The following is a 71,373-nucleotide window of genomic DNA, read 5'->3' on the forward strand; positions in this document are numbered from 1 at the left end:
AAGTTTGTAATTTCCACTTTAAAATGTCAGACTTGATTTGCCCTACCTACAACTGTATCAACCCCTACAAAAATGTCAATTCATCATAATCCACACTATAATTTACATTTCCTGTTGCTGCAGGATTATTTTCCTGCTGTAAGAAACTGATCAGATTAAGAGCCTACACTTGTAGCAATTCTTGTTTTCTTTATCCCTGCTTGCTAAAACAAACATGAGTTTGTTTTGAACTTATTAATCATACATTAACTTATTATACATGATATTTTTTATCATAAGATCATACAATCTGATTGTATTAATCATACATTCCAAATATGTGTCAGTATGTGCTTACATTTTGTTTTCACTAGGTTGGTGATCCCTGTCTGTCTCTCTGTCTCTCTCTCTCTTTCTCTCCCCAATTGTTGTTGCTAGGAGACTGAAGCATCGTCTGGCAAGGGCTGCCGGTGCTCTGGTACTAGATGTATTTTTTTCCTCCCTCTCTCTCTCTCTCGCTCTCTCAGTATGACTCTGAGGGATCAGGAGTAAGACAAACTCGTTTCAAGTGCTCAAATAACTGCAAGATTTGCGCGACTCACATTCTAAATAAAGTAAGTAATTAGTATTTTTAATCGTAAGTAACTTGTATTTTTTTTTATCTCTGGAGATTGGATTTAAAATGTGGCCATTTGCAAGAACGCATAGGCCTACGTAGGAGCATTTTTGACAGGTAGTCCACATGCGCGCGCTAAGGCAAGTTCAATTAAATGTTGACCGAATGAGGTGAGTAAAATAAAAATGTATGTTGTGGTGTGCGTTGTATTTACAGACACGCAATCATATCTGCATCCTTCATCATCATCAGATATTTGATTAATGCCAGTTCTCTTTCTAGACTAGAGAAAAAACAACTTGTCAGAGAAACGAAGGTTAATTGGAGTTTCAGAATGTCTGTAAAAGATGGCCATATCGGAGAAAAACGAAAGAAAAGTAATATTTTCTTGCGTAGCAGTAGCAGTGTTTTTCCGCAGCGTCGAGAAGTTATTTTGGCTGTTGTATAATTCGTTAAGCTACAGACACCAAATGGACAGAGGATTCCACGAAACCAAACTAATAAACGATGTGTGAAGGGGTAATAACTGCTTTCTAACCTCGGTGATATATTTGATGGATACAGTTACTGATGAGTTCATACAAGTATTTTGTTTAATTGTATGTTCCACCGACAAACTGCACCAGAACGCATCGATTTACGCACCCATCAATCTGCGGTGTGCTCCGCGACTGTGCCCTCCTTGTCAGCAGGTGAGCGAGCACGCGCGTTTGCGTACGTTCCTGTCTTTTCTCCCACGCAGCTATGGGATTTGGCAGGAGGTTGTATCTAGTCAATGGTGTCGACAAACACAAACTCATGTATGTGTTGTTATAGTTAGTTGGAGGTAGGCTAGCTGGATCTTGATTCAGAGAAGTGAACCGGACAGTGTCCTGGTATTAGGAGAGTTTTCTGTTGCCTCGGTGTTTCTCTGCTGCCTCTCAGGACTTTTGACTGACAGACAAGGGGTTCTATTTTAAGAAACCTAACGCAGTGGTAAATTGAAGCACAGGCTGTAGCGCTACAGGTTCAGGGGTGTGTCAGAAATACACTACATGACCAAAAGTATGTGGACACCTGCTCGTCGAACATCTCATTCCAAAATCATGGCCATTAATATGGAGTTGGTCCCCCCTTTGCTGCTATAACAGCCTCCACTCTTCTGGGAAGGCTTTCCACTAGATGTTGGACATTGCTGCGGGGACTTGCTTCCATTCAGCAACAAGAGCATTAGTGAGGTCGGGCACTGATGTTGGGTGATTAGGACTGGCTCGCAGTCTGCGTTCCAATTCATCCCAAAGGTGTTCGATGGGGTTGAGGTCAGGGCTCTGTGCAGGCCAGTCAAGTTCTTCAACAAACCATTTCTGTATGGACCTCGCTTTGTGCATGGGGGCATTGTCATGCTGAAACAGGAAAGGGCCTTCCCACAACTGTTGCCACAAAGTTGGAAGCACAGAATTGTCTAGAATGTAATTGTATGCTATAGCGTTAAGATTTCCCTTCACTGGAACTAGTGGGCCTTGCCCGAACCATGAAAAACAGCCCCAGATCATTATTCGTCCTCCACCAAACTTAACAGTTGGCACTATGCATTCGGGCAGGTAGCGTTCTCCTGGCATCCGCCAAACCCAAATTGGTCCGTCAGACTGCCAGAATGTGAAGCGTGATTCATCACTCCAGAGAACGGGTTTCCACTGCTCCAGAATCCAATGGCGGAGCGCTTTACACCACTCCAGCCAACGCTTATCATTGCACATGGTAATTTTAGGCTTGTGTGCGGCTGCTCGGCCATGGAAACACATTTCATGAAGCTCCTGACAAACAGTTCTTGTGCTAACGTTGCTTCCAGAGGCAGTTTGGAACTCGGTAGTGAGTGTTGCAACCGAGGACAGACGATTTTTACGCGTTACGTGCTTCAGCACTCCGCGGTCCTGTTCTGTGAGCTTGTGTGGCCTACCACTTCGCGGCTGAGCCGTTGTTGCTCCTAGACATTTCCACTTCACAATAATTGCACTTACAGTTGACCGGGGCAGCTCTAGCATGGCAGAAATTTGACAAACTGACTTGTTGGAAAGGTGGCATCCTATGACGGTGCAACGTTGAAAGTCACTGAGCTCTTCAGTAAGGCCATTCTACTGCCAATGTTTGTCTATGGAGATTGTATGGCTATGTGCTCGATTTTATAAACCTGTCAGCAACGGATGTGGCTGAAATAGCCGAATCCACTAATTTGAAGGGGTGTCCACATACCTTTGTATATATAGTATATGTTTCCTATTTTCTCTATCGCAATTATCAGCGCACTTGCTGGCATTGGCGCAAAACGGCTGGTTTTTGATGAATAAACAAGTTGTGGGTGCGTCAAGGCTTGGCCCCTCACTGGCCAATCAGAATGTGCTCCATGGCGAAATATGTGGTTGCTTCAAGTTGTGAAATATGTGGTGTCTTCAAGTTGTGTATATATGGTCTTTTATGTATTGCCTTGGATTCAACTCCAATTCCATTGTTAGTCCGATATAGTTTGTTAAATGGCTTACAGAAACAAAATAACAAAATGTAGACCTATCTTTGCTAAATACCTTAACTTTAACCCATTTGCAGTCCATATTGTTCTAAGTAATTGCATGGCTTCAATAGCATGCACACTGATATATGGGCTAGGTCTACTGTAAATTGCATTATGGCTGAGCATGGACATGCCAAACATTGTCAATAAGCAAGATTAAATTCATTATTGATAAGGCCTAAAAAGAGAACAAATAATTATAATACAATTATAAACAAAACGAAACAACAACTTGTTTTAAATAGGCTATGTCACACTTACAGGCACCATCATTTCTCCCCATGGGCATATAATATGAAAACAACGCAGACTATGGAGAGTTTTATGCACATCCAAACTTTTCACAGTAGCTGGACAAAGATCCAATATAAAGAGAAAGGGAGAATGTCCACTCACCGTTATACTGCTCCCAAATAGGCATATGTTTTATGAACATAATTGGAACCATTTTACAGATCAGATCACAATCACACATCTCTAGAAGTTGCATTGCAATCACGCCACAGACGTTGTCACAATAATACCAGGTAGGTGAATCATTCTAACAAGTTTGGTTGTAATAAAATTAAGCGAAAAACAAGCAATCTGTTTTTTTTTTTAAACAACAACAACAACAATAAATAAATGTTAAATGTAATGATATCATAAAATCTCCAGGATAAAAAAGACACACATTGCTGTTGAACCAGCCATTGTTCTATTAGGCCTAAGGGAGGGCTTGGGTTTGGAACATATGAAACGGAAAACAAGCCAATTGTTACAGTTTAAAGATAACTTGTAAATACAAGGTTCACCGGTATTCACAGAGGTTCTCATCTCTCATTTCATGATGGGCATGGACACGTAGCCTACATCATGGAGGGGGTTTTACGTACGTCCAAAACGGGACCTGCATGGCTAAAATAATATGGGCCTGCCTACAATGCATAGATAAAAAGGGAATGTCAGCTCAATGTTTTACTCTCAAACTTTATATTTTAATAAAGCTTTGGTGATTAAGATTTATTTCCAAGCGGTCTCAGGAGCCAAACCCTTTATCGACAGTCTTGACTACTTCGCGATTGCATTGGGCAGGACAAAAACAAGCCATAATTGAGTGGAGGGGAGGCTATGCTTGGTTTTTAACCAAATAAAACAAAATGGGAAAAAACATATATTTTTTAATGTTTCTAAATGCAAAGTATAAAGGCACCAAAAGCACATTAGGCTACTCTTGTTCCATGTGCATATGGGCAGTGTGCGTCACAGCTGGATAGGCTGCGTCTCCGCTGTTAAAATTCATGCCATAACCAACTGTGTTACCGCTAAAACCAGATTTTGGTTGGTCTTAAATATCCCTATCAGCGCTGCCTCAAATTAGCACTTTGGATCATGTTTTGGAAATGCCAGTGCGCCAATTTTTACATGACGAAATTGCAAACTAACGTGCGTTTGACACTAGTGCCGCCTTAACGCCAGCCAAAAATAGAGCCCTAGATGTGTCAGTGTGTGTGCGTGTGCTGTAAGTGAATGAGTGTGTGTGTGTGTTTCTGACTTGTCTATGTGTGTCACAGGGTGTCTCTCCTAAAAGGGCTCTTTCACATCACATGGCTTTACCTGACTCTCCTGAGTGCTTTGCATTTCTGTGTGTGTGTGTCTGTGTGTCTGTGTGTGTGTGTGTGCGTGTGTGAGTATGTTTGGATAATGGATAAGTGTGTCTGTTCCGTACAGTATGGGTGTGTATGTGATGATACATAATTTATTTCCCCACTGTCTGTACAGAATTTGTATCTGTATGTTTGGTGTTGTCGGTTGGTTATACATCTCTGCCGCCATAAACCAGTTACTATTATATAAATCTATCACAATTAATAGTAGTAGGCTAGTTGAAATCTATCACTATTCTAAATCAAGTAGCTCACAGTGCATAGGCTTAAATTATTATTCTTAATAGTCGAGCTAACGGATGATCAGTAATTCAATCTGGAAACTTCCCAGTGGGTTGTTTAGAGAAAGAGAGGGAGCGAGAATGAGTGTGTGTGTGTTCATGTAATGACACAATATTGCTGTGTATGTGTGTGTGAATGGATATGGCCTTGTATAGGCTAGGCGTTTGTGTAGATGTGTATAGATGATGCATGTGTGTGCGTGCGTGCATGTATGGCCTTCTAGACTATATTTTCCATGCAGCGCTGTACTCTGTAGGCTGAATGCAGTACAGAGCCTCCATCACAACATTAGCAGTTCAACAGCATTCTCTCTACTCAGCACAGGGAAATAAGCCCCTCTCAACTGAATGTTCCTGTGTCAAAAAAAATAAAATAAAATATTCGTCGCATACACAGTTAAGCAGATGTTATAACAGGTGCAGGGAAATGCTTGTGTCACTAGCTCCTAACAGTGCAGTAAAACATGTCTAACTAAATAATAATCAAATAATAGTACACAAATAATAAATAAAACAAGAAGCAAGAAATCACAAGTGTCAGGACGAATCCAGTTATCAACCCTAATAACACTGTATCAGTAATCCAAGTGCAATCGATGCCTATATACACCAAAAGATATGCTGAGAATGATATGTACAGCATTATATACACTGAGTGTACAAAACATTAGGAACACCTGCTCTTTCCATGACATAGACTGACCAGGTCAATCCAGGTGAAAGCTATGATACCTTGTTAATGTCACTTGTCAAATCCACTTAAATCAATGTACTGTAGATGAAGGGGAAGAGACAGGTTAAAGAAGGATTTTTAAGCCTTGAGACAATTGAGACATGGATTGTGTATGTGTGCCATTCAGAGGGTGAATATGCAAGACAAAAGATTTGAATGCCTTTGAATTGAGTATGGTAGTAGGTGCCAGGCGCACCGGTTTGAATGTGTCAAGAACTGCAACGCTGCTGGGTTTTTCACACTCAACAGTTTCCCTTGTGTATCAAGAATGGTCCACCACCCAAAGTACATCCAGCTAACTTGACACAACTGTGGGAAGCATTGGAGTCACCATGGGCCAGCATCCCTGTGGAACGCGTTCAACACCTTGTAGAGTCCATACCCCGACTAATTGAGGCTGTTCTGAGGGCAAAAGGCGGTGCAACTCAATATTAGGAAGGTGTTAATAACGTTTTGTACACTCAGTGTAGCTCAGTTGGTAGAGCATGGAGCTTGCAACGCCAGGGTTGTGGGTTCGTTTCCCACGGGGGGGGGCCGGTATGAAAAAAAAATGTATGCACTAACTGTAAGTCGCTCTGGATAAGAACGTCTGCTAAATGACTAAAATGTAATACACATGAGCTATGTCAAGAATCCAGTATATAAAATCAAATATATGTGTATAACAAAACTAAATGCAATGTACAGTAGCAGATATATTAGAGTGAGGTATGTGAAGAATACAGTATGAGAATACAGTATGTAAATAAGAATCACATTTTATTTGCCACATGCGCCGAATACAACAGGTGTAGACATTACCGTGAAATGCTTACTTACAGTCCTTAACCAACAATGCATTTGTTTTTTAATAAAAACGTAAAATAAAACAACAACAACAAAAAAGTATTGAGAAAAAAAGAGCAGAAGTAAAATAAAATAACAGTAGGGAGGCTATATACAGGGGGGTACCGGTGCAGAGTCAATGTGCGGGGGCACCGGCTAGTTGAGGTAGTTGAGGTAATATGTACATATGGGTAGAGTTAAAGTGACTATGCATAAATAATTAACAGAGTAGCAGCAGCGTAAAAAGATGGGGTGGGGGTGGGGGGGCAGTGCAAATAGTCTGGGTAGCCATGATTAGCTGTTCAGGAGTCTTATGGCTTGGGGGTAGAAGCTGTTGAGAAGCCTTTTGGACCTAGACTTGGCGCTCCGGTACCACTTGCCGTGCGGTAGCAGAGAGAACAGTCTATGACTAGGGTGGCTGGAGTCTTTGACAATTTTGAGGGCCTTCCTCTGACACCTCCTGGTATAGAGGTCCTGGATGGCAGGAAGCTTGGCCCCAGGGATGTACTGGGCCGTACGCATTACCCTCTGTAGTGCCTTGCAGTCGGAGGCCGAGCAGTTGCCATACCAGGCGGTGATGCAACCAGTCAGGATGCTCTCGATGGTGCAGCTGTAGAACTTTTTGAGGGTCTGAGGACTCATGCCAAATCTTTTCAGTCTCCTGAGGGGGAATAGGCTTTGTCGTGCCCTCTTCACGACTGTCTTGGTGTGTTTGGACCATGATAGTTCGTTGGTGATGTGGACACCAAGGAACTTGAAGCTCTCAACCTGTTCCACTACAGCCCTGTCGATGAGAATGGGGGCGTGCTCAGTCCTCTTTTTTTTTCCTGTAGTCCACAATCATCTCCTTTGTCTTGGTCACGTTGAGGGAGAGGTTGTTATCCTGGCACCACACGGCCAGATCTCTGACCTCCTCCCTATAGGCTGTCTCATCGTTGTCGGTGATCAGGCCTACCACTGTTGTGTCGTCGGCAAACTTAATGATGGTGTTGGAGTCGTGCCTGGCCATGCAGTCATGGGTGAACAGGGAGTACAGGAGGGGACAGGATCTAGTTGCAGAGGGAGGTGTTTAGTCCCAGGATCCTTAGCTTAGTGATGAGCTTTGAAGGCACTATGGTGTTGAACGCTGAGCTGTAGTCAATGAATAGCATTCTCACGTAGGTGTTCCTCTTGTCCAGGTGGGAAAGGGCAGTGTGGAGTGCAATAGAGATTGCATCATCTGTGGATCTGTTGGGGCGGTATGCAAATTGGAGTGGGTCTAGGGTTCCTGGGATAATGGTGTTGATGTGAGCCATGACCAGCCTTTCAAAGCACTTCATGGCTACAGACGTCAGTGCTACGGGTCGGTAGTCATTTAGGCCGGTTATCTTAGTGTCCTTGGGCACTAAGCAGGTGGTCTGCTTGAAACATGTTGGTATTACAGACTCAGTCAGGGACATGTTGAAAATGTCAGTGAAGACACTTGCCAGTTGGTCAGCACATGCTCGGAGTACACGTCCTGGTAATCCGTCTGGCCCTGCGGCCTTGTGAATGTTGACCTGCTTAAAAGTCTTACTCACATCGGCTATGGAGAGCGTGATCACATAGTCATCCGGAACATCTGGTGCTCTCATGCATGCTTCAGTGTTGCTTGCCTCGAAGCGATCATAGAAGTGGTTTAGCTCGTCTGGTAGGCACTGGGTCACTGGGCAGCTCGCGGCTGTGCTTCCCTTTGTAGTCTGTAATAGTTTTCAAGCCCTGCCACATCCGACGAGCGTCAGAGCCGGTGTAGTACGATTCAATCTTAGTCCTGTATTGACTTTTTGCCTGTTTGATGGTTCGTTGGAGGGCATAGCGGGATGTCTTATAAGCGTCCGGGTTAGAGTCGCGCTCCTTGAAACCGGCAGCTCTACCCTATAGCTCAGTGCGGATGTTGCCTGTAATCCATGGCTTCTGGTTGGGGTATGTACGTACGGTCACTGTGGGGACGACGTCATCGATGCACTTATTGATGAAGCCAGTGACTGATGTGGTGTACTCCTCAATGCTATCTGAAGAATCCCGGAGCATTTTCCAGTCTGTGCTAGCAAAACAGTCCTGTAGCTTAGCATCTGCGTCATCTGACCACTTTTTTATTAACCGAGTGTGTATGAACAGTGTTACCAAAACGCAATGTACAGTAGTAGATGCATGTATATTACAATGTGAAGAATACAGTATATAAATACACAGCGTGATAAACAGTATAAAGGAAACAGTCCAGTGTTTGTCTCTATATACAGTGGGGTCCAACATTTTTGACACCCTCGATAAAGATGACCAACAATGACTGCTCAAAACAAATAATTCAAACACTGAAAAAGGGGAAATCACGTTGCAGTGTGTCTGTGTGTATGTGCATGTGTCTGTCTGTGTCTGTGTCTGTCTGTGTCTGTGCCTGTGCCTGTATCTGTGTCTGTGTGTGCACGCTTGGGCATATGTGTGTCTAATTTCCGGCTGCCGTACGTCTGTCCATCCGTCAGTCCTCACAGTCTGTCAGTCTTTTCATACAGTAGCCAGACAGGATAGGAGAGAGGGCTTGAGCATTGACATGAACAGCATTCCCACAAGGGAACAAATCCCTGAACTGGTTCTGTGTGTCACCTGATGGTGCGTTTATTGCTTTTTCTGGGATGACGAAAACAATGTAATGTCATGAATTCATATGGCGCCCATGCAGTTCAGTTGTAGTGGTGTTACACTAAACTGATATATGAGTGTGTTATGTTTGTAGAATGAGTCTGGAAAGTTGTTCACAGTCAGCATCGTGATAACTCTAATCTCTAATCTCTAATGATGTCAATGGTTCATGTTCAGTAAAATACAGCGCATATGATGCTGCAGTTTTAGGTGCAGTATCGTGTTATGCTTATGTAGTGTAGTGTGTGTGTGTTTGTATATGGACAGTGGGAGGGCTTTATTGACCAGAAGTCCTATGTTGCTCGATGCACTTAATGTTTCTTTGTAACACTTACACCGTTCTGCTCTGTCGAAGAAACAGAGAGACTACAAACCACTGCTGCTGCATGTAGCGCAACACTTAACAACACACACACCACAAGAGATGGTTTGGAGAATGCCCCCCCTCTCTCTCTCTCTCTCTCTCTCTCTCTCTCTCTCTCTCTCTCTCTCTCTCTCTCTCTCTCTCTCTCTCTCTGTGTGGTCTAAGGTAGTGAAAGAGTAGTGGGACAACCGGATATCCCTAGAAAAACAGAAGAAAAGCATAACCTGATATCCTGGGTCCGTTCAACGTACATGCATAATGTAAGCTCGCACCGGACACAGGGCATGTAACATCTGTTGCTCTTCAGAAGAAAAAGGAGTAGGCGAGAAGGGAAATAGCTCAAAAGCTAAGGAACTCCCTGCTGAAAATAACAGCATAGACCAGCATAAATTTCAAGCTGGTCCATGCTAGTCTATGTTGGTCAGTGCTGGTCAGATGCTGGTCAAGCTGGTCTGACCAGCATGGTCTAGCTGGTTCTGCTGGCTGACCAGCATGGTCTAGCTGGTTATGTTGGCAGACCAAGCTGGTCTTTGTTGTAAAAAAATTGTGCCAACTGTTAGTGGAAGTGTTGTACCAGTTTAAGTGGTTTTATTGTACTTCTGTCACAACGAGCCTCACTCAGCTTAGGCAGTAAGATGTGTCCCGGTAACCGGCTGGCACCCAGTGCTGGACCGCACACATTACAAATAGACCCAGGGAACAACCGCTATCGTGAATGTTGTCATACCCACCAGCCAGTCATAGGTACCGGTGCCACAGCACCTTGTAACTCAGCTGGAAGAGGGACAGAAAGCTCTGAAAACTGACCCCTTCTGTGGTAATTGAATCTAATTCTCTTGAATGAAACCAATCGCTTATAGAACCCATAACCTGTATCACTAGGCACCTCATATGGACTTTGGGCAGGAATCAGCATTGAATCCCAGTAATGAGCCTCCTATGGGGAGGATGCCCCTTGTGGACAGAGAGTGAATTGCCCAACTTATTACTCTCACCCTGGGGAGATTGATATACCCTTTGAACCCTGGAATGTGGGGCAACAGAGGGCGCATTAAATATGGACAAGACAACAACACAACATACTAGACATACAAGGAAACAAATTAATTTGGGCATGGTCGCGAACCCGGCTTGTTAGCCTTCGTTGTTTTGGTCACGTTAGCAATCGTACTTATTGATATAGCCAGGCCAAGCAATCCGAAGAATAACTAATTGTTTGTGATTAGGAAACTTACGAAAACAAATACAAACTTCAGCACACAATGTCCATGGGGTGAACACGCTCTACCACTAAGGGACAGTTTAGTTGGCGAAACGTCTCATTTTCTAATTGTTTGTTTTGTAGCGTGAATCGTTTCTGTTCACACCGAGGTGAAGAGCGGAATAATTGAAGGAATGAATCCGAGCTTCACGCTTATCACCTGTGGAAGGCGGGGCATCCAGCAAGGAGCAGATTTCATTGGCCTTGTCAGGTGTGAATTTAGCTCCTTCAACCAAAGTCGCAAGAGTGCGACTCCCCATAGTGTGTTGTACCGAAGTTGACTGACTGAAAGGGAACAGGGGTGTCAATCAATTTGACCCCTACCTTTTTGAGAGAAAAAAAGATTACTTGTTAAACAAAATCTCTTTCTCTGAGCAATTGTATTAGTATAAAATAATATAAGATCCCAATTGTTGCTCATCTTTATCAAGGGTATCAATAATTTCGGACCCCACTATATATATTATGTCCAGAACATCCTGCCTTGTGCTGTCCCTACCAGCCCCATTCAGAATCGAGATAAGTGCACTGATCTCAGTCATTCATGTAAATCATTAATTGATGTCAACGGGAGACTTGGGATGAGGAATGGGAGGAAATGTGGGTTAAGCACATGGATCTCAAGTCAGAATACCATCCTAAGCGAGTTGCGATTGCAAAATCAGTCAGCAATAAACCCTCTGAAGCTCAGTTGGTAGAGCATGGTGTTTGCAACTCCAGGGTTGTGGTTTCGATCCCCACGGGGGGCCAGTATGAAAAAAGTATGAAAATGTATGTACTCACTAACTGTAAGTTGCTCCGGATAAGAGCGTCTGCTAAATGACTAAAATGTAAATGCAGGGGTGTTGCTACAAAGATCATTGTGTTGATTCAGATCATGTCCAGGTTTGTTTATTTTGACTTTGGACAACCAAGTGAGTGTCTAGTATTTATTTAGTACTGACCCAAAACACTTGTTCCTGTGCAGATCTAATCACCTGAAAAAATAACTGATGAAGGCCAAAAGCCAAAATGCATTGGTTCTACTTTTAGCAATAAATAAGCTTTTTTATTGAATTCCATTGTCCTCCAAGTGTTACTGAATCTCATCTCTCCTTCAGTTTGCTCCTCAATTCATGCACCTTGGTTGGAAAGCGAGGTAGCGGCAGTGATCCCTTCCTTTTGCACCAGATCTAATCAACTCAAAGCTGGCTGTGGCTTTAGACACTGACAGGTCTGACAGATCTAGTGACTCGATGATAGATACATCCCTACTGCTACCAATGCAGTAGAGCAGGGATGGGCAACTGGCGGCCCGCGGGCCGGCCTCCCTTTTGAAGGCCCTTGGATCAATTTCACACAAAAAAACTCAGTCGGGGTCTCTATTTATTATTGAGAGTTACAATAATAGAATACACAATGTGCAATTTTGATATTTGGTTGTGCATCAGCAGTTTTTCTCTTCTTATGTCAGTCACTGATAGTCAGTCAATTAGCCCATGTCAGGTAAATTTTTATTTATTGCCAAGTTAGTTTAGCGGCCAGTTATCAAAACCTGTTATCATGGTTGAATTACCGTCCGGGGGGCGCCAATTGAAGAAATTATATTAAAAACTGCAAGCTTTTCTCTCCACCCTATGGATGTGGGTACGCAGACCCCAGATCTTTTGTGGCCACCACCCCCATCAAAGTTGCCCATCCCTGCACTAGAGTTTATATGGTATTAGATTAGTCTAATAAGGGTTAAGTTATAATGTGCATCATTTCTCACCATTAAACCATCCTAATCAATAATCAATGATGTGTGCTGTGGTCCTTAACGCCCTGCTGACCCCTACACAGAGCAGGGCTTGTTAGACTAACGATCAGGCCTGACATGGCCAATATACCACGGCTAAGGGCTGTTCTTATGCACAACGCAACACGGAGTGCCTGGACACAGCCCTTAGTCGTGGTATATTGGCCATATATCACAAACCTCCAAGGTGCCTTATTACTATTATAAACTAGTTACCAATGTAATTAGAGCAGTAAAAATACATGTTTTTTCATACCCGAGGTATACGGTCTGATATAGCACGGCTGTCAGCCAATCAGCATTCAGGGCTCGAACCACTTAGTTTATAATAAATAGATAAATACTAATGGTAATGACAATGTGTGTGTGTGTGTGCGTGCGTGTGCATCCATGTGTGTGTGTGTGTGTGTGTGTTTGTGTGTGTTGTTAAGTGGTGAACTACATCTAGCAGCAGTGGTTTGTAGTTACTCTTTTTGTGAATGTTACAGAGACACATCAAGCCTACCAGAAATGCAGGACACACACTCACACAGTCAGGGGCACTAGCAGGCAACTCGTCTTGGAGTAATAGCCAACAACGATCTCTCGTCTCCAGCCGCCAGCCCCCCTCACTCTCACCCCAGGAGTTAACCCTTCACCCAGTCAGTGTCCTGACTACTCATCAGGCAAAGTGTTACTACAGAGACAGGTCATAGTGGTGTGCAGACACCCCAGGTTAAAATATACAGCCTGTGAATTCCATTGATTATTTATGTAGGCCTATTTTGTCTTGCACTAGTATACACATTGGCACCCTCGTTCCCCAACCATATAATTACTAATCATAGAACAGACATTCTCATTCAAAACAACCATAACAATAAATAGGCCTATATTGCACCGCCATATTGGGCACATGAATGTTAGAGTTGATTCCATTCTATTAGTTCTAAATTGTCTGGCCATGACCTGTGACCCACAGGGCGCTGACTGTGAGGCCTGATTGTTACTCTAACAAGCCCAGCTCTGTGTAGGGGTCAATAGGGCATTAAGGACCACAGCACACATGATTGATTATTGATTAGGATGGATGAATGGTGATAAATGATGTGCATTGTAAGTATTAACCCTTATTAGACTAATCTGATAACATACTACCTCTAGTGCATTGGTAGGAGCAGTATCTATCATCGAGTCACTAGCTCTGTCAGATCTGTCATTGTCTGAAGCAACAGCCAGCTTTGAGTTGATTAGATCTGCTGCAAAGGGAAGGGATCACTGCTGCTACCAAGCTTTCCAACCAAGGTGCAAGTATTGAGAAGCAAACTGAAGGAGAGAGGAAATTGAGCAACATTTGGAAGACAATGGAATACAAAATAAAAAAAGCTTCTTATTGCTAAAAGTAGAACCAACGCTTTCATCAGGTTGTTTTTGTTGTAGATTAGATCTACTAAATAAATACTAGAGCCTCACTTGGTTGTCCAAAGTCAAAACAGAACACATATTTTAACAGACACACCTGGACATGATCCGAAACAACACAATAATCTTTACAGCAACAGTACTGCATTTCTGGCTGATTTTTTGCAATCACAACATGATCAGGACGGTATTCTGACTTGAGATTCATGCACTTAACCCATATTTCCTCCCATTCCTCCTCCCAAGTCTCCCATTGACATCAATTAATGATTTACATGAATGACTGAGATCAGTGCACTTATCTCGATTCTGAATAGGGCTGTTAGGGACAGCACAGTGCAGAATGGTCTGGAGTGTACAAAACATTAGTAACACGTGCTCTTTCTATGACATAGACTGACCAGGTGAATCCAGGTGAAAGGAATGATCCCTTATAGATGTCACCTGTTAAATCCACTTCAATCAGTGTACAGTGAGGGAAAAAAGTATTTGATCCCCTGCTGATTTTGTACGTTTGCCCACTGGCAAAGAAATGATCAGTCTATAATTTTAATGGTAGGTTTATTTGAACAGTGAGAGACAAAATCCAGAAAAACGCATGTAAAAAATGTTATAAATTGATTTGCATTTTAATGAGGGAAATAAGTATTTGATCCCCTCTCAATCAGAAAGATTTCTGGCTCCCAGGTTTCTTTTATACAGGTAACGAGCTGAGATTAGGAGCACACTCTTAAAGGGAGTGCTCCTAATCTCAGCTTGTTACCTGTATAAAAGACACCTGTCCACAGAAGCAATCAATCAATCAGATTCCAAACTCTCCACAATGGCCAAGAACAAAGAGCTCTCCAAGGATGTCAGGGACAAGATTGTAGACCTACACAAGGCTGGAATGGGCTACAAGACCATCGCCAAGCAGCTTGGTGAGAAGGTGACAACAGTTGGTGTGATTATTCGCAAATGGAAGAAACACAAAATAACTGTCAATCTCCCTCGGCCTGGGGCTCCATGCAAGATCTCACCTCATGGAGTTGCAATGATCATGAGAATGGTAAGGAATCAGCCCAGAACTACACGGGAGGATCTTGTCAATGATCTCAAGGCAGCTGGGACCATAGTCACCAAGAAAACAATTAGTAACACACTACGCCGTGAAGGACTGAAATCCTGCAGCGCCCACAAGGTCCCCCTGCTCAAGAAAGCACATATACAGGCCCGTCTGAAGTTTGCCAATGAACATCTGAATGATTCAGAGGAGTACTGGGTGAAAGTGTTGTGGTCAGATGAGACCAAAATCGAGCTCTTTGCCATCAACTCAACTCGCCGTGTTTGGAGGAGGAGGAATGCTGCCTATTACCCCAAGAACACCATCCCCACCGTCAAACATTACATTTACATTTACATTTTAGTCATTTAGCAGACGCTCTTATCCAGAGCGACTTACAGGAGCAATTAGGGTTAAGTGCCTTGCTCAAGGGCACATTTACGTCATTTAGCAGACGCTCTTATCCAGAGCGACTCACAAATTGGTGCATTCACCCTATAGCCAGTGGGATAACCACTTTACAATTATTTTTTTTTGGGGGGTAGAAGGATTACTTAATCCTATCCCAGGTATTCCTTAAAGAGGTGGGGTTTCAAATGTCTCCGGAAGGTGGTGAGTGACTCCGCTGTCCTGGCGTCGTGAGGGAGCTTATTCCACCATTGGGGTGCCAGAGCAGCGAACAGTTTTGACTGGGCTGAGCGGGAACTATGCTTCCGCAGAGGAAGGGGAGCCAGCAGGCCAGAGGTGGATGAACGCAATGCCCTCGTTTGGGTGTAGGGACTGATCAGAGCCCGAAGGTACAGAGGTGCCGTTCCCCTCACTGCTCCATAGGCAAGCACCATGGTCTTGTAACGGATGCGAGCTTCAACTGGAAGCCAGTGGAGTGTGCGGAGGAGGGGGTGACGTGAGAGAACTTGGGAAGGTTGAACACCAGACGGGCTGCGGCGTTCTGGATGAGTTGTAGGGGTTTAATGGCACAGGCAGGGAGGCCAGCCAACAGCGAGTTGCAGTAATCCAGACGGGGAGATGACAAGTGCCTGGATTAGGACCTGTGCCGCTTCCTGTGTAAGGCAGGGTCGTACTCTCCGAATGTTGTAGAGCATGAACCTGCAGGAGCGGGTCACCGCCTTGATGTTAGCGGAGAACGACAGGGTGTTGTCCAGGGTCACGCCAAGGCTCTTCGCACTCTGGGAGGAGGACACAACGGAGTTGTCAACCGTGATGGCGAGATCATGGAACGGGCAGTCCTTCCCCGGGAGGAAGAGCAGCTCCGTCTTGCCAGGGTTCAGCTTGAGATTGGTGATCCGTCATCCATACTGATATGTCTGCCAGACATGCAGAGATGCGATTCGCCACCTGGTTATCAGAAGGGGGAAAGGAGAAGATTAGTTGTGTATCGTCAGCGTAGCAATGATAGGAGAGGCCATGTGAGGATATGACAGAGCCAAGTGACTTGGTGTATAGGGAGAAAAGGAGAGGGCCTAGAACTGAGCCCTGGGGGACACCAGTGGTGAGAGCACGTGGTGCGGGAGACAGCTTCTCGCCACGCCACTTGGTAGGAGCGACCGGTCAGGTAGGACGCAATCCAGGAGTGAGCCGCGCCGGAGATGCCCAGCTCGGAGAGGGTGGAGAGGAGGATCTGATGGTTCACAGTATCAAAGGCAGCAGACAGGTCTAGAAGGACAAGAGCAGAGGAGAGAGAGTTAGCTTTAGCAGTGCGGAGAGCCTCCGTGACACAGAGAAGAGCAGTCTCAGTTGAATGACCAGTCCAGAAACCTGACTGGTTTGGATCAAGAAGGTCATTCTGAGAGAGATAGCAAGAGAGTTGGCTAAAGACGGCACGCTCAATAGTTTTGGAAAGAAAAGAAAGAAGGGATACTGGTCTGTAGTTGTTGACATCAGTGGGATCGAGTGTTGGTTTTTTGAGAAGGGGAGCAACTCTCGCTCTCTTGAAGACGGAAGGGACATGGCCAGCGGTCAAGGATGAGTTGATCAGCGAGGTGAGGTAGGGGAGAAGGTCACCGGAGATGGTCTGGAGAAGAGAGGAGGGGATGGGGTCAAGCGGGCAGGTTGTTGGGCGGCCTGCAGTCACAAGTCGCAGGATTTTATCTGGAGAGAGAGGGGAGAAAGAAGTCAAAGCATAGGGTAGGGCAGTGTGAGTAGGACCAGCAGTGTCATTAGACTTAACAAACGAGGATCGGATGTCGTCAACCTTCTTTTCAAAGTGGTTGACAAAGTCATCCACAGAGAGAGATGAGGGGGGATTCAGGAGGGAGGAAAATGTGGCAAAGAGCTTCCCTAGGGTTAGAGGCAGATGCTTGGAATTTAGAGTGGTAGAAAGTGGCCTTAGCAGCAGAAACAGATGAAGAAAATGTAGAGAGGAGGGAGGGAAAAGATGCCAGGTCGGCAGGGAGTTTAGTTTTCTTCCATTTCCGCTCCGCTGCCCGGAGCTCTGTTCTGTGAGCTCGCAATGAGTCATCAAGCCACGGAGCTGGAGGGGAGGACCGAGCCGGCCGGGAGGATAGGGGACACAGAGAGTCAAAGGATGCAGAAAGGGAGGAGAGGAGGGTTGAGGAGGCAGAATCAGGAGATTGGAGGGAGAAGGATTGAGCAGAGGGAAGAGATGATAGGATGGAAGAGGAGAGAGTAGTGGGAGAGAGAGAGCGAAGGTTGCGGCGGCGCATTACCATCTGTGTAGGGGCAGAGTGAGTAGTGTTGGAGGAGAGCGAGAGAGAAAAGTAAACAAAGTAGTGGTCGGAGACATGGAGGGGAGTTGCAGTGAGATTAGTAGAGGAGCAGCATCTAGTAAAGATAAGGTCAAGCGTATTGCCTGCCTTGTGAGTAGGGGGGGACGGTGAGAGGGTGAGGTCAAAAGAGGAGAGGAGTGGAAAGAAGGAGGCAGAGAGAAATGAGTCAAATGTGGACATAGGGAGGTTGAAATCCCCCAAAACTGTGAGGGGTGAGCCATCCTCAGGAAAGGAACTTATCAAGGCGTCAAGCTCATTGATGAACTCTCCAAGTGAACCTGGAGGGCGATAGATGACAAGGATATTAAGCTTAAATGGGTAGTGACTGTGACAGCATGGAATTCAAATGAGGAGATAGACAGGTGGGTTAGGGGAAAAATTGAGAATGTCCACTTGGGAGAGATGAGGATTCCTGTGCCACCACCCCTCTGACCAGATGCTCTCGGGGTATGCAAGAACACATGGTCAGACGAGGAGAGAGCAGTAGGAGTAGCAGTGTTTTCAGTGGTAATCCATGTTTCCGTCAGCGCCAGGAAGTCGAGGGACTGGAGGTTAGCATAGGCTGGGATGAAGTCAGCTTTGTTGGCAGCAGAACGGCAGTTCCAGAGGCTGCCTGAGACCTGGAACTCCAGGTGTGGGGTGCGTGCAGGGACCACCAGGTTAGAGAGGCAGCAGCCACGCGGTGTGAGGCGTTTGTGTAGCCTGTGCAGAGAGGAGAGAACAGGGATAGGCAGAGGCATAGTTGACAGGCTGTAGCAAATGGCTACAATAATGCAGAGGAGATCGGAATGAAATGAACTAAACATCTGGAAGAAGAGAGAGCAGGGCCTCCCTCACCAAAACTTCCACCTCAGAAACTATAATTGTTTCACTGAACCACCCGAACAAAAACTCTCCCAACTTCCACTTTTAGAAATCAGAATTGTTGTGAACCACAGCGGTTCAATGTTTAAAGGAGTAGACTCAACCCACTTTATTCAGCTAGCTAACTATGACACCATAGCTAACTAGCATGCTAGCATCCAATAACACACAGTTTAGCACCAACACTTGGTCACAACAAACCACCAATAGTGTGTTAACACACTAAGCAGATAATTCGTGTCCGTGTCTAGTTCCTTTCATAACGCAGCAATAATTAAACGTTGGCTAGCTTAGCACAAATATATTGTATTTAGCTGCCACAGTACAGCACACAATGGCTACTGTGTTGACTCTGTTCGAAAAAACGGCTAGCTAGCTAGCTTCGTGCTACACCGAAGACAATGCCAACCTACAGTAACTACCCACAACAGCCCACGATGCCTAACTATGACACCATAGCTAACTAGCATGCTAGCATCCAATAACACACAGTTTAGCACCAATACTTGGTTACAACAAACTACCAATAGTGTGTTAACACACTAAACAGATAATTCGTGTCCGTGTCTAGTTCCTTTCATAACGCAGCAAAAATTAAACTTACCTCCTGCTAGAGAAAACACAACCATATCTATATGGAGGTGGAAACATTATGCTTTGGGGGTGTTTTTCTGCTAAGGGGACAGGACAAATTCCCCGCATCAAAGGGATGATGGACGGGGCCATGTATCGTCAAATATTGGGTGAGAACCTCCTTCCCTCAGCCAGGGCATTGAAAATGGGTCGTGGATGAGTATTCCAGCATGACAATGACCCAAAACACACAGCCAAGGCAACAAAGGAGTGGCTCAAGAAGAAGCAGATTAAGGTCCTGGAGTGGCCTAGCCAGTCTCCAGACCATAATCCTATAGAAAATCTGTGGAGGGAGCTGAAGGTTCGAGTTGCCAAACGTCAGCCTCGAAACCTTAATGACTTGGAGAAGATCTGCAAAGAGGAGTGGGACAAAATCCCTCCTGAGATGTGTGCAAACCTGGTGGCCAACTACAAGAAACGTCTGACCTCTGTGATTGCCAACAAGGGTTTTGCCACCAAGTACTAAGTCATGTTTTGCATAGGGGTCAAATACTTATTTCCCTCATTAAAATGCAAATCAATTTATAACATTTTTTACATGCATTTTTCTGGATTTTTTTGTTGTTATTCTGTCTCTCACTATTCAAATAAACCTACCATTAAAATTATAGACTGATCATGTCTTTGTCAGTGGGCAAACGTACAAAATCAGCAGGGGATCAAATACTTTTTTCCCTCACTGTAGATGAAGGGGAGGAGACAGGTTAAAGAAGGATTTTTAAGGCTTGAGACAACTGAGACATGGATTGGGTATGTGTGTCATTCAGACGGTGAATGGGCAAGAAAAATGATTTAAGTGTCTTTGAACGGAGTATGCCAGGCGCACCGGTTTGAGTGTGACAAGAACTGCAACGCTGCTGGGTTTTTTACGCTCAACAGTTTCCCGTGTGTATCAAGAATGGTCCACCACCCAAAGAACATTTACATTTTAGTCATTTAGCAGACGCTCTTATCCAGAGCGACTTACAGTTAGTGAATACATATTTTTTTATACTGGCCCCCCGTGGGAATCGAACCCACAACCCTGGCGTTGCAAACGCCATGCTCTATCAACTGGCCCTGGACGACGCTGGGCCAACTGTGCGCCGCCCATGAGTCTCCCGGTCGCGGCCGGCTGCGACAGAGCCTGGATTCGAACCAGGATCTAGTGGCACAGTTAGCACTGCGATGCAGTGCCTTAGACCATCCAGCCAACTTGACACAACTGTGGGAAGCATTGGTGTCAACATGGGCCCGCATCCATATGGAAGGCTTTCGACACCTTGTAGAGTCCATGCCCCGACGAATTAAGGCTGAGGGCAAAGGGGGGTACGACTCAATATTAGGAAGGTTTTTCTAATGTTTTGTACACTCAGTGTATTTATATATACAGCTGCGGAAAAAATTAAGAGACCACTGCAAAATGATCAGTTTCTCTGGTTTTACTATGTATAGGTATGTGTTTGGGTAAAAATAACATTTTTGTTTTATTCTATAAACTACTGACAACATTTCTCTCAAATTCCAAATAAAAATATTGTCATTTAGAGCATTTATTTGCAGAAAATGACAACTGGTCAAAATAACAAAAAAGATGCAGTGTTGTCAGACCTCGAATAATGCAAAGAAAATAAGTTCATGTTCATTTTTAAACAACACAATACTAATGTTTTAACTTAGGAAGAGTTCAGAAATCAATATTGGGTGGAATAACCCTGATTTTCAATCACAGCTTTCATGCGTCTTGGCATGCTCTCCAACAGTCTTTCACATTGATGTTGGGTGACTTTATGCCACTCCTGGTGCAAAAATTCAAGCAGCTCGGCTTTGTTTGATGGCTTGTGACCATCCATCTTCCTCTTGATCACATTCCAGAAGTTTTCAATGGGGTTCAGGTCTGGAGATTGGGCTGGCCGTGACAGGGTCTTGATCTGGTGGTCCTCCATCCACACCTTGATTGACCTGGTTGTGTGGCATGGCGCATTGTCCTGCTGGAAAAACCAATCCTCAGAGTTGGGGAACAATGTCAGAGCAAAAGGAGCACGTTTTCTTCCGGGACAACCTTGTACGTGGCTTGATTAATGCGTCCTTCACAAAGACAAATCTGCCCAATTCTAGCCTTGCTGAAGCACCCCCAGATCATCACCAATCCTCCACCAAATTTCACAGTGGGTGCGAGACACTGTGGCTTGTAGGCCTCTCCAGGTCTCCGTCTAACCATTAGACGACCAGGTGTTGGGCAAAGCTGAAAATTGGACTCATCAGAGAAGATGACCTTACTCCAGTCCTCTACGGTCCAATCCTTATGGTCTTTTTCTTCTTTGCTTCTCATTGATGAAGGGCTTTTTTCTAGCTTTGCACGACTTCAGCCCTGCCCCTAGGAGCCTCTTTCGAACCATCCTCGCCATGCACTTCACCCCAGCTGCCGTTTGCCATTCATTTTGTAGGTCACTTGATGTCATCCTACGGTTGTTGAGTGACATTCAAATGAGTTGTCGGTCATCCCGGTCAGTAGAGAGTCGCTTTCGCCCTCTGCCGGTCTGTAGCTTTGTTGTCCCCAATGTCTGCTGCTTGACCTTGTTCTTATGAATCGCCGTCTTTGAAATTTTAAGGATGGAAGCAACCTGATGCTCACTGTATCCCTCTGCCAGTAAAGCCAGAATTGAACCCTTCTTTCCGTTTCAACTCTTTTGGCATGGTCAATAGTTATTTTTCTATTAATATTACTTTTGAGGTACTATTAGCACTGTTTTTGCCATCCAGCTGGTCCTATTGCAAGAGGATAGTGATGACCACAGCAGTGGTTTTTATACTTTTCCTTGTTAAATAAGATTTGGTTCATGTCATCACCTAATCAGTACCTAATTCAGTAGAATGAGGTGTGCCTGTGTTGGAATTCAACAGACACTGGAATGGAATGGCTGTCATACATGTAGAGATACTGATTTAAGAAGGTTTTTTAGTGGTCTCTTAATTTTTTCCACAGCTGTATATATATGCAGTTTAAGTCGGAAGTTTACGTACACTTAGGTCGGAGTCATTAAACCTCGTTTTTCAACCACTCCACAAATGTCTTGTTAACAAACTGAAGTTTTGGCAAGTCAGTTCGAACAATTGTGTCACGACTGATGTGGATGCGGTGTGGGAGTCAGGCGCAGGACACAGAAGCTTAGTCGCAATGACTTTAATAGTCAAAAAGGCAATAACCAAAATAACGTGCCTCTAACACAGGAGGCGAGCGATTACGCAAACAGTGCGTAAAAGACTAAATACTCGAGAACACAATAACGATACACCAAACGGACAGGCGTACAACAACACACAACTGCAAACAAAACCAAAGGAAACTTATAGGTGACATAATCAATACATAATACGAGACAGGTGCACCAACAAGACAAAACCAAACAAACATAGAGAACATCAAACGGTAGCAGCTAGTACTCCGGGGACGACGAACGCCGAAGCCTGCCCGAACAAGGAGGAGGAGCAGCCTCGGCGGAATTCGTGACAGTACCCCCCCCCCTGACGCGCGGCTCCAGCCGCCGACCCCGGCCTCGGGGACGGCCAGGAGGACGTGGTGCAGGGCGCGTAGGATGACTCCGGTGGAACTCAGTCAGGAGGGATGGATCTAAAATGTCCCTCCTAGGCACCCAGCACCGTTCCTCCGGACCGTACCCCTCCCACTCCACGAGATATTGTATACCCCCCATCCGACGTCTCGAATCCAGCTACCACCGGCCTGAGGAGAGACACATGGAACGAGGGGTTAATGTGATAGTCATTAGGCAATTGCAACTTGTAACACACCTCGTTCAATCTCCTCAGGACTTTAAATGGCCCCACAAACCTCCGGCCAAGCTTCTGGCAGGGCAGGCGAAGGGGCAGGTTTCGAGTCGAGAGCCAGACTCGATCTCCAGGGGGCGTATACAGGACCCTCACTGCGGTGGAGATCGGCGCTCGCCTTCTGCCTGCGGATGGCCCGCTGCAGATGTACGTGTGCAGCGTTCCACGTCTCCTCCGAGCGCCGAAACCACTCATCCACCGCAGGAGCCTCGATCTGGCTCTGATGCCATGGTGCCAGAACCGGCTGATACCCTAACACGCACTGAAAAGGGGTCAGGTTAGTAGAGGAGTGGCGAAGAGAGTTCTGAGCCATCTCTGCCCAGGGGATAAACCCTGACCACTCCTCCTGCCGGCCCGGGCAATATGATCTCAGAAACCTATCCACATCCTGGTTCACTCTCTCCACCTGCCCATTACTCTCAGGGTGGTAACCCGAGGTAAGGCTAACCGAGACCCCCAAGCGTTCCATGAACGCCCTCCAGACTCTAGAGGTGAATTGGGGACCCCGATCAGACACTATATCCTCGGGAACCCCGTAGTGCCGGAAGACGTGGGTGAACAAAGCCTCAGCGGTCTGTAGGGCAGTAGGGAGACCCGGCATTGGAATGAGACGACAGGCCTTAGAGAACTGATCCACAACGACCAGAATAGTGGTATTCCCCTGAGAGGGGGGAAGGTCCGTGACAAAGGCCACCGAGAGGTGAGACCACGGCCGTTGTGGAACGGGCAGGGGTTGTAACTTCCCCCTGGGCAGGTGTCTAGGCTCCTTACACTGAGCGCACACCGAGCAGGAGGAGACATAAACCCTCACGTCCCTAGCCAATGTTGGCCACCAGTACTTAACACTAAGGCAGTGCACTGTCCAGCCAATACCTGGATGTCCAGAGGAGGGTGGCGTATGAGCCCAATAAATGAGACGATCACGGACCTCGAGCGGCACGTACGTCCGACCCACTGGACACTCTGGGGGAGTAGGGTCGGTGCGTAACGCCCGCTCAATTTCCGCATCGACCTCCGATACCACCGGTGCCACCAGGACAAGACTCCGGCAGTATGGGAGTGGGCTCAATGGACCTCTCCTCTGTGTCATACCGCCGGGACAGGGCGTCTGCCTTACCGTTCTGGGACCCTGGGATGTAAGTGATCTTAAAAACGAACCGGGTCAGAAACATGTTCCACCTAGCCTGACGAGGGTTCAATCTCCTAGCTGCCCGGATGTACTCCAGGTTACGATGGTCAGTCAGAATGAGAAAAGGGTGGTGAGCCCCCTCAAGCCAATGCCTCCACACCTTTAGGGCTTGAACCACGGCTAACAGCTCCCTGTCCCCTACGTCATAATTACGTTCCGCCGGGCTGAGCTTTTTAGAATAAAAAGCGCAGGGACGGAGCTTAGGAGGCGTGCCGGAGCGTTGCGACAGTACTGCCCCAATACCGGCCTCTGACGCGTCCACCTCAACCTGGAACGCTAAAGCGGGGTCCGGGTGCGCCAGCACCGGAGCCGAAGTGAACAGGTCCTTCAGTTTACAAAACGCCCTGTCCGCTTCAGCTGACCACTGCAAACGCACCGGGCCCCCCTTCAGCAGGGAAGTAATGGGAGCTGCTACCTGTCCAAAACCCCGGATAAACCTCCGGTAGTAATTGGCAAAAACCAAAAACTGCTGCACCTCTTTAACAGTGGTTGGGGTTTGCCAGTTACGCACGGCTGACACACGGTCAACCTCCACGGCCACAGCTGGTGCAGGGGACGGCCCCCCTCGGGTTCTCTCTCCTTCTCTCTCTAGCGCCAGCACCCCCGAGCTCCATAGGGCTCGGCTCGGAAGTGCTGGGGGATGGAATGGACGGCCCCAACTCGGGACGTCCGCGGGTGGCCAGCAGGGTATCCAGACGGATGGACATGTCCGCTAGCTGGTCGAAGGACAGGTTGGTGTCCCTGCAGGCCAGCTCTCGACGAACGTCCTCACGCAGGCTACACCGATAGTGGTCGATGAGGGCCCTCTCATTCCACCCCGCATCCGCCGCTAGAGTCCGGAAATCCAGGGCGAACTCCTGTGCGCTCCTCTTCCTCTGTCGGAGGTGGAACAGACGCTCCCCCGCCGCTTTACCCTCTGGAGGGTGATCGAAAACAGCCCTGGAAGCGGCGGGAGAACTCTGCGTAGCTGATGGTGGCGGCGTCTATTCCCCTCCATTCGGCGTTGGCCCACTCCAACGCCTTGCCGGAGAGACAGGACATGAGGGCGGAAACGCTCTTGTATCCCGAGGGCGCCCGGGTGTATGGTGGCAAGGTAGAGTTCCACCTGAATGAGGAACCCCTGACACCCGGCTGCGGTGCCATCATATGCCCTCGGGAGCGAGAGCCGAATCCCACTGGATTCCGGAGCTGGTCTGGTGTGGCTGGCCGATGGTGGTGGTAATGTAGGAGGAGGTGTGGGCACGCCTCCCCTTTCCCATCGGCGCAGGGTGTTCATCACCTCCTGCATGGCGGAGCCGAGTTGCTGGATCCTGGCGTCCTGGCAGCTGACCCGATCCTCCAGCGACTCGGCTCGGTGCAGCTGCTCCTGCTGACTCCATAGTAAGGTGTGTTGTTCTGTCACGACTGATGTGGATGCGGTGTGGGAGTCAGGCACAGGACACAGAAGCTTAGTCGCAACGACTTTAATAGTCAAAAAGGCAATAACCAAAATAACATGCCTCTAACACAGGAGGCGAGCGATTACGCAAACAGTGGGTAAAAGACTAAATACTCGAGAACACAATAACGATACACCAAACGGACAGGCGTACAACAACACACAACTGCAAACAAAACCAAAGGAAACTTATAGGTGACATAATCAATACATAATACGAGACAGGTGCACCAACAAGACAAAACCAAACAAACATAGAGAACATCAAACGGTAGCAGCTAGTACTCCGGGGACGACGAACGCCGAAGCCTGCCCGAACAAGGAGGAGGAGCAGCCTCGGCGGAATTCGTGACAGTACCCCCCCCCCTGACGCGCGGCTCCAGCCGCCGACCCGGCCTCGGGGACGGCCAGGAGGACGTGGTGCAGGGCGCGTAGGATGACTCCGGTGGAACTCAGTCAGGAGGGATGGATCTAAAATGTCCCTCCTAGGCACCCAGCACCGTTCCTCCGGACCGTACCCCTCCCACTCCACGAGATATTGTAGACCCCCCATCCGACGTCTCGAATCCAGCTACCACCGGCCTGAGGAGAGACACATGGAACGAGGGGTTAATGTGATAGTCATTAGGCAATTGCAACTTGTAACACACCTCGTTCAATCTCCTCAGGACTTTAAATGGCCCCACAAACCTCCGGCCAAGCTTCTGGCAGGGCAGGCGAAGGGGCAGGTTTCGAGTCGAGAGCCAGACTCGATCTCCAGGGGCGTATACAGGACCCTCACTGCGGTGGAGATCGGCGCTCGCCTTCTGCCTGCGGATGGCCCGCTGCAGATGTACGTGTGCAGCGTTCCACGTCTCCTCCGAGCGCCGAAACCACTCATCCACCGCAGGAGCCTCGATCTGGCTCTGATGCCATGGTGCCAGAACCGGCTGATACCCTAACACGCACTGAAAAGGGGTCAGGTTAGTAGAGGAGTGGCGAAGAGAGTTCTGAGCCATCTCTGCCCAGGGGATAAACCCTGACCACTCCTCCTGCCGGCCCGGGCAATATGATCTCAGAAACCTATCCACATCCTGGTTCACTCTCTCCACCTGCCCATTACTCTCAGGGTGGTAACCCGAGGTAAGGCTAACCGAGACCCCCAAGCGTTCCATGAACGCCCTCCAGACTCTAGAGGTGAATTGGGGACCCCGATCAGACACTATATCCTCGGGAACCCCGTAGTGCCGGAAGACGTGGGTGAACAAAGCCTCAGCGGTCTGTAGGGCAGTAGGGAGACCCGGCATTGGAATGAGACGACAGGCCTTAGAGAACTGATCCACAACGACCAGAATAGTGGTATTCCCCTGAGAGGGGGAAGGTCCGTGACAAAGTCCACCGAGAGGTGAGACCACGGCCGTTGTGGAACGGGCAGGGGTTGTAACTTCCCCCTGGGCAGGTGTCTAGGGCTCCTTACACTGAGCGCACACCGAGCAGGAGGAGACATAAACCCTCACGTCCCTAGCCAATGTTGGCCACCAGTACTTAACACTAAGGCAGTGCACTGTCCAGCCAATACCTGGATGTCCAGAGGAGGGTGACGTATGAGCCCAATAAATGAGACGATCACGGACCTCGAGCGGCACGTACGTCCGACCCACTGGACACTCTGGGGGAGTAGGGTCGGTGCGTAACGCCCGCTCAATTTCCGCATCGACCTCCGATACCACCGGTGCCACCAGACAAGACTCCGGCAGTATGGGAGTGGGCTCAATGGACCTCTCCTCTGTGTCATACCGCCGGGACAGGGCGTCTGCCTTACCGTTCTGGGACCCTGGGATGTAAGTGATCTTAAAAACGAACCGGGTCAGAAACATGTTCCACCTAGCCTGACGAGGGTTCAATCTCCTAGCTGCCCGGATGTACTCCAGGTTACGATGGTCAGTCAGAATGAGAAAAGGGTGGTGAGCCCCCTCAAGCCAATGCCTCCACACCTTTAGGGCTTGAACCACGGCTAACAGCTCCCTGTCCCCTACGTCATAATTACGTTCCGCCGGGCTGAGCTTTTTAGAATAAAAAGCGCAGGGACGGAGCTTAGGAGGCGTGCCGGAGCGCTATGCGACAGTACTGCCCCAATACCGGCCTCTGACGCGTCCACCTCAACCTGGAACGCTAAAGCGGGGTCCGGGTGCGCCAGCACCGGAGCCGAAGTGAACAGGTCCTTCAGTTTACAAAACGCCCTGTCCGCTTCAGCTGACCACTGCAAACGCACCGGGCCCCCTTCAGCAGGGAAGTAATGGGAGCTGCTACCTGTCCAAAACCCCGGATAAACCTCCGGTAGTAATTGGCAAAAACCAAAAACTGCTGCACCTCTTTAACAGTGGTTGGGGTTTGCCAGTTACGCACGGCTGACACACGGTCAACCTCCACGGCCACAGCTGGTGCAGGGGACGGCCCCCTCGGGTTCTCTCTCCTTCTCTCTCTAGCGCCAGCACCCCGAGCTCCATAGGGCTCGGCTCGGAGGTGCTGGGGGATGGAATGGACGGCCCCAACTCGGGACGTCCGCGGGTGGCCAGCAGGGTATCCAGACGGATGGACATGTCCGCTAGCTGGTCGAAGGACAGGTTGGTGTCCCTGCAGGCCAGCTCTCGACGAACGTCCTCACGCAGGCTACACCGATAGTGGTCGGTGAGGGCCCTCTCATTCCACCCCGCATCCGCCGCTAGAGTCCGGAAATCCAGGGCGAACTCCTGTGCGCTCCTCTTCCTCTGTCGGAGGTGGAACAGACGCTCCCCCGCCGCTTTACCCTCTGGAGGGTGATCGAAAACAGCCCTGAAGCGGCGGGAGAACTCTGCGTAGCTGATGGTGGCGGCGTCTATTCCCCTCCATTCGGCGTTGGCCCACTCCAACGCCTTGCCGGAGAGACAGGACATGAGGGCGGAAACGCTCTTGTATCCCGAGGGCGCCGGGTGTATGGTGGCAAGGTAGAGTTCCACCTGAATGAGGAACCCCTGACACCCGGCTGCGGTGCCATCATATGCCCTCGGGAGCGAGAGCCGAATCCCACTGGATTCCGGAGCTGGTCTGGTGTGGCTGGCCGATGGTGGTGGTAATGTAGGAGGAGGTGTGGGCACGCCTCCCCTTTCCCATCGGCGCAGGGTGTTCATCACCTCCTGCATGGCGGAGCCGAGTTGCTGGATCCTGGCGTCCTGGCAGCTGACCCGATCCTCCAGCGACTCGGTCGGTGCAGCTGCTCCTGCTGACTCCATAGTAAGGTGTGTTGTTCTGTCACGACTGATGTGGATGCGGTGTGGGAGTCAGGCACAGGACACAGAAGCTTAGTCGCAACGACTTTAATAGTCAAAAAGGCAATAACCAAAATAACATGCCTCTAACACAGGAGGCGAGCGATTACGCAAACAGTGGGTAAAAGACTAAATACTCGAGAACACAATAACGATACACCAAACGGACAGGCGTACAACAACACACAACTGCAAACAAAACCAAAGGAAACTTATAGGTGACATAATCAATACATAATACGAGACAGGTGCACCAACAAGACAAAACCAAACAAACATAGAGAACATCAAACGGTAGCAGCTAGTACTCCGGGGACGACGAACGCCGAAGCCTGCCCGAACAAGGAGGAGGAGCAGCCTCGGCGGAATTCGTGACAGTACCCCCCCTGACGCGCGGCTCCAGCCGCCGACCCCGGCCTCGGGGACGGCCAGGAGGACGTGGTGCAGGGCGCGTAGGGATGACTCCGGTGGAACTCAGTCAGGAGGGATGGATCTAAAATGTCCCTCCCTAGGCACCCAGCACCGTTCCTCCGGACCGTACCCTCCCACTCCACGAGATATTGTAGACCCCCATCCGACGTCTCGAATCCAGCTACCACCGGCCTGAGGAGAGACACATGGAACGAGGGTTAATGTGATAGTCATTAGGCAATTGCAACTTGTAACACACCTCGTTCAATCTCCTCAGGACTTTAAATGGCCCCACAAACCTCCGGCCAAGCTTCTGGCAGGGCAGGCGAAGGGGCAGGTTTCGAGTCGAGAGCCAGACTCGATCTCCAGGGGCGTATACAGGACCCTCACTGCGGTGGAGATCGGCGCTCGCCCTTCTGCCTGCGGATGGCCCGCTGCAGATGTACGTGTGCAGCGTTCCACGTCTCCTCCGAGCGCCGAAACCACTCATCCACCGCAGGAGCCTCGATCTGGCTCTGATGCCATGGTGCCAGAACCGGCTGATACCCTAACACGCACTGAAAAGGGGTCAGGTTAGTAGAGGAGTGGCGAAGAGAGTTCTGAGCCATCTCTGCCCAGGGGATAAACCCTGACCACTCCTCCTGCCGGCCCGGGCAATATGATCTCAGAAACCTATCCACATCCTGGTTCACTCTCTCCACCTGCCCATTACTCTCAGGGTGGTAACCCGAGGGTAAGGCTAACCGAGACCCCCAAGCGTTCCATGAACGCCCTCCAGACTCTAGAGGTGAATTGGGGACCCCGATCAGACACTATATCCTCGGGAACCCCGTAGTGCCGGGAAGACGTGGGTGAACAAAGCCTCAGCGGTCTGTAGGGCAGTAGGGAGACCCGGCATTGGAATGAGACGACAGGCCTTAGAGAACTGATCCACAACGACCAGAATAGTGGTATTCCCCTGAGAGGGGGAAGGTCCGTGACAAAGGCCACCGAGAGGTGAGACCACGGCCGTTGTGGAACGGGCAGGGGTTGTAACTTCCCCCTGGGCAGGTGTCTAGGCTCCTTACACTGAGCGCACACCGAGCAGGAGGAGACATAAACCCTCACGTCCCTAGCCAATGTTGGCCACCAGTACTTAACACTAAGGCAGTGCACTGTCCAGCCAATACCTGGATGTCCAGAGGAGGGTGACGTATGAGCCCAATAAATGAGACGATCACGGACCTCGAGCGGCACGTACGTCCGACCCACTGGACACTCTGGGGGAGTAGGGTCGGTGCGTAACGCCCGCTCAATTTCCGCATCGACCTCCGATACCACCGGTGCCACCAGACAAGACTCCGGCAGTATGGGAGTGGGCTCAATGGACCTCTCCTCTGTGTCATACCGCCGGGACAGGGCGTCTGCCTTACCGTTCTGGGACCCTGGGATGTAAGTGATCTTAAAAACGAACCGGGTCAGAAACATGTTCCACCTAGCCTGACGAGGGTTCAATCTCCTAGCTGCCCGGATGTACTCCAGGTTACGATGGTCAGTCAGAATGAGAAAAGGGTGGTGAGCCCCCTCAAGCCAATGCCTCCACACCTTTAGGGCTTGAACCACGGCTAACAGCTCCCTGTCCCCTACGTCATAATTACGTTCCGCCGGGCTGAGCTTTTTAGAATAAAAAGCGCAGGGACGGAGCTTAGGAGGCGTGCCGGAGCGTTGCGACAGTACTGCCCCAATACCGGCCTCTGACGCGTCCACCTCAACCTGGAACGCTAAAGCGGGGTCCGGGTGCGCCAGCACGGAGCCAAGTGAACAGGTCCTTCAGTTTACAAAACGCCCTGTCCGCTTCAGCCGACCACTGCAAACGCACCGGGCCCCCCTTCAGCAGGGATGTAATGGGAGCTGCTACCTGTCCAAAACCCCGGATAAACCTCCGGTAGTAATTGGCAAAAACCAAAAACTGCTGCACCTCTTTAACAGTGGTTGGGGTTTGCCAGTTACGCACGGCTGACACACGGTCAACCTCCACGGCCACAGCTGGTGCAGGGGACGGCCCCCCTCGGGTTCTCTCTCCTTCTCTCTCTAGCGCCAGCACCCCCGAGCTCCATAGGGCTCGGCTCGGAGGTGCTGGGGGATGGAATGGACGGCCCCAACTCGGGACGTCCGCGGGTGGCCAGCAGGGTATCCAGACGGATGGACATGTCCGCTAGCTGGTCGAAGGACAGGTTGGTGTCCCTGCAGGCCAGCTCTCGACGAACGTCCTCACGCAGGCTACACCGATAGTGGTCGATGAGGGCCCTCTCATTCCACCCCGCATCCGCCGCTAGAGTCCGGAAATCCAGGGCGAACTCCTGTGCGCTCCTCTTCCTCTGTCGGAGGTGGAACAGACGCTCCCCCGCCGCTTTACCCTCTGGAGGGTGATCGAAAACAGCCCTGAAGCGGCGGGAGAACTCTGCGTAGCTGATGGTGGCGGCGTCTATTCCCCTCCATTCGGCGTTGGCCCACTCCAACGCCTTGCCGGAGAGACAGGACATGAGGGCGGAAACGCTCTTGTATCCCGAGGGCGCCGGGTGTATGGTGGCAAGGTAGAGTTCCACCTGAAGGAGGAACCCCTGACACCCGGCTGCGGTGCCATCATATGCCCTCGGGAGCGAGAGCCGAATCCCACTGGATTCCGGAGCTGGTCTGGTGTGGCTGGCCGATGGTGGTGGTAATGTAGGAGGAGGTGTGGGCACGCCTCCCCTTTCCCATCGGCGCAGGGTGTTCATCACCTCCTGCATGGCGGAGCCGAGTTGCTAGATCCTGGCGTCCTGGCAGCTGACCCGATCCTCCAGCGACTCGGTCGGCGCAGCTGCTCCTGCTGACTCCATAGTAAGGTGTGTTGTTCTGTCACGACTGATGTGGATGCGGTGTGGGAGTCAGGCACAGGACACAGAAGCTTAGTCGCAACGACTTTAATAGTCAAAAAGGCAATAACCAAAATAACATGCCTCTAACACAGGAGGCGAGCGATTACGCAAACAGTGGGTAAAAGACTAAATACTCGAGAACACAATAACGATACACCAAACGGACAGGCGTACAACAACACACAACTGCAAACAAAACCAAAGGAAACTTATAGGTGACATAATCAATACATAATACGAGACAGGTGCACCAACAAGACAAAACCAAACAAACATAGAGAACATCAAACGGTAGCAGCTAGTACTCCGGGGACGACGAACGCCGAAGCCTGCCCGAACAAGGAGGAGGAGCAGCCTCGGCAGAATTCGTGACAAATTGTTTACAGACAGATTATTTCACTTATAATTCACTGTATCACAATTCCAGTGGGTCAGAAGTTTACATACACTAAGTTGACTGTGCCTTTAAACAGCTTGTAAAATTCCAGAAAATTATGTCATGGCTTTAGAAGCTTCTGATAGGCGAATTGACATAATTTGAGTCAATTGGAGGTGTACCTTTTTATTTTATTTATTTTTATTTCACCTTTATTTAACCAGGTAAGCCAGTTGAGAACAAGTTCTCATTTACAACTGCGACCTGGCCAAGATAAAGCAAAGCAGTGCGATAAAAACAAGACAGTTACATAAGGGGTAAAAAAACATATACTGTATATATACAGTGTGTGCAAATGTAGCAAGTTATGGAGGTAAGGCAATAAATAGGCTATAGTGCAAAATAATTACAATTAGTATTAACACTGGAATGCTAGATGTGCAAGAGATTATGTGCAAATAGAGATACTGGGGTGCAAAAGAGCAAAATAAATAACTATATAGGGATGAGGTAGTTGGGTGGGCTAATTACAGATGGGCTGTGTACAGGTGCAGTGATCGGTAAGGTGCTCTGACAACTGATGCTTAAAGTTAGTGAGGGAGATAAGAGTCTCCAGCTTCAGAGATTTTTGCAATTCGTTCCAGTCATTGTGTCACACTCTGGTTCTAGGACTGTGTGTTAGAGCCAGGGGTGTATCTCATTTGGTGTTGGTTGGGGTTAGGGTGAGTTTCATTTTGTTTGTGTTTAGTGGTGATTAGTCGTATGACTCCCAATCGGAGGTAACGAGTGTCAGCTGTCGGCTCGTTATCTCTGATTGGGAGCCATATTTATACTGTGTGAGTTCACTTTGTGTTGTGGGTTATTGTTTCTTTGTTGCTGTTAGTAGTATTCAGTATAGAACTTCACGGATCGTCATTTGTTGTTTTCTTCGTGGTTGCTTTAAGTTAATAAAGTCATCATGTTCACTTCGTAACGCTGCGCATTGGTCTCCTCCTTCAGACGATCGTGACAGAAAAACCCACCAAGACCAGACCAAGCAGCGTGTCCAGGAGCTGAAGGGCGATAATTGGAAACAGAGGAGCGAGAATTGGGCGAGAATGATGGAGGCCTCGTTCACGGAGAGGAGAGACCCCCAGAAAATTTTTAGGGGGCTTACGAATCGGGGCAGCAGGTGTACGGGTTGGAGGAGTGCAGGAGGTTGGCAGATATGGCCGCCAGTTTAAGGGGGCCACTGGTTACTGGTAAGGGGATGGAAAGTGTGGAGGCACGGCGAGAGGTACTGGGGGTGTTTCCAGTCGGTCCGGCCCGTTTCTGATCCCCGTGTAGGGCCAGGGGGTGTGTGTCCCAGTGCGGTTCTGCCTGTCCCTGCTCAACGCACCGAGCCTACGGGGTGCGTCGTCAGCCCTGTCCAGCCAGAGCCGTCCGCCAGACAGGATCAGCCAGAGCCTTCCGCCAGACAGGATCAGCCAGAGCCTTCCGCCAGACAGGATCAGCCAGAGCCTTCCGCCAGCCATGAGCAGCCAGATCCTTCCGCCAGCATGAGCAGCCAGATCCGTCAGCCAGCCATGAGCAGCCAGATCCGTCAGCCATCCATGAGCAGCCAGATCCGTCAGCCAGCCATGAGCAGCCAGATCCGTCAGCCAGCCATGAGCGGCCAGCCAGGATCCGCCAGAGCGCGCAGCCAGGATCCGCCAGAGCCGTCCAGCCAGGATCCGCCAGAGCCGTCCAGCCGGGATCCGCCAGAGGCGTCAGCCGGGATCCGCCAGAGCCTTCCAGCCAGGATCCGCCAGAGCCGCCCAGCCGGGATCCGTCAGAGCCCGCCCAGCCGGGATCCGTCAGAGCCGTCCAGCCGGGATCCGCCAGAGCCGTCCAGCCGGGATCCGCCAGAGCCTTCCAGCCGGGATCCGCCAGAGCCGGTCCAGCCAGGATCCGTCAGAGCCGGCCCAGCCAGGATCCGTCAGAGCCGTCCAGCCGGGATCCGCCAGAACCGTCCAGCGGGATCCGCCAGAGCCGGCTCAGCCAGGATCACGCACCAAGCCAGGGGGCGCGTGTCGTCAGTCCGGTTCCCGGACAGCGGATAACAGGCCCAGGGGTACTTTGGGGGTTGGAGAGGAAGTGGGGAGGAAGCCCGGAGCCGGAGCCTCCGCCGAGGAGGAATGCCCACCCAGCCCTCCCTGTTTGCTTGTAGTTAGTGGCGGCGCAGTCCGCGCCTTGGGGTACTGTCACACTCTGGTTCTAGGACTGTGTGTTAGAGCCAGGGTGTATCTCATTTGGTGGTGTGGGGTTGGGTGAGTTTCATTTTTGTGTTTGTAGTGGTGATTAGTCGATGACTCCCAATCGGAGGTAACGAGGAGTGTCAGCTGTCGGCTCGTTATCTCTGATTGGGAGCCATATTTATACTGTGTGAGTTCACTTTGTGTTGTGGGTTATTGTTTCTTTGTTGCTGTTAGTAGTATTCAGTATAGAACTTCACGGATCGTCATTTGTTGTTTTCTTCGTGGTTGCTTTAAGTTAATAAAGTCATCATGTTCACTCGCAACGCTGGCCGCATTGGTCTCCTCCTTCAGACGATCGTGACATATGGCAGCAGAGAACTGGAAGGAATGGCGCTCAAAGGAGGTGTTGGCTTTGGGGGATGACCAGTGAGATATACCTGCTGGAGCGCAGACTACGGGTGGGTGCTGCTATGGTGACCAATGAGCTAAGATAAGGCGGGGATTTGCCTAGCAGTGATTTATAGATGGCCTGGAGCCAGTGGGTTTGACGACGAACATGTAGTGAGGACCAGCCAACAAGAGTGTACAGGTCACAGTGGTGGGTAGTGTATGGGGCTTTGGAGACAAAACGGATGGCACTGTGATAGACTACATCCAATTTGCTGAGTAGAGTGTTGGAGGCTATTTTGTAAATGACATCGCCGAAGTCAAGGATCGGTAGGATAGTCAGTTTTACGAGGGCATGTTTGGCAGCATGAGTGAAGGAGGCTTTGTTGCGAAATAGGAAGCCGATTCTAGATTTAACTTTGGATTGGAGATTCTTAATGTGAGTCTGGAAGTGGAGCTTACAGTCTAACCAGACACCTAGGTATTTGTAGTTGTCCACATACTCTAGGTCAGACCCGTCGAGAGTAGTGATTCTAGTCGGGTGGGCTGGTGCCAGCAGCGTTTGATTGAAGAGCATGCATTTATTTTTACTAGTGTTTAAGAGCAGTTGGAGGCTACTGAAGGAGTGTTGTATGGCATTGAAGCTCATTTGGAGGTTTGTTAACACAGTGTCCAATGAAGGGCCAGATCTATACAAAATGGTGTCGTCTGCGTAGAGGTGGATCTGAGAGTCACCAGCACCAAGAGCGACATCATTGATATACACAGAGAAAAGAGTCGGCCCAAGAATTGAACCCTGTGGCATCCCCATAGAGACTGCCATAGGTCCAGACAACAGGCCCTCCGATTTGACACATTGAACTCTATCTGAGAAGTAGTTGGTGAACCAGGCGAGGCAGTCATTTGACAAACCAAGGCTATTTAGTCTGCCAATAAGAATGCGGTGGTTGACAGAGTCGAAAGCCTTGGCCAGATCGATGAAGACGGCTGCACAGTACTGTCTATTATCGATCGCGGTTATAATATCGTTTAGGACCTTGAGCGTGGCTGAAGTGCACCCATGACCAGCTCAGAAACCGGATTGCATAGCGGAGAAGGTACGGTGGGATTCGAAATGGTCGGTGATCTGTTTGATAACTTGGCTTTTAAATACTTTCGAAAGGCAGGGCAGGATGGATATAGGTCTGTAACAGTTTGGATCTAGAGTGTCACCCCCTTTGAAGAGGGGGATGACCGCGGCAGCTTTTCAATCTCTGGGGATCTCAGACGTTACGAAAGAGAGGTTGAACAGGCTAGTAATAGGGGTTGCGACAATTTCGGCGGCTAGTTTTAGAAAGAAAGGGTCCAGATTGTCTAGCCCAGCTGATTTGCAGGGGTCCAGATTTTGCAGCTCTTTCAGAACATCAGCTGTCTGAATTTGTGTGACGGAAATGCGGGGGGGGTAGAGTTGGTGGCCGGGGTAGTGGTAGCCAGGTGGAAAGCATGGCCAGCCGTAGCGAAATGCTTGTTGAAATTCTCGATTATTGTAGATTTATCGGTGGTGATAGTGTTTCCTAGCCTCAGTGCAGTGGGCAGCTGGGAGGAAGTGCTCTTATTCTCCATGGACTTTACAGTGTCCCAAAACTTTTTGGAGTTAGTGCTACAGGATGCAAATTTCTGTTTGAAAAAGTTAGCCTTTGCTTTCCTGACTGCTTGTGTATATTGGTTCCTAACTTCCCTGAAAAGTTGCATACATTGGGGGCTATTTGATGCTAATGCTGTACGCCAAAGGATGTTTTTGTGCTGGTCAAGGGCAGTCAAGTCTGAGGAGAACCAGGGGCTATATCTATTCTTTGTTATGTATTTTTTGAATGAGGCATGTTTATTTAAGATTGAGAGGAAATTACTTTTAAAGAACAACCAGGCATCCTCTACTGACGGAATGAGATCTATATCCATCCAGGATACCTGGGCCAGGTCAATTAGGAAGGCCTGCTCGCTAAAGTGTTTTAGGGAGCGTTTGACAGTGATGAGGGGTGGTCGTTTGACCGCGGACCCGTTACGGACGCAGGCAATAAGGCAGTGATCGCTGAGATCCTGGTTGAAGACAGCAGAGGTGTATTTAGAGGGTAAGTTAGTCAGGATGATATCTATAAGGGTACCCATGTTTACAGATTTAGGGTTGTACCTGGTAGGTTCGTTACCTGTGGATGTATTTCAAGACCTACCTTCAAACTCAATGCCTCTTTGCTTGACATCATGGGAAAATGAAAAGAAATCAGCCAAGACTTCAGAAAAAAAATTGTAGACCTCCACAAGTCTGGTTCATCCTTGAGAGCAATTTCCAAACGCCTGAAGGTACCATGTTCATCTGTACAAACAATAGTACGCAAGTATAAACACCATGGGACCACGCAGCCGTCATCCCGCTCAGGAAGGGGACTTGTTCTGTCTCCTAGAGATGTACGTACTTTGGTGCGAAAAGTGCAAATCAATCCCAGAAAAACAGCAAAGGACCTTGTGAAGATGCTGGAGGAAACAGGTACAATAGTATCTATATCCACAGTAAAACGAGTCCTATATCGACGTAACCTGAAAGGCCGCTCAGCAAGGAAGAAGCCACTGCTCTAAAACCGCCATAAAAAAGCCAGTCTATGGTTTGCAACTGCACATGGGGACAAAGATCGTACTTTTTGGAGAAATGTCCTCTGGTCTGATGAAACAAAAATAGAACTGTTTGCCCATAATTACCATCTTTATGTTTGGAGGAAAAAGGGGGTAGCTTGCAAGCCGAAGAACACCTTCCCAACCGTGAAGCATAGGGCAGAACTGAAAAAGCGTGTGCGAGCAAGGAGGCCTACAAACCTGACTCAGTTACACAAGCTCTGTCAGGAGGAATGGTCCAAAATTCACCCAATTTATTGTGGGAAGCTTGTGGAAGGCTAACCGAAACGTTTGATCCAAGTTAAACAATTTAAAGGCAATGCTACCAAATACTAATTGAGTGTATGTAAACTTCTGACACACTGGGAATGTGATGAAAGAAATAAAAGCTGAAATAAATAATTCTCTCTACTATTATTCTGACATTTCACATTCTTAAAATAAAGTGGTGATCCTAACTGACCTAAAACAGGGAATTTTTACAAGGATTAAATGTCAGGAATTGTGAAAAACTTAGTTTAAATGTATTTGGCTAAGGTGTATGTAAACTTCCAACTTCAACTGTATATGTACCGTACCAGTCAAAAGTTTGGACACACCTACTCATTCCAGGGTTTTTCTTTATTTTACTATTTTCTACATTGTAGAATAATAGTCAAGACATCAAAACTATGACATAACACATATGGAATCATGTAGTAGCCAAAAAAGTTTTAAACAAATCTAAATATATTTTATATTGGAGATCCTTCAAGTAGACACCCTTTGCCTTGATGACAGCTTTACACACTCTTGGCATTCTCTCAACCAGCTTCATGAGGTTGTCACTTGCAATGCATTTCAATTAACAGGTGTGCCTTGTTAAAAGTTAATTTGTGGAATTTCTTTCCTTCTTAATGCGTTTGAGCCAATCAGTTGTGTTGTGACAAGGTAGGGGTCGTATACAGAAGATAGCCCTATTTTGAAAAAGACCAAGCCCATATTATGGCATGAATTGCTCAAATAAGCAAAGAGAAACGACAGTCCATCATTACTTTAAGACATGAAGGTCAGTCAACCCGGAAGAGGTCAAGAACTTTGAAAGTTTCTTCAAGTGCAGTCGCAAAAACCATCAATGATGAAACTGGCTCTCATGAGGACCACCACAGGAAAGGAAGACCCAGAGTCACCTCTGCTGCAGGGGATAAGTTCATTAGAGTTAACAGCCTCAGAAATTGCAGCCCAAATAAATGCTTCACAGAGTTCAAGTAACAGACACATCTCAACATCAACTGTTCAGAGGAGACTGCGTGAATCAGACCTTCATGGTCGAATTGCTGCAAAGAAACCACTACTAAAGGACACCAATAAGAAGAAGAGACTTGCTTGGGCCAAGAAACACGAGCAATGGATATTAAACCGGTGGAAATCTGTCTTTTGGTCTTATGAGTCCAAATGTGAGATTTTTGGTTCAAACCGCCGTGTCTTTGTGAGACACAGAGTAGGTGAACGGATGATCTCTGCATGTGTGGTTCCCACCGTGACGCATGGAGGAGGAGGTGTGATGGTGTGGGGGTGCTTTGCTGGTGACACTGTCAGTGATTTATTTAGAATTCAAGGCACACTTAACCAGCATGGCTACCACAGCATTTTGCAGCGATACGCCATCCCATCTGGTTTGCGCTTACTGGGACTATCATTTGTCTTTCAACAGGACAATGACCCAACACACCTCCAGGGTGTGTAAGGGATGGAGTGCTGCATCAGATGACCTGGCCTCCACAATCCCCCAACCTTAACCCAATTGAGATGGTTTGGGATGAGTTGGACTGTAGAGTGAAGGAAAAGCAGCCAACAAGTGCTCAGCATATGTGTGAACTCCTTCAAGACTGTTGGAAAAGCATTCCAGGTGAAGCTGGTTCAGAGAATGCCAAGAGTTTGCAAAGCTGTCATCAAGGCAAAGGGTGGCTATTTTGAAGAATAAAAATGTTTAACAGTTTTTTGGTTACTACATGATTCCATATGTCTTATTTCATAGTTTTGATGTCTTCACAATTATTCTACAATGTAGAAAATAGTAAAAATAAAGAAAAACCCTTGAATGAGTAGGTGTGTCCAAGCTTTTGACTGGTACTGTATATATATATATATTATACTCCTGGTAATTGTTTGAGTCTTTAGACTAGGGGTGACGTGTTTGTGTTGAATCATCTTAGGGGTGTGTGTAGGGTGCTGGTGTGTGTTTAGGTGTACCTCCCTGTCCTATGTACGGGTCAACAATCTTCCTTCCCTAAAACACACTATGTAAATAATGAATTAATTGTCCATCTTACCCAATACATAGTTAGGAGTGTGAGGACTGTTTATGGAACACCAAACTTACACACATGCTTACCCACGCACACACACACGCACGCGCACGCACGCACACAAGCAGGCACGGCATCTTAACGTTTTCTGTGGAAAATGCTGCATGGTGTGCACTGTTTGTGTATTTGCTTCATAGAGAGATGGAGAGAGAAAGAGAGAGAGAGAGTAAAGTATAGACAGATACACACAGAAAGTTAGGGATACAAAGAAAGGCTCTGCTAGTGTGAGACCCTGTAATGAGAGGTCTGTAGCTCTCTCACACTGAGAGATCCGCTCATATTGTGAAGCTTTGGCACAGACAGAGACACATATAAAGACACACACACACACTGTGGTCCATCAACCCTGCATGTCCTCTCTCTGCAGTGTACGTGTCATCAACGACAACCCTGCCTGTTAGAGAGGGAGGGGAGAGATATGGGAGATGGGAGAGAAAAGCTGGGTCCACATTTTGTGGGGTTCTGTGAAAGTGTGGTGTGAAACTGAAAATAAACTAAATCTCTTTTTTTGTTGTGCTTGTGTCTCTTGGTGTCCCCAACGCGGAGCACACATTTGACAAGAATGGAATATCTATTGTCTTGTGCTTGTAACATAGTCACAGCTTAAGTAGGAAAGGACAGAGGGGATAGATAGGAGCGAGAGAAAGAGCATAGAGATAGAGGAAGGGGAGGAGAGTGAAAGATGATGTAAAAGGTGATTGACTTTTGGGCTGTAAGTTCAGTGTCATGATTAGTCTCTCGGTCACTCACTAACAGGCTACATCAGGATAGAGATGTGCTACTCACCGTCTTTAACCTTTATTCATTTTCTCTTCCCTCTTTTTCTCATGGTCCAACTTCTGAACCATGTAACCTAGACTAACTCGATGATGTGGGCGTGGGCGTGGGCGTGGCCCTAAACATTGTTTGCTGACCCATTCTCTTTCTCCCCCTCTCTCTAGGTTTCTCTGGTGATGTAGCTATGTACAATGACCCAGCAGCTCTTTCTCTTGTATGCTTCTTGTCAGGTAAGATGCTGCACTATTTAGGAGAGAATGGTGCGGGATTCAAACACCATAACCTACATTCTCAATGGAACACAGCACAGTGCAACATTATTTATCAGATACATGTCATCATAAGCTAACCAAGAGCTGGCTATTGTAAGAATGTGGTGTGTGTGTATATGTGTGTATGTGTGTGATGTGTGTATGTGTGTGATGTGTGTATGTGTGTGTGTAGTATAAGAATGTTTGAAGATATTATTATTTGTCTCATCAGTTGAAAATGTATTGTATGAGCTACCAATTAGATTACAGCATGCTGTTAAAGAAAGGCCCTGGGTGGAATGGCTGCTAGTCTCCAACGCTATCTGCACCCAAAACACACACATACAAGAGAAAGACCACAATGGGCTATTCTCTCTGTGTTCTTTCTCTCCAGGGACTGAGAGTCAGACTGGACAGCAGACAGAAAAGAAGAGATAGAAGAGAGAGAAGAAAGGAAAGAGGCAGCAGAGTAGGAAAGGAAAAGAGAGGAGATAGGAGAGGAGTGATATAGGAGACAAAAGAGGGAATAGCAGGGGAGAAAACATGGTGCTCATCAAAACGCTGGCCAACCAAGTTAATTACAGAGTTGTGGTACAGGGCTGTGACATAAAGAGAGAGATAAAGGGAGAGAGGGAGAGAGAAGGAGGGAGAGAGAGAGAGAGAGAGAGGAGGGAGAGAAAGAGGAAGAGAGGGGTGGTGAGTTCCCTCTCAGGACAGTATGTTCATGTTATTTTGATGAGATTTCTCTTCTGTAGAGTGGGAAGTTATCTAGGAGTTAAATCGTCTATGTGGGGGCAGGGGGGGTTGGTTGGTAGATTGATCGTAAAGTTAACTCATGGCACTTTTCCCCCCCTGCAAGAATAATCGTGTTGATTTTGACTGTTCTTGAATCACACTCACCCACACACGCACACACACTTTTCCTTGGGGTGTGATGTCATCTTGGAAGAGAGCACAGACCCTAGTGGGGGATAAACTCCTAATTAGCTGCAGGAGAACCCCATTGATGAGACAACCTACATTAATGAACCTACTGTGTGGGACTACCTACAGTATACTACAGAAGGAGTACATTGATAGTAGTGTGTGTTAAAGATAGCAGAGTTAGTAACATACTAAAGAGTTGAGTGTAAACACAGCAACAGCCTATTGCAATGTCTGAGCTCAGAGCTGACTGCATCTCAGAGAATCTTTAATCCTCCTACATGCTGACAAACACACATGCACACACACACATACACACCACACACACTGTCTCCTGATGGGACAGAAGACAGCACTCAGATCGTACATAGTGAACCTCTCTCCCTATCTCTCTCTCTCTCTCTCTCTCTCTCTCTCTCTGTTGTGTTGTTGGAACGGATGTGTTGTAAGGCATTATCTGAGGGTGTTCAGTGGAATAGAATTAGCTTGTTGGTTGTGAAGAGACAGTGGTATTAGTTCTGCTGGGTAGATAAGCATGGTCTGGGCTTAGGGAGACAGAGAGGGATCTTTAGTTGAGGAGTTGAGGAGATAGCATCAGTTTGGGCACTCACACAGACACACACACAGTCACACAAACAAATATGCTTTGTCTGCGTCTGTGGAGGCAGGGGTGTGGGAGCACACACAAACCCACACTCAGTCAGAGTGTAAGGCATGGGCGAGTGAGGAAACGTTGGAACAGAGATCAGATTCAGGAAGAGTTTCAGAGCAGTGGCATCAGAAACCTGGGCTTCTATATCAGCCTGTCATCTCAAATCAAATCAAATGTTATTTCTCACATACACGTGTTTAGCAGATGTTATTGCGTGTGTAGCGAAATGATCTGAACAGACCTATCCTAAAACAGCCACAGGCACATACACCTACACACACACCTACACACACACACCTACACACCTACACACCTACACACATACACCTACACACACACACATACACCAACACACACACACGCGCAGGCACACACAGTATTGCGCAGGGAGAAGAGTTTGCTGCAGTAGAGAGAGATTGGGGAGAGAGGGGGTAGACAGAAAGAGGATGAGAGAAAGGGAGAGATAAGGGGGGAGAGAGAGAGAGAGAGAGAGAGAGAGAAGAGAGAGAGAGAGAGAGAGAGAGAGAGAGAGAGAGAGAGAGAGAGAGAGAGAGAGAGAGAGAGAGAGAGAGAGAGAGAGAGGCATTCTCCAAACCATCTCTTATCCTTTTAGTCATGGTCTGACTGGCTGTGAAGTAGACATTACTGTCAGCTCTTGTTAACAATACCCCAAAACTCTCCGAAAACTCTAACATAACTCTAACATATTTGTTGTCAGCATAAAACATGGAGTTTGTCACCTGTACAGTAGATACATAGAGCTGCTTAGAGATGATTTGTTTAGCCTTATCTCTTGCTGTTCTGAACCGCCCCCCCCCTCTCTCTCTCCTCTCCTCTAGAAGGTCTGATGTCCAGACCGTGTGCTCCTTCATGTGTGGTCCAGTTGAACTCTCCTTGACCATTAGATGGACCACAAACAGACCAGCAGCTACTGCGACCGCACTTCACAACTACCTCACCTTGATCCCTTTACCTTTGAACGCTCAACCCTGACCCATACTCTTAACCTCTAACCCCTCACTCCAAACCCATAACGTTACTCCTCTCCTCTCCTCTCCTCTCCTCTCCTCTCCTCTCCTCTCCTCTCCTCTCCACCATGTTATCCCGTATCCCTACGGTCCTCCTAGCTGTGTTGTGTCAGTGTGTGCTAGTGTCTCTGGGGGTGGACCCCCCTCACCCCCGTCGAGAGATCCGGATCGAGGGAGACCTGGTCCTGGGGGGGCTGTTCCCAGTCCATGAGAAGGGGGGAGGGATAGAGGAGTGTGGGAGGGTGAACGAGGACAGAGGGATCCAGAGGTTGGAGGCCATGCTGTTTGCTATAGACAGGATCAACTCTGATCCTACTCTGCTGCCTGGAGTTAGTCTAGGAGTTCACATACTGGACACTTGTTCTAGAGATACATACGCACTGGAACAGGTTGGTGAGCACTGTCACACTCACACATACACACACATAAGCACACCCACACACTTTTTATTTCTTCCTGCTTTTTAAGCTTTCGCCGTAGAAAAATTATACAATTGGCATAATAAGCTTGCCCTTGAAATAAATATAAAAGTAAGCCTTATTGTAGCTCATAGAAAACACTGTCCATATTACATTTACAGTCTTTCAATAAGTGTTTATTGAGTGTGTGTGTGTGTGTGTGTGTGTGTGTGTGTGTGTGTGTGTGTGTGTGTGTGTGTGTGTGTGTGTGTGTGTGTGTGTGTGTGTGTGTATTTCCCAGGCGCTGGAGTTTGTGCGTGCATCTCTGACCAAGGTGGACGATACAGAGTTTATTTGCCCTGATGGATCCTACGCTCTACAGGAAGACATTCCCCTGGCCATTGCTGGAGTTATAGGAGGATCCTATAGCAGCGTGTCTATACAGGTAACACACAAACACACACACAAATACATTCACACAGCTCCAGTGGTATGGCACTGTGACAGAGTAAGGTGATTTGCATAGTTTAGCATAAAATCTCCTCCTCTTCTACTCCTCTGTGACTGCACAAAACACTCTACTCTATCAGACCCAAATCCCTCATCTCTCCAACTCTCTCTCCCTCCAACTCTGTCTCTGTTTTTCTCAGTCTCTCTTTCTTTTGTCTCTCTCTCTCTCTCTCTCTCTCTCTCTCTCTCTCTCTCTCTCTCTCTCTCTCTCTCTCTTTATCTCTCTCTCTCTCTCTCTCTCTCTTACTCTCTCTCTCTCTCTCTCTCTCTCTCCATCTCTCTCTTTGTATTAAAAGTAAAAGATGTCACTCCCTCACTCCGAGGGGAGAGCCCAGTGTATTCTGACCTCAGCCCACTCTCCTTTCTCTGATAGGCATTGTTATCCCTCCATCGCTTGTCTTTCATCACACACAATTACTCCTTTTTTTCTCCGGGCTGACAGTTTTTGTTGTTGTTTGGCCTGTGTTCCCTCAGGGCAGTCTGTGTGTGTGTGCATGTGTGTGGGTGTGGGTGTGTGTGTGTGTGTAACATCCTAATCAGGAGAACGTGACCAGAAAAAGGGTAGCTTAAGGGTAGCTGGGGCGGCAGGTAGCTTAGTGGTTAAGAGCGTTGTGCCAGTAACCGAAAGGTCGCTGGTTCTAATCCCCGAGCCGACTAGGTGAAAAATCTGTCGATGTGCCCTTGAGCAAGGCACTTAACCCTAATTGCTCCTGTAAGTCGCTCTGGATAAGAGCGTCTGCTAAATGACCCCCCCCCCAAAAAGGAACCTAGACCCCTTTGATTATGTGTGAATTTTCACAACTGTGTGTGTGCATCTGCATCTGTGTATGTCTGTTTCTCATGTCTGTTTGCCACTCTCTCTCAGGTGGCCAACCTGCTGCGCCTCTTTCAGATCCCTCAGATCAGCTATGCCTCCACCAGCGCCAAGCTCAGCGACAAGACGCGCTATGACTACTTTGCCCGCACGGTGCCCCCTGACTTCTACCAGGCCAAGGCCATGGCAGAGATCCTGCGGCTGTTCAACTGGACCTACGTGTCCACGGTGGCATCAGAGGGAGATTACGGAGAGACAGGCATTGAGGCTTTTGAACAGGAAGCACGTATGAGGAACATCTGCATCGCTACCTCTGAAAAGGTAGGGAGAGATAGAAGTGGAGATAAAGTTATCAGGAGATATATAGGGAGATTGACAGTGAAGGAGATAGGAGCAGACCTAGGTTAGAATATAGAAGAGCAAGCATAGAGAAGATGAGGGGTTGATCAGACAGAAACAACAGGAGAAGGAGTTGGATTTAGGGTTAACCCTAAAGCGTGATACTATGTATTTTAGCCAGCTATTCTATGTACAGATGTAAGATCTTAATTTGAGCGAGTTCGCTACAGCAGGAAAATAATCCTGCAGCAACAGGAAATGTAAATTATTATGTGGAGTACAATGAATGGACAATTTTGTAGGGGTTGATACATTTTACGTAACGGAAAATCAAGTCAGAAATGTCAAAGTGGAAATTACAAACTTCAGAAGCCTTTTTAAACCCCAAATACACTACAGGTTTAACATTTCCTGCAGTGGAGGATAGTTCTCCTGCAACAGGGTGATCAAATGAAGATCCCACATCTGTAGTAGACCTCTTGTGTTTACTCCCTCTGTTTCCAGTGTAAATAACTAAAGGATGTTCCTTCTCATGTCCAGGTGGGCCGCTCTAACGCTAAGAAGTCCTATGAGGCAGTGATCAGGCAGCTCCTCCAGAAGCCCAACGCCCGCGTGGCTGTCCTCTTCCTGCGCAGCGATGATGCTCGGGAACTCCTCTCTGCTGCTGCACGACTCAACGCTACCTTCATCTGGGTGGCCAGCGACGGCTGGGGGGCACAGGAGAGCATTGTCAAGGGCAACGAGGCCACAGCCGACGGGGCCATCACCCTGGAGCTGGCGGCCAATCCCGTGCCGGCGTTTAATCGCTACTTCCTGTCTCTGGATCCAATCAACAACCACCGCAACCCCTGGTACCGGGAATTCTGGGAGCAGAAGTTCCAGTGCTCGCTTGGCGGAGGGGGTGGAGGAGGAGCTGGGGCAGGAGGAGTAGGGTCAGGGGGGACTGTGTCTCTCTCTCTCCCTCCCTGTGAGAAGGGTGTGTTGGTGGATGATAGTAACTTTGAGCCGGAGTCCAAGATCATGTTTGTGGTGAATGCAGTATATGCCGTGGCCCACGCCCTCCATAAGATGCAGAGGACATTGTGTTCCAACACCACCAAGCTCTGTGACAGCATGAAGGCTCTGGATGGACGTAAGCTCTACAGAGACTACCTCCTCAACATCAGCTTCACAGGTCAGTACTGTAGACTACCTCCTCAACATCAGCTTCACAGGTCAGTAGTGTAGACCTGGCAGAATGGGAGAGGGGGAGAGTGAGGGATGGAGGCAGGGGAAAAGAGAGATGTCAAAGGGGAATGCTCAACATTAACTTTACTGTCGGGTCTGTTTTGAGTGGAGGGAGAGAGATGGAAGGGGGAGGAAAGATAGTTCATTATGAGAGAGAGAAGGGGAGCGAGATATGCAATAATTGCTTTGGCAAGCATAGCAACATGAAACGTATAAGAACAATTCACCTTAATTAACATGTACTGTAATGCTTGCTAGTTGCCATTGGCATCTATTAGCTGTATGTAATTGATACAACAGCACAGAGCTGAAGTTAATAGAGACTCCTATAGCAGTAATAATGAAATAGTGAGTGTGTTTGTGTGTGTGTGAGTGTGTGTGTGTGTGTGTGTGTGTTATAGGCTTATATAGCAGGAGAGTCTCTGAAGACAGAAGAGAAGGAAAAGGGAAAAATAGGATTGGGTTGAGTGGCAGGTGGAGTACAAAGACATATGTATAAATACACTGCTGTAGGAAAGATAGACATACATACATACAGACAGACAGACAGACAGACAGACAGACAGACAGGATTTGAGGTGTTCATTCCACTTCTAACCATGACCAATGGGGGACATCAAAATACCTCAACAAACAGCACAGCCACTACAGCTTTATAGAGAAAGGGAGAGGGAGGTTTGGGCATAGGGAGACTGACAGGCAGACTGAAGTGGGGAGAGGTGGAGAGAAAGGTAGCAGTAGTGAAAGGGAGTGAGATGGAGAGATAGAGGGAGGGAGGGAGGGAGGGAGGGAGGGAGGGGGGAGGGAGGGATAGGAGATAGAGGGGGAGGCAGAGAGGTAGAGCTGAGTTGCTGGTGGAGTGGAACAGTATGCGTCAGCAGAAGAGGATTCTCTTTGAAATTCCACATCTTCATTTCTCAAGCTGCAAATAAAAGGGCTCCGAGCACAGCTGTCTCAGGGAGAGAGGGAGAGAAAGAGGGAGAGAGAGAGAGAGAGAGAGAGAGAGAGAGAGAGAGAGAGAGAGAGAGAGAGGAGAGAGAGGAGAGAGGCTGCCGCAGCCTCCAGTGAGCAGGAGAGGTGTGGAGGTGGGAAAAATAAGTCTGAAAATGTAGGGAGGGCTGGAGAGGAAGTGAGAGAGATGGGGCAGTCGCTCTGATCTGTCGCTCTGATCTGCTAGTATCCCCAAAGTCGATCTCCCCTTTCCTTCCCTCTCTCACCCTACCTCCCAATCTTTGCTCTCACCCTCCTTCCCTCCCTCCATCCATCCTTTCTCTATCTCACCCTCCTTCCCTCCCTCCATCCATCCTTTCTCTATCTCACCCTTCTTCCCTCATCCATCCCCCCCTCCACTCTTACTTCAACAGTTACAGTTAGGAATAGATAGACATGTGGTACACTGGTGATGATCAAGATGAGGAGGATGAGGCAGAACATTCTGATGCTTCTGATGCTTCTGATGCTTTTGATGATGATGATGATGATAATGATGATGACTGTGATGATGATAATTTTGTGTGCTGTAGTGTGCATGCATGTGATGTGTATCATTTAGCGCAGTCTCAATGTTCTTCTAGACCAGAGCCCTCTCTGTAGCTATGCTGTTGCTATGGTAATTAAGCTGACACTATGGCCAATTGTCGAAGTAATCCTGTAGATGTGAGCTTCTCTCAATGCCAACTGCTAAACACCAGTGTTGGGGTTACAAACAATAACAAATTACTTGACTTATTACTCCATGGAAAGAATAATTTGTTACACTACTCGTTATATTACTTTTTCGTTACACCCCAAAACGTTGCGTGTCCTCACTCAATGTAAACAATGTCAATGTTATGTTACGTAGGTCTATACACCAACACAAGTAGACTAATAATGACAGATTCTACCGTGGATAAGGGCAGCATTTCCTTTACTATATATATACCCAGCTACAAGCTTGTTCAGCTCTCCTTGGGTTACAGCCTGTCCTCCTGAACAATTAAAATCAAGCCTTGGTTATTTGGATGAGGTGGGCCTACACCTACAGTCATCTTCAGCAGCAGTGGTCAGGTCTCGGGGGTGTTTCTCTACAAGTTTTGTAATGGCGTGTTGCCTTTGCAGGTGGTTCAAGAGATGAGAAGTCTTGTTTCTAGCAGTGGAGAGGTGTTTCACGCCTGGGCACAGTTGACATTTTACATTTATATTCTTGTCATTTTGTCCTACCAAATCAAAGTAATGAGAGTACTTCCACACTGAAAAAGTCAATGTTTTTAAATATTGCGCCAACAGAGAGGGAATAATAATAACTAAATAAGTATAATAAGTGTAAAAGTGTAATAATTTATTTGATCAGTAACTGTAATATTATTACACAAATTGGAACAGTAACGCAGTTATATTACTCAGTACTGCAAAAAGTAATATTATTACACTAAAGTGTTACTTTGTAACCCCAACACTGCTAAACACACACACACACACACACACGAATACACACTCAGAGCTTTGCACAAAGCCACAGCTTGAGATTTTTATTTTTTGCTGTCATGAAATCGCAGACACCCCCCACCCACACACTTTTCAAAGCCATCATTCAACTCCCACCTACCGTCCCCCGTCTGCAGTAAACAGATCAGTCAACACACACACACACACACACACACACACACACACACATGCAACCTCCTGTTCAAATAGTTGTCATATTCCCTCTCCTCTGCTCTTTTATGAGTGTGTGTGTGTGTGTGTGTGTGTGTGTGTGTGTGTGTGTGTGTGTGTGTGTGTGTGTGTGTGTGTGTGTGTGTGTGTGTGTGTGTGTGTGTGTGTGCGTGTGTGTGTGTGTGTAAGCAGAGCGAGGAGAGGCGTTGTGCCTTCAGGGCCGTATTGAGCTGAGAGCTTACTGTAACGGTTACATGCCAGAGAACAACCTTCACTTTCTTTCTCTCTCCCTCCCCCACCCCTTTTCACACTTGGAAACAGTGCTTCCCACTCATAAACACTTCACAAGCTTCTTGCCTGGCTGCTATCGTTCCTTTCCTCCCTTCCATCGCTCCCTTCCAGCAGATTAGCATTTATTGGGAGGACTCATGTACTGGAGGGAGCTCTGCAGAGTGGTCACTAGCTGTCACAGCCATAAAGTCATTCATCCTAACCCTAACCTTAACTTTAACCACACTGCTAACCGTAATACCTAACCTAACCTTAAATTAAGACCAAAAAGCTCATTTTTGTTTTCATGAGTTTTTACAATATAGCCAATTTTGACTGCAGCTGGCACATCTAGCAGAAATTACTCAGGTCTGCCTCCAGGACAAGACTCATCCCAATAAACATCAACCTGCTCCCTTCCATTCATCCCTTTTCCCTTCCTTTAGCTCATCCTTTTATCTCACTCTTCTCTTCTCTCTTCCCTACCTCTTCTCACTTCTCTTTCTTCTACTGCTTTTTTCTCTCTGCTGTCTCTTCTTTATGTCTATTATTTGGTTCCTCCCTTCTCTTGTCATCCCCTCCTGTCTCCTCTCTTATCTTGTCTATCACTCCTCTCCTCTATCTCCTCTCTTCTCCCCTGCTATTCCCTCTTTGTCAATCAATCAATCAATCAATCAATTTTATTTTATATAGCCCTTCTTACATCAGCTAATATCTCGAAGTGCTGTACAGAAACCCAGCCTAAAACCCCAAAACAGCTAGTAATGCAGGTGTAGAAGCACGGTGGCTAGGGAAAAACTCCCTAGAAAGGCAAAACCTAGGAAGAAACCTAGAGAGGAACCAGGCTATGAGGGGTGGCCAGTCCTCTTCTGGCTGTGGGTGGAGATTATAACAGAACCATGCCAAGATGTTCAAAAATGTTCATAAGTGACAAGCATGGTCAAATAATAATCAGGAATAAATCTCAGTTGGCTTTTTCATAGCGATCATTAGAGTTTAAAACAGCAGGTCTGGGACAGGTAGGGGTTCCATAACCGCAGGCAGAACAGTTTAAACTGGAATAGCAGCAAGGCCAGGCGGACTGGGGACAGCAAGGAGTCACCACGGCGGTAGTCCCGACGATGGTCCTAGGGCTCAGGTTCTCAGTTGGCTTTTCATAGCCGATCATTTAGAGTTGAAAATAGCAGGTCTGGGACAGGTAGGGGGTTTGGAGCCGCAGGCAGAACAGACGAAACTGGAATAGCAGCAAGGCCAGGCGGACTGGGGACAGCAAGGTGTCATCATGCCCGGTAGTCCTGACGTATGGTCCTAGGGCTCAGGTTCTCAGAGAGAAAGAGAGAACGAGAGAATTAGAGAGAGCATACTGTAAATCCACACAGGACACTGGATAAGACAGGAGAAGTACTCCAGGTATAACCAACTAACCCCAGCCCCCGACACATAAACTACTGCAGCATAAATACTGGAGGCTGAGACAGGAGCGGTCCGAGACACGTGGCCCCATCCAAGAAACCACGGGACAGGGCCAAACAGGAAGGATATAACCCCACCCACTCCGCCAAAGCACAGCCCCCCGCACCACTAGAGGGATATCCCCAACCACCAACTTACAATCCTGAGACAAGGCCGAGTATAGCCCACAGAGGTCTCCACCACAGCACAAACCAAGGGGGCGCCAACCCAGACAGGAAGATCACGTCAGTAACTCAACCCACTCAAGTGACGCACCTCCCAGGGACGGCATGAAAGAGCACCAGCAAGCCAGTGACTCAGCCCCTGCAACAGGGTTAGAGGCAGAGAACCCCAGTGGAGAGGGGAACCGGCCTTGGCAGAGACAGCAAGGGCTGTTCGTTGCTCCAGCCTTTCCGTTCACCTTCACACTCCTGGGCCAGACTACACTCAATCATATGACCTACTGAAGAGATAAGTCTTCAGTAAAGACTTAAAGGTTGAGACCGAGCCGTGTCTCACATGGGTAGGCAGACTGTTCCATAAAAAATGGAGATCTATAGGAGAAAGCCCTGCCTCCCGCTGTTTGCTTAGAAATTCTAGGGACAATTAGGAGGCCATGCGTCTTGTGACCGTAGGACGTATTGGTATGACGGCAGGACCAACTCGGAAAGATAGGTAGAGCAAGCCCATGTAACACTTTATAGGTTAACAGTAAAACCTTGAAATCAGCCCCTTGCCTTAACAGGAAGCCAGTGTAGGGAAGCTTAGCACTGGAGTAATATGATCAAATTTCTTGGTTCTAGTCAGGATTCTAGCAGCCGTATTTAGCACTAACTGAAGTTTATTTAGTGCTTTATCCGGGTAGCCGGAAAATAGAGCATTGCAGTAGTCCAATCTAGAAGTAACAAATGCATGGATCAATTTTTCTGCATCATTTTTTGGACAGAAAATTTCTGATTTTTGCAATGTTACGTAGATGGAAAAAAGCTGTCCTTGAAACAGTCTTGATATGTTCGTCAAAAGAGAGATCAGGGTCAAGAGTAACGCCTAGGTCCTTCACAGTTTTATTTGAGACGACTTTACAACCATCAAGATTAATTGTCAGATTTAACAGAAGATCTCTTTGTTTCTTGGGACCTAGAACAAGCATCTCTGTTTTGTCCGAGTTTAAAAGTAAAAAGTTTTCAGCCATCCACTTCCTTATGTCTGAAACACAGGCTCTAGCGAGGGCAATTTTGGGGGCTTCACCATGCTTCATTGAAATGTACAGCGTGTGTCATCCGCATAGCAGTGAAAGTTAACATTATGTTTTCGAATAACATCCCCAAGAGGTAAAATATATAGTGAAAACAATAGTGGTCCTAAAACGGAACCTTGAGGAACACCGAAATGTACAGTTGATTTGTCGGAGGACAGACCATTCACAGAGACAAACTGATATCTTTCCGACAGGTAGGATCTAAACCAGGCCAGAACTTGTCCGTGCAGATCAATTTGGGTTTCCAGTCTCTCCAAAAGAATGTGGTGATCGATGGTGTCAAAGGCAGCACTAAGGTCTAGTAGCACGAGGACAGATGCAGAGCCTCGGTCTGACGCCATTAAAAGGTCATTTACCACCTTCACAAGTGCAGTCTCAGTGCTATGATGGGGTCCAAAACCAGACTGGAAGCATTTCAGATACATTGTTTGTCTTCAGAAAGGCAGTGAAGTTGCTGCGCAACAGCTTTTTCTAAAATTTTTGAGAGGAATGGAAGATTCGATATAGCCGATAGTTTTTTATATTTTCCGGGTCAAGGTTTGGCTTTTTCAAGAGAGGCTTTATCACTGCCACTTTTAGTGAGTTTGGTACACATCCGGTGGATAGAGAGCTGTTTATTATGTTCAACATAGGAGGGCCAAGCACAGGAAGCAGCTCCTTCAGCAGTTTAGTAGGAATAGGATCCAGTATGCAGCTTGAAGGTTTAGAGGCCATGATTATTTTCATCATTGTGTCAAGAGATATAGTACTAAAAACACTTAAGTGTCTCTCCCGATCCCAGGCCCTCGCAGAGCGGGGCAGATCCAGGACAGCTAAGCCCTGGAGGAATACGCCAGATTCAAAGAGGAGTCCGTAATTTGCTTTCTAATGGTCATGATCTTTTCCTCAAAGAAGTTCATGAATTTATCACTGCTGAAGTGAAAACCATCCCTCTTGGGGAATGCTGCTTTTTAGTTAGCTTTGCAACAGTATCAAAAAGAAATTTTGGATTGTTCTTATTTTCCTCGATTAATTTGGAAAAGTAGGATGATCGAGCAGCAGTGAGGGCTCTTCGGATTACTGCACGGTACTGTCTTTCCAAGCTAGTCGGAAGACTTCCAGTTTGGTGTGGCGCCATTTCCGCTCCAATTTCCTGGAAGCTTGCTTCAAAGCTCGGGTATTTTCTGTATACCAGGGAGCTAGTTTCTTATGACAAATGTTTTTCGCTTTTAGGGGTGCAACTGCATCTAGGGTATTGCGCAAGGTTAAATTGAGTTCCTCGTTAAGTGGTTAACTGATTTTTGTCCTCTGACGCCTTGGGTAGGCAGAAGGAGTCTGGAATGGGCATCAATGAATTTTTTGTGTTGTCTGAGAATTTATAGCACGACTTTTGATGCTCCTTGGTTGGGGTCTGAGCAGATTATTTGTTGCGATTGCAAACGTAATAAAATGGTGTCCGATAGTCCAGGATTTTGTGGAAAAACATTAAGATCTACAACATTTATTCCATGGGACAAAACTAGGTCCAGAGTATGACCTGTGGCAGTGAGTAGGTCCAGAGACATGTTGGACAAAACCCACTGAGTCGATAATGGCTCCGAAAGACTTTTGGAGTGGGTCTGTGGACTTCTCCAGTGAATATTAAAATCACCAAAAATTAGAATATGATCTGCTATGACTACAAGGTCTGATAGGAATTCAGGAAACTCAGAGAGGAACGCTGTATAGCCCAGGAGGCCTGCTAAACAGTAGCTATAAAAAGTGATTGAGTAGGCTGCATAGATTTCATGACTAGAAGCTCGAAAGATGAAAACGATTTTTTTTTGTAAATTGAAATTTGCTATCGTAAATGTTAGCAACACCTCCGCCTTTACGGGATGCACGGGAATATGGTCACTAGTGTAACCAGGAGGTGAGGCCTCATTTAACACAGCAAATCATCAGGCTTAAGCCATGTTTGAGTCAGGCCAATCACATCAAGATTATGATCAGTGATTAGTTCAATGACTATGACTGCCTTTGAAGTGAGGGATCTCATTAAGTAACCCTATTTTGAGATGTGAGGTATCACGATCTCTTTCAATAATGGCAGGAATGGAGGGAGGTCTTTATCCTAATAAGATTGCTAGGGTGAACACCACCATGTTTAGTTTTGCCCAACCTAGGTCGAGGCACAGACACAGTCTCAATGGGTATGGCTGAGCTGACTACACTGACTATGCTATTGGCAGACTCCACTAAGCTGGCAGGTTGGCTAACAGCCCGCTGCCTGGCCTGCACCCTATTTCACTGTGGGGCTAGAGGAGTTAGGAGCCCTATCTATGTTGGTAGATAAGAGGGAGAGCACCCTCCAGCTAGGATGGAGTCCGTCACCCTCAGCAGGTCAGGCTTGATCCTGTTTGTGGGTGAGTCCCAGAAAGAGGGCCAATTATCCACAAATGTTATCTTTTGGGAGGGGCAGAAAACAGTTTTCAACCAGCGATTGAGTGCTGAGACTCTGCTGTAGAGCTCGCCACTCCCCTAACTGGGAGGGGGCCAGAGACAATTACTCGATGCCGACACATCTTTCAGCTGATTTACACGCGAAGCTATGTTGCACTTGGTGACCTCTGACTGTTTCATCCTAACATCGTTGGTGCCGACGTGGATAACAATATCTCTATACTCTCACACTCGCCAGTTTTAGCTTTAGCCAGCACCATCTTTAGATTAGCCTTAACGTCGGTAGCCCTGCCCCCTGGTAAACAGTGTATGATCGCTGGGTGATTCGCTTTAAGTCTAATACTGCGGGTAATGGAGTCGCCAATGACTAGGGGTTTTCAATTTGTCAGAGCTAATGGTGGGAGCCCGGAGTCTCAGACCCCGTAACGGGAGGAGTGAGAGACTAGAGAAGACTCAGACTCCAGACTCCGACTCGCTACATAATGGGGAAAACGGTTGAAGGTTTCTGTCGTGAATGAGCGACACCGGTTGAGCATTCCAACAGTATTTCCCTCCAGAAGCCAGGAGAAAGTTGTCCGCCGCGGGACTGTAAGGGGGGATTTATACTAACGTTACTGTCTGTACTTGCTGGTGGCACAGACGCTGTTCTTCCTTTCCTACACTGATATTACTCTTGCCTAACGATTGCGTCTGAAGCTGGGCTTGTAGCACAGCTATTCTCGCCCGTAAGGCGAGAATTCTCCTGTATATTATGAGTACAGCGACTGCAATTAGAAGACATCATGTTAATGTTACACTAGCGCTGTTGAAGATGTTGATGAACCATGTCCAGATGAAGCGTCCGGAGGAAAAAGTTGAATAAGGGAAAAAGTTGACGATGGAAAAAGGAAAATAACGCAAAGTTGGCAGCTAAAACGCACAGGAAAGTGACTCTTCTGTCTCGGGATAAACGTCCGGGGTGAAAAAAAGTTTAACGAAAAAAAGATGAGTGAGGACAAAACTAAAAAAGTTGGTAAATTTGTTGAACACAGAGATTAATTAAACGTTTATTAAAAGTAAAACGTGAATAGTGGGCAGGTAGCCAAGTAGCAACAAACAGCAGAGCAGCACGGAGACAATGCGGAAGCGAGACGGAAGTCACGTGCTGAATGCGACACCAGTATCACGTGCTGAATGCGACTCATCACTCCTCTCCTATCTTCTTTCCTTTCTCCATTGTCTTCTATCTCTTCTTTTCAGTCTGCTGTCCAGTCTGACTCTCAGTCCCTGGAGAGAAAGAACACAGAGAGAATAGATATAGCCCATTTTGATGTTTCTCGTGTGTGTCTCTCTGGGACACACGTAAGAGGTCATCACTCCAAACACGCCTGCTTGGACTGAACATTCCCCACGCCTAACATACATCAGACACACACACACACGCACACACACTCCTTGCCTAATGCACATTACACACATACCCTTATATTGCAGCCCTAAAGATGTTAGGGAGGGTGGAGAGAAAGATGATGGAACAGTGGGAGGAAGAGAAATAGAGAGAATGAGGGAGAAGGATGAAGATAAAGCCTTTGCAATCTCCAAATATTTTACTCACCACTGCATCTACTGTAAGGAGAGGAGAGCATAACAGAAGAGAGCACAGGAGAGGAGAGGAGAGGAGAGGAGAGGAGAGGAGAGGAGAGGAGAGGAGAGGAGAGGAGAGGAGAGGAGAGGAGAGGAGAGGAGAGGAGAGGCGAGGAGAGGAGAGGAGAGGAGAGGAGAGGAGAGGAGAGGAGAGCACAGGAGAGCACAGGAGAGGAGTGCAGAGAAGACGAGAGCAGAGGAGAGGAGAGTAGAGGAGAGGAGAGGAGAGCAGAGCAGAGGAGAGCAGAGGAGATGAGAGAAGAGGAGAGGAGAGCACAGGAGAAGACAGCAGAGGAGAGGAAAGCAGAGGAGAGCAGAGGAGAGGAGAGCACAGGAGAGGAGAGCACAGGAGCGGAGAGCAGAGGAGAGGAGAGCGCAAGAGAGGAAAGCAGAGGAGAGGAGAGCAGAGGAGATGAGAGAAGAGGAGAGGAGAGCACAGGAGAGGACAGCAGAGGAGAGGACAGCAGAGGAAAGCAGAGGAGAGGAGAGCACAGGAGAGGAGAGCAGAGGAGAGGAGAACAGAGGAGAGGAGAGAAGAGAAAAGGAGAGCAGAGGAGAGGAGAGCAGAGGAGAGGAGAGCAGTGGAGAGGAGAGCAGAGGAGAGGAGAACAAAGGAGAGGAGAACAAAGGAGAGGAGAGGAGAGGAGAGGAGAGGAGAGGAGAGGAGAGGAGAGGAGAGGAGAGGAGAGGAGAGGAGAGGAGAGGAGAGGAGAGGAGAGGAGAGGAGAGCACAGGAGAGGAGAACAGAGGAGAGGAGAGCAGAGGAGAGCGCAGGAGAAGAGAGCAGAGGAGAGGAGAGCGCAGGAGAGGAGAGCGCAGGAGAGCAGAAAGAGAGGAGAGCAGAGGAGAGGAGAGCGCAGGAGAGGAGAGCGTAGGAGAGGAGAGCGCAGGAGAGGAGAGCGCAGGAGAGGAGAGCAGAGGAGAGGAGAGGAGGGCAGAGGAGAGGATAAAGCAGGAGAGGAGAGCGCAGGAGAGGAAAGCAGAGGAGAGGAGAGCGCAGGAGATGAGAGCAGAGGAGAGGAGAGCATAGGAGAGGAGAGGACAGCAGACGAGAGGAGAGCAGAGGAGAGGAGAGCACAGGAGAGGAGAGCAGAGGATAGGAGAGCAGAGGAGATGAGAGCAGTGGAGAGGCTGGCACAGGAGAGAGGAAAGCATGTGCGAAGAGAGCGCAGGAGAGGAGAGGAGATTAGTGGAGAGGAGAGTAGAGGAGAGGAGAGAGCAGGAGAGTGCAGGAGAGGAGAGAAGAGGAGAGGAGAGTGCAGGAGAAGAGAGCAGAGTAGAGGAGAGCACAGGAGAGGACAGCAGAGGAGAGGAGAGCGCAGTAGATGAGAACAGATGAGATGAGAGCGCAGGAGAGGATAGCGCAGGAGAGGAGAGCAGAGGAGAGGAGAGAAGAGGAGAGGAGAGTGCAGCAGAGGAGAACAGAGGAGAGGAGAGCACAGGAGAGGATAGCGCAGGAGAGGAGAGCACAAGAGAGGAGAGCAGAGCGCAGGAGAGCAGAGGAGAGAAGAGCAGCGGATATGAGAGAAGAGGAGAGGAGAGAAGAGAAAAGGAAAGCAGAGGAGAGGAGAGCGCAGGAGAGGAGAGCACAAGAGAGGAGAGTGCAAGAGAGGAGAGCAGAGTAGAGGAGAACACAAGAGAGGAGAGCAGAGGAAAGGGGAGCGCAGGAGAGGAGAGCGCAGGAGAGGATAGTGCAGGAGACGAGAGCAGAGCAGAGGAGAGCGCAGGAGAGGAGAACTCAGGAGAGGAGAGCAGAGGAGAGGAGAGCGCAGGAGAGGAGAGCAGAGGAGAGGAGAACGCATGAGAGGAGAGCGCAGGAGAGGAGAGCAGAGGAGAGGAGAGAGCAGGAGAGGAGAGCGCAAGAGAGCAGAGCAGAGGAGAACAGAGCGCAGGAGAGGACAGCAGAGGAGAGGAGAGAGCATGAGAGGAGAGAAGAGGAGAGAACAGGAGAGGAGAGCGCAGGAGAGGAGTGCGCATGAGAGGAGAGCAGAGGAGAGCAGAGCAGAGGAGAGCGCAGGAGAAGAGAGCAGAGGAGAGGAGAGCGCAGGAGAGGAGAGCGCAGGAGAGCAGAAAGAGAGGAGAGCAGAGGAGAGGAGAGCGCAGGAGAGGAGAGCGGAGGAGAGGAGAGCGCAGGAGAGGAGAGCGCAGGAGAGGAGAGCAGAGGAGAGGAGAGGAGGGCAGAGGAGAGGATAAAGCAGGAGAGGAGAGCGCAGGAGAGGAAAGCAGAGGAGAGGAGAGCGCAGGAGATGAGAGCAGAGGAGAGGAGAGCATAAGAGAGGAGAGGACAGCAGATGAGAGGAGAGCAGAGGAGAGGAGAGCACAGGAGAGGAGAGCAGAGGATAGGAGAGCAGAGGAGATGAGAGCAGTGGAGAGGCTGGCACAGGAGAGAGGAAAGCATGTGAGAAGAGAGCGCAGGAGAGGAGAGGAGAATAGTGGAGAGGAGAGTAGAGGAGAGGAGAGAGCAGGAGAGCAGAGGAGAGGAGAGAAGAGGAGAGGAGAGTGCAGGAGAAGAGAGCAGAGTAGAGGAGAGCACAGGAGAGGACAGCAGAGGAGAGGAGAGCGCAGTAGATGAGAACAGATGAGATGAGAGCGCAGGAGAGGATAGCGCAGGAGAGGAGAGCAGAGGAGAGGAGAGAAGAGGAGAGGAGAGTGCAGCAGAGGAGAACAGAGGAGAGGAGAGCACAGGAGAGGATAGCGCAGGAGAGGAGAGCACAAGAGAGGAGAGCAGAGCGCAGGAGAGCAGAGGAGAGAAGAGCAGCGGATATGAGAGAAGAGGAGAGGAGAGAAGAGAAAAGGAAAGCAGAGGAGAGGAGAGCGCAGGAGAGGAGAGCACAAGAGAGGAGAGTGCAAGAGAGGAGAGCAGAGTAGAGGAGAACACAAGAGAGGAGAGCAGAGGAAAGGGGAGCGCAGGAGAGGAGAGCGCAGGAGAGGATAGTGCAGGAGACGAGAGCAGAGCAGAGGAGAGCGCAGGAGAGGAGAACTCAGGAGAGGAGAGCAGAGGAGAGGAGAGCGCAGGAGAGGAGAGCAGAGGAGAGGAGAACGCATGAGAGGAGAGCGCAGGAGAGGAGAGCAGAGGAGAGGAGAGAGCAGGAGAGGAGAGCGCAAGAGAGCAGAGCAGAGGAGAACAGAGCGCAGGAGAGGACAGCAGAGGAGAGGAGAGAGCATGAGAGGAGAGAAGAGGAGAGAACAGGAGAGGAGAGCGCAGGAGAGGAGTGCGCATGAGAGGAGAGCAGAGGAGAGCAGAGCAGAGGAGAGCGCAGGAGAAGAGAGCAGAGGAGAGGAGAGCGCAGGAGAGGAGAGCGCAGGAGAGCAGAAAGAGAGGAGAGCAGAGGAGAGGAGAGCGCAGGAGAGGAGAGCGTAGGAGAGGAGAGCGCAGGAGAGGAGAGCGCAGGAGAGGAGAGCAGAGGAGAGAGAGGAGGGCAGAGGAGAGGATAAAGCAGGAGAGGAGAGCGCAGGAGAGGAAAGCAGAGGAGAGGAGAGCGCAGGAGATGAGAGCAGAGGAGAGGAGAGCATAGGAGAGGAGAGAGGACAGCAGACGAGAGGAGAGCAGAGGAGAGGAGAGCACAGGAGAGGAGAGCAGAGGATAGGAGAGCAGAGGAGATGAGAGCAGTGGAGAGGCTGGCACAGGAGAGAGGAAAGCATGTGCGAAGAGAGCGCAGAGAGGAGAGGAGATTAGTGGAGAGGAGAGTAGAGGAGAGGAGAGAGCAGGAGAGTGCAGGAGAGGAGAGAAGAGGAGAGGAGAGTGCAGGAGAAGAGAGCAGAGTAGAGGAGAGCACAGGAGAGGACAGCAGAGGAGAGGAGAGCGCAGTAGATGAGAACAGATGAGATGAGAGCGCAGGAGAGGATAGCGCAGGAGAGGAGAGCAGAGGAGAGGAGAGAAGAGGAGAGGAGAGTGCAGCAGAGGAGAACAGAGGAGAGGAGAGCACAGGAGAGGATAGCGCAGGAGAGGAGAGCACAAGAGAGGAGAGCAGAGCGCAGGAGAGCAGAGGAGAGAAGAGCAGCGGATATGAGAGAAGAGGAGAGGAGAGAAGAGAAAAGGAAAGCAGAGGAGAGGAGAGCGCAGGAGAGGAGAACTCAGGAGAGGAGAGCAGAGGAGAGGAGAGCGCAGGAGAGGAGAGCAGAGGAGAGGAGAACGCATGAGAGGAGAGCGCAGGAGAGGAGAGCAGAGGAGAGGAGAGAGCAGGAGAGGAGAGCGCAAGAGAGCAGAGCAGAGGAGAACAGAGCGCAGGAGAGGAGAGCAGAGGAGAGGAGAGAGCAGGAGAGGAGAGAAGAGGAGAGAACAGGAGAGGAAAGCTGTAGAAGAGTGCGCATGAGAGGAGAGCAGAGAGAGCAGAGGAGAGGAGACAGGAGAGGAGAGGAGAGCAGAGGAGCGGAGAGAGCAGGAGAGGAGAGTGCAGGAGAAGACAGCAGAGGAGAGGAGAGTGCAGGAGAGGAGAGGAGAGGAGAGGAGAGGAGAGGAGAGGAGAGGAGAGGAGCGCGCAGGAGAGGAGAGCAGAGGAGATGAGAGCAGAGGAGAGCAGAGGAGAGGAGAGCAGAGGAGAGGAGAGTAGAGGAGAGAAGAGCAGAGGAGAGGAGAACGCAGGAGAGCAGGGCGCAGGAGAAGAGAGCAGAGGAGAGGAGAGCACAGGAGATGAGAACAGATGAGAGGAGAGCGCAGGAAAGGAGAGTGCAGGAGAAGAGAGCAGAGGAGAGGTGAGTGCAGGAGATGATAGTAGAGAGGAGAGCGCAGGAGGGGAGAGCGGAGGAGAGGAGAGTGCAGGAGAGGAGAGTAGAGGAGAGCGCAGGAGAGTGCAGGAGAGGAGAGCAGAGGAGAGTAGAGCACATGAGAGGAGTGCAGAGGAGAGGAGAGGAGAGGAGAGCAGACGAGAAGAGAGTGCAGGAGATGATAGTAAAGGAGAGGAGAGCACAGGAGAGGAGAGCGCAGGAGAGGAGAGGAGAGCAGAGGAGCGGATAGAGCAGGAGAGGAGAGTGCAGGAGAAGACAGCAGAGGAGAGGAGAGGAGAGGAGAGGAGAGGAGAGGAGAGGAGAGGAGAGGAGAGGAGAGGAGAGGAGAGGAGAGGAGAGGAGAGGAGAGCACAGGAGAGGAGAGCACAGGAGCGGAGAGCAGAGGAGAGGAGAGCGTAAAAGAGGAAAGCAGAGGAGAGGAGAGCAGAGGAGATGAGAGAAGAGGAGAGGAGAGCACAGGAGAGGACAGCAGAGGAGAGGACAGCAGAGGAAAGCAGAGGAGAGGAGAGCACAGGAGAGGAGAGCAGAGGAGAGGAGAACAGAGGAGAAGAGAGAAGAGAAAAGGAGAGCAGAGGAGAGGAGAGGAGAGCAGAGGAGAGGAGAGCAGTGGAGAGGAGAGCAGAGGAGAGGAGAACAAAGGAGAGGAGAGGAGAGGAGAGGAGAGGAGAGGATAGGAGAGTGCAGGAGATGATAGTAGAGAGGAGAGCGCAGGAGAGGAGATCAGTGGAGAGGAGAGCAGAGGAGAGGAGAGCGCAGGAGAACAGAGGAGAGGAGAGCACAAGAGGGGAGAGCGGAGGAGAGGAGAGTGCAGGAGAGGAGAGCAGAGGAGAGCGCAGGAGAGTGCAGGAGAGGAGAGCAGAGGAGAGTAGAGCACAGGAGAGGAGTGCAGAGGAGAGGAGAGGAGAGGAGAGCAGAGGAGAAGAGAGTGCAGGAGATGATAGTAGAGGAGAGGAGAGCACAGGAGAGGAGAGCGCAGGAGAGGAGAGGAGAGCAGAGGAGCGGATAGAGCAGGAGAGGAGAGTGCAGGAGAAGACAGCAGAGGAGAGGAGAGGAGAGGAGAGAGAGAGAGGAGAGGAGAGCACAGAGAGAGAGGAGAGCACAGAGAGGAGAGCACAGGAACGGGAGAGCAGAGGAGAGGAGAGCGCAAGAGAGGAATAAAGCAGAGGAGAGGAGACGCAGAGGAGATGAGAGAAGAGGAGAGGAGAGCACAGGAGAGGACAGCAGAGGAGAGGACAGCAGAGGAAAGCAGAGGAGAGGAGAGCACAGGAGAGGAGAGCAGAGGAGAGGAGAACAGAGGAGAGGAGAGAAGAGAAAAGGAGAGCAGAGGAGAGGAGAGCAGTGGAGAGGAGAGCAGAGGAGAGGAGAACAAAGGAGAGGAGAGGAGAGGAGAGGAGAGGAGAGGAGAGGAGAGGAGAGGAGAGGAGAGGAGAGGAGAGGAGGAGGAGAGGAGAGGAGAGGAGAGGAGAGGAGAGGAGAGCACAGGAGAGGAGAGGAGAGCAGAGGAGAGGAGAGCAGAGGAGAGCGCAGGAGAAGAGAGCAGAGGAGAGGAGAGCGCAGGAGAGGAGAGGAGAGCAGAGGAGAGGAGAGGAGAGCAGAGGAGAGGATAAAGCAGGAGGAGGAGAAGCGCAGGAGAGGAAAAGCAGAGGAGAGTAGAGCGAGGAGAGAGAGAGCAGAGGAGAGGAGAGCATAAGAGAGGAGAGGACAGCAGATGAGAGGAGATTAGAGGAGAGGAGAGCACAGGAGAGGAGAGCAGAGGATAGGAGAGCAGAGGAGATGAGAGCAGTGGAGAGGCTGGCACAGGAGAGGAGAGCGCAGGAGAGGAAAGCATGTGAGAAGAGAGCGCAGGAGAGGAGAGGAGAATAGTGGAGAGGAGAGAAGAGGAGAGGAGAGTGCAGGAGAAGAGAGCAGAGTAGAGGAGAGCACAGGAGAGGAGAGCAGAGGAGAGGAGACAGTAGATGAGAACAGATTGACATGAGGAGGAGAGATAGCGCAGGAGAGGAGAGCAGAGGAGAGGAGAGAAGAGGAGAGGAGAGTGCAGCAGAGGAGAACAGAGGAGAGGAGAGCACAGGAGAGGATAGCGCATGAGAGGAGAGCACAAGAGAGGAGAGCAGAGCGCAGGAGAGGAGAGCAGAGGAGAGAAGAGCAGCGGATATGAGAGAAGAGGAGAGGAGAGAAGAGAAAAGGAAAGCAGAGGAGAGGAGAGCGCAGGAGAGGAGAGCACAAGAGAGGAGAGTGCAAGAGAGGAGAGCAGAGTAGAGGAGAGCACAAGAGAGGAGAGCAGAGGAAAGGGGAGCGCAGGAGAGGAGAGCAGAGGAGAGGAGAGCGCAGGAGAGAATAGTGCAGGAGACGAGAGCAGAGCAGAGGAGAGGAGAGTGCAGGAGAGGAGAGCAGAGGAGAGGAGAACGCATGAGAGGAGAGCGCAGGAGAGGAGAGATCAGGAGAGGAGAGCGCAAGAGAGCAGAGCAGAGGAGAACAGAGCGCAGGAGAGGAGAGCAGAGGAGAGGAGAGAGCAGGAGAGGAGAGAAGAGGAGAGAACAGGAGAGGAGAGCGCAGGAGAGGAGTGCGCAGGAGAGGAGAGCAGAGGAGAGGAGAGCAGAGGAGAGGAGAGCGCAGGAGAGGAGAGGTGAGCAGAGGAGCGGAGAGAGCAGGAGAGGAGAGTGCAGGAGAAGACAGCAGAGGAGAGGAGAGTGCAGGAGAGGAAGAGAGGAGAGGAGAGGAGAGCAGAGGAGATGAGAGCAGAGGAGAGCAGAGGAGAGGAGAGTAGAGGAGGAGAAGACAGAGGAGAGGAGAATGCAGGAACAGGCGCGAGGAGAAGAGAACAGAGGGAGAGGAGAGGGGGAGAGAGGAGAGGAGAGGAGAGGAGAGGAGAGGAGAGAGAGGAGAGGAGAGGAGAGCGCAGCGCGAGAGAGAGAGCAGAGGAGATTGAGAAGAGGAGACAGAGGAGAGGAGAGCAGAGGAGAGGAGACAGAGGAGAGAAGAGCAGATGAGAGGAGAACACAGGAGAGCAGGGCACAGGAGAAGAGAGCAGAGGAGAGGAGAGCACAGGAGATGAGAACAGATGAGAGGAGAGCACAGGAAAGGAGAGTGCAGGAGAAGAGAGCAGAGGAGAGGTGAGTGCAGGAGATGATAGTAGAGAGGAAAGCGCAGGAGAGGAGATCAGTGGAGAGGAGAGCAGAGGAGAGGAGAGCGCAGGAGAACAGAGGAGAGGAGAGCACAAGAGAGGAGAGCGGAGGAGAGGAGAGTGCAGGAGAGGAGAGCAGAGGAGAGCACAGGAGAGCGCAGGAGAGGAGAGCAGAGGAGAGTAGAGCACAGGAGAGGAGTGCAGAAGAGAGGAGAGCACAGGAGAGGAGAGCAGAGGAGAAGAGAGTGCAGGAGATGATAGTAGAGGAGAGGAGAGCACAGGAGAGGAGATCAGTGGAGAGGAGAGGAGAGGAGAGCGCAGGAGAACAGAGGAGAGGAGAGCACAGCAGAGGAGAGCGGAGGAGAGGAGAGGAGGAGAGCGGAGAGAGGGAGAGAGAAAGGGAGAAGGGGGAGGAGAAGAGAGGAGAGCACTGAGAGGAGACCAGAGGAGAAGAGAGCAAAAGTAGAGGAGAGGAGAGCAGAGGAGAGGAGAGATAGGAGAGGAGATTAGAGGAGAGGAGAGTACAGTAGACGAATGCAGAGGAGAGGAGATCGAGAGGAGATGAGAGAGGAGAGCACAAGAGATGAGAGTAGAGTTCAGGAGAGGAGAACGCAGGAAAGGAGATAAGTGGAGAGGAGAGTGCATGAGAGGAGAACAGAGGAGAGGTGAGTGCAGGAGATGATAGTAGAGAGGAGAGCGCAGGAGAGGAGATCAGTGGAGAGGAGAGCAGAGGAGAGGAGAGCGCAGGAGAACAGAGGAGAGGAGAGCACAAGAGAGGAGAGCGGAGGAGAGGAGAGTGCAGGAGAGGAGAGCAGAGGAGAGCGTAGGAGAGAGCAGGAGAGGAGAGCACAGGAGAGGAGAGCGCAGGAGATGAGAACAGAGGAGAGGAGAGCGCAGGAGAGTTCAGGAGAGGAGAACGCAGGAGAGGAGATAAGTGGAGAGGAGAGCAGAGGAGAGCAGAGTGCAGGAGAGCAGAGGAGAGGAGAACAGAGGAGCGCAGGAGAGGAGAACTCAGGAGAGGAGAGCAGAGGAGAGGAGAGCGCAGGAGAGGAGAGAGAGGAGAGGAGAACGCATGAGAGGAGAGCGCAGGAGAGAGAGAGATAAGAGAGAGAGCGCAAGAGAGAGAGCAGAGGAGAAAGAGGAGGAGAGGAGAGCAGAGGAGAGGAGAGAGAGGAGAGGAGAGAAGAGGAGAGAACAGGGAGAGGAGAGCGAAGAGAGGAGGAGGAGGAGAGAAGGAGAGGAAGCAGAGGAGATGGAAGAGGAGAGGAGAAGAAGAAAAAAAGTAGAGAAGACAGAGGAGAGAGGAAGGAGAGGAGAGGAGAGGAAGGAGGAGGAGAGGAGAGGAGAGGAGAGGACGCCGCAGGAAGGAGAGCAGAGAGATGAGAGCAGAGAGACAGAGGAGAGGAGAGCAGTGAGGTGAGAGAGAAGAGGAGAGAAGAGCAGAGGAGAGTGGAGAACGAGGAGAGCAGGGCAGGGAGAAGAGGAGCAGAGGAGAGGGAGAAGGAGATGAGAAATGAGAGGAGAGTAGGAAAGGAGAGTGAGGAGAAGAGAGAGAGGAGAGGGGAGGAGGAGAGGAGATCAGTGGAGAGGAGAGCAGAGGAGAGGAGATTTGAGGAGAAACAGAGGAGAATGAGAGAACAAGAGAGGAGATGGAGGAGAGGAGAGTGCAGAGAGGAGAAGAGGAGAAAAAGGAGGAGAAACAGAGAGGAGGAGAAGAGAGGAGAGGAGGAAGTAGAGGAGAAGAGAGTACAGGAGAGATGGAAGACAGAAGAGAGGAGAGAGGAGCAGAGAGAGGAGAGGAGAACTCAGGAGAGGAGAGCAGAGGAGAGGAGAGAAGAGGAGAGGAGAGGAGGAGAGGAGAGAGAGGAGAGGAGAACGATGAGAGGAGAGGAGGAGAGGAGAGAGATCAAGAGGAGAGGCAAGAGAGCAGAGGAGAGGAGAACAGAGCGCAGGAGAGGAGAAGCAGAGGAGAGGAGAGAGAGGAGAGGAGTAGAAGAGGAGAGAACAGGAGAGGAAAGCGCAGGAGAGGAGGGCGCAGGAGAGGAGAGCAGAGGAGAGGAGAGCAGAGGAGAGGAGAGCGCAGGAGAGGAGAGGAGAGCAGAGAGAGGACAGGAGAGGAGAGTGCAGAAAAGAAAAGAGGGAGGGAGGAGGGAGGAGGAGGGAGGAGAGGAGAGGAGAGGAGAGGAGAGGAGAGGAGAGGAGAGAGGAGACAGGAGAGAGAGAAGGAGATGAAGAGGAGAAAAGAAGAGGAGAGGAGAGAAGAGGAGAGAAAGAGGAGAGGAGAACGGGAGAAGGGGAAGGAGAGAGAGGAGAGGAGAGAAGGGATGAGAACAGATGAGAGGAGAGCGCAGGAAAGGAGAGTGCAGGAGAAGAGAGCAGAGGAGAGGTGAGTGCAGGAGAGGAGATCAGTGGAGAGGAGAGCAGAGGAGAGGAGAGCGCAGGAGAACAGAGGAGAGGAGAGCACAAGAGAGGAGAGCGGAGGAGAGGAGAGTGCAGGAGAGGGAGAGGGTATGAGGAGAGGTATTTGTTTGAGAGAGAAGAATACAGAGAGAGAGTGCAGAAGAGAGAGGGGAGAAGAGAGGAGAGCAGAGGAGAAGAGAGTGCAGGAAGAGAGGAGAGGAAAGTAGAGAGGAGAGAGCACAGGAGAGGAGTGAGAGGGAGAGGAGAGGAGAACTCAGGAGAGGAGAGAGCAGAGGAGAGGAGAGCAGAGGAGGAGGAGGAGCGAGGAGAGGGAGAGCAGAGAGGAGAGGAGAACGATGAGAGGAGAGTGCAGGAGAGGAGAGATCAGGAGGAGAGCTGAGAGAGCAGAGCAGAGGAGAAATAGAGAGCAGGGAGAGGAGAGCAGAGGAGAGGAGAGAGCAGTGAGAGGAGAGAAGAGGAGAGAACAGGAGAGGAAAGGCAGGAGAGGAGGGCGAGGAGAGGAGAGCAGAGGAGAGAGGAGAGAGAGGAGAGGAGAATTTGAGGAGAGTGAGATGGAGAGCAGAGGAGTCGGAGAGAGTTATGGAGAGGAGAGTGTAGGAAAAGCAGAGCTAGAGGAGAGGAGAGTGAGGAGAGGAGAGGTGAGAGGAGAGGAGAGGGAGAGGGAGAGGAGAGGAGGAGGAGATAGAGATGGAGAGGAGGAGGAGAGTGAGGAGGAGAGGAGAGGAGAGGAGAGGAGCGCGCAGGAGAGGAGAGCAGAGGAGATGAGAGCAGAGGAGAGCAGAGGAGAGCAGAGGAGAGGAGAGAAGAGGAGAGAAGAGTAGAGGAGAGGAGAACGCAGGAGAGCAGGGCGCAGGAGAAGAGAGCAGAGGAGAGGAGAGCACAGGAGATGAGAACAGATGAGAGGAGAGCGCAGGAAAGGAGAGTGCAGGAGAAGAGAGCAGAGGAGAGGTGAGTGAGAGAGAGGAATAGTGGAGGAGGAGAGCAGAGGAGAGGAGAGAAAAGAGAGAGGAGAGTCTTGATGATGAATTGAGAGAATTGATATTATTCATGATATTTATGATATTATGATATTTTGAACAGAACAGATGATTTTTTGAGATATAGAAATTGAATAAAGATTAAAGATATAAAGATATGATATAATACATTGATATAAAAATGATGCAAGATGAGATGAGAGGAGAGGAGCATTTTTGGACAGAGGAGAGGAGAGCATTAGGAGAGTGAGAGCGGAGGAGAGGAGATAGTGAGATTTGAGGAAGGAGAGCAGAAGAGAAGAGTAAGGAGAGGAGTGCAGAGTGAGAGGAGAGCACTAGGAGTAGGAGATCAGAGGAGAAGAATAAAAAGAGAGAGGAGAGCAGAGGAGAGTGAGAGATTAGGAGAGGAGATTAGATGGAGAGGAGAGCACAGTAGACGAACGCAGAGGGGAAGAGATCGCAGTGGAGATGGAGGAGAGCACAAGAGATAGAGATTCAGGAGAGGAGAAACGAGGAGAGGAGATAAGGAGAGGAGAGCAGAGAGGAGAGGAGATCACAGGAGAGGAGAACAGAGGATAGGAGAGTGTATGAGAGGAGAAACAGAGGAGAGGGAGTGCAGTGAGATGATAGTAGAGAGGAGATGAGAGGAGAGTGAGGAGTGAGAGGAGAGGGAGAGGAGAGGAGAGGAGAGAGGAGAGGAAAGGAGAGGAGAGGAGAGGAGAGGAGAGGAGAGGAGAGGAGAGAGAGAGAGCAGAGGAGAGCAGAGAGAGAGGAGAGCAGAGGAGAGAGTATGAGAAGAGGAAAGAAGAGCAGAGGAGAGGAGAACGAGGAGAGAAGGGGAGGAGAAGAGAGCAAGAGGAGAGGAGAAATGAGAAACAGATGAGAGGAGAGTTTTCGAGGAGAGTTGAGAGCAGAAGATGAGAGAGGAGAAGAGGAGAAGAGATAGGAATATAGAGGAGAGGAGGTGAATTTATACAGAGGAGAGGAGAGAACAAGAGAGTGAGAGTGGAGGAGAGTGAGGGAGGGGAGAGAGAGAATTGAGGGAAGAAGGAGAGTGAGAGTAGAGGAGAGTAGAGTAGAGGAGGAGTGAGAGGAAGGGGAGCAAAGGTGAAGAAGTCAGAGGAAAAGAGATTGAAAAGGAGAGGGAGAGTGCAGGAAAAGACATTGCTATGAGGAGAGGAGAGGAGGAGAGGAAAAGGAGAGAGAATAAAGATGGAGAGAGAGGAGAGGAGGAAGAGAGGAGAGTAGGAGATATAGAGAGCAGAGGAGAGCAGAGGAGAGCAGAGGAGAGGAGAGAAGAGGAGAGAAGATAAGGAGACAGAGAACAGAGGAGAGCAGGGCGCAGGAGAAGAGAGTTAGAGGAGAGGAGAGCAATAGGAGATGAGAATAGATGAGAGGAGAGCGAGAAAGGAGAGTGTAGGAGAAGAGAGAGAGGAGAGGTGGAGTGCAGGAGAGGGATAGGTGGAGGAGGTGAGAGCAGAGGAGAGGAGATGAGAGGAGAACAGAGGAGAGTGAGAGAACAAGAGAGGAGAGATGAGAGTGCTAAGAGAGGAATTAGGAGGATATGAGATTGGAGAGTAAGAGTGCAGAGGAGATGTAGATAAAAGGAGTGTGAAGAGAGGGGGATAGAGAGGATAGAGATGACATTATGAGAAAAGGAGGAATGAATGTAGATGGAGAGGAGAGGAGAACTCAGGAGAGGAGAGCAGAGGAGAGGAGAGTAAGAGGAGAGGAGGATGCACGGGAGAGGAGAGCAGAGGAGAGGAGAACGTGAAGAGAGGAGAGCGAGGAGAGGAGAGATCAGGAGAGGAGAGCTAAGAGAGCAGAGCAGAGGAGAAACAGAGCGAGGAGAGGAGAGAGAGGAGAGGAGAGAGCAGGAGAGAGAGAAGAGAGAGAGAACAGGAGAGGAAAGCGAGGAGAGGAGGGGCAGAGAGAGGAGAGAGGAGTGAGAGGAGAGAGAGGAGAGAGAGCGAGGAGAAGAGAGTGAGAGTAGAGGAGCCGGAGAGAGCAGGAGAGTGAGAGTGCAGTGAAAAGACAGCAGTGAGGAGAGGGAGAGTGCAGGAGAGGAGAGGAGAGGAGAGGAGGAGGAGAGGAGAGGAGAGGAGAGGAGAGGAGAGAGAGAGAGAGTGAGGAGGAGGAGAGGAGAGGAGAGGAGCAAGAAGAGAGGAGAGCAGAGTGAGATGAGATAGAGAGAGAGAGGAGTAGAGGAGAGTGAGAGAAGAGGAGAGAAGAGTAGAGGAGAGGAGAAAGGAAATGGGGTAGGAGAAGAGAGTGAGAGGAGAGACAGGAGATGAGAAACAGATGAGAGATAGGAAAGGAGAGTGTTAGGAGAAGAGAGCAGAGGAGAGGAGAGAGCAGGAGAGGACGGAGAGGAGAAAGGAGAGGAGAAGAAACAGATTATAGAGAGAAAGATGAGAGTTGTGGAGAATAAGAGGAGAAGATATGAGAGAATGTATTTAGGAGAGGAGTGAGACACAATGAGGAAAGTGAGGAACAGGTGAGGAGAGAGCAGATGGAGCAAGAAAGAATGAAGGAGAGCAGAATAGATGAATACCAGAGAGGAGTGCAGATAGAGAGGAGAGGAGAGGAGAGTGAGAGGAGAACAGAGGAGAGTGAGAGCACAGTGAGAGGAGAGGAGAAAGAATAGAATGGAACAGAAGAGAGGAGATACAGGAGAGGAGTGCAGAGGAGAGGAGAGCAAGGAGAGGAGACCAGAGGAGAAGAGAGAGCAAAGTAGAGTAGAGAGAGCAGAGGAGAGGAGAGTATAGGAGAGGAGATTAGAGGAGAGGAGAGTACAGTAGACGAATGCAGAGGGGAGGAGATCGGGTAGGAGAAGAGAGGAGAGCACAAGAGATGAGAGTAGAGTTAGAGAGAGGAGAACGAGGAGAGGAGATAAGGGAGAGGAGAGAGAGGAGAGGGAGATCACAGGAGAGGAGAACAGAGGATAGGAGATGGCAAGAGAGGAGAACAGAGGAGAGGTGAGTGCAGGAGATGATAGTAGAGAGGAGATGAGAGGAGAGAGGAGAGGAGAGGAGAGGGAGAGGAGAGGAGAGGAGAGAGGAGAGGAGAGGAGGAGAGGAGGAGAGGAAGAAAGGAGAGGAGAGGAGGAGGGAGGAGAGGAGAGAGAGAGGAGAGGGAAGAGGAGGTGAGAGCAGAGGAGAG

General features: G+C 49.2%; 1 protein-coding gene across 1 annotated transcript; it reads left to right on the forward strand.

Annotated features, from left to right (window-relative positions):
- Window positions 1-511: 511 nt before the first annotated feature.
- On the forward strand, window positions 512-47,293 carry LOC121576584 (metabotropic glutamate receptor 3-like; the record flags this gene model as incomplete). Its single annotated transcript, XM_045206494.1, has 6 exons — window positions 512-593; window positions 41,328-41,393; window positions 43,833-44,407; window positions 44,718-44,861; window positions 45,792-46,061; window positions 46,620-47,293. Coding segments are annotated over exons 3-6 (1,409 nt in total), but the record flags the coding sequence as incomplete, so codon positions are not given.
- Between the last annotated feature and the right edge of the window lie 24,080 nt (window positions 47,294-71,373).

This window comes from Coregonus clupeaformis, chromosome 23 (genome assembly GCF_020615455.1).
Source record: "Coregonus clupeaformis isolate EN_2021a chromosome 23, ASM2061545v1, whole genome shotgun sequence".
NCBI classification, from domain to species: domain Eukaryota; kingdom Metazoa; phylum Chordata; class Actinopteri; order Salmoniformes; family Salmonidae; genus Coregonus; species Coregonus clupeaformis.